Below are 69,163 nucleotides of genomic sequence, written 5' to 3'. Positions count from 1 at the left end.
CAGTTGTCTTTTAAATTCATAAAGAGATGACAAAATAATGAGCATTAGCATCAATTCATACATTCGTTCACCGGTGCACTTTTGTCTATGGCATTCTTTCAACTTCCTTTGCTTAGGGTTGCTGTACAGTGACCTTCCCTGTTCGCTGGAAGGACTTCTGTTAGCACCTCTTTATAACAAGTTTGCTAGCAGCGAACACTTGATGCCTTATTGTATTGGGAATGTCCCAATATCATCTTCAAGCTTGAAGGACATTTTTGTTGCACATAAAACACTTATTTCACAGCTTTTATTCTTTTCTTAGAGTTCTGAACATGCCATTCCACTGTCATCTGGTTTTCATGAGAGAAATACGCTTCAAATTCTGCAGAGGGTTCTTTACATGCAGTAGGTTGCTTTTCATTTTCTACAGTCTAAGTTCGTTCTTTGCCCTTAGTTTCTGATAATTATGATACACGATGTCTTTACATTTATCCTATGAGGGGTTCATTTAACTTTTTAGATGTTTGTGTTATTATGGGTTCTTTTTCTTAAATTAAATGTAGAAAGTTTTCAGCTATCATTTCTTAAATTGCCCTTCAAGTCTTTCTCTATTTTCTTCTTCTGGGACATTCATTATACATATGTTGATGTACTTAATGTTGCCCTACATTTTCTTTTTGTATTCTCATTCTGAAGTATACAAACTCACCTGTTTCCACATTCTCTGATTCTTCAGTTTGACAGTTTAAACATTCTTTAAAGCTCTTCAAACCAGTTAAGTACTCTCCAACTCTGAACTTTTACCCTTGGTTTTCCAGTGAGATTTTCACTGCTTTAATTTTCAACTGTAGATTTTTCATTTGTTTACATTTTGTAATTTTGATATCACTATTACATTCCATTTAGTAACACATAGTTTTGCAAAACTCATGATATCCTCATTCTTAATAGCTGAGTATTATTCTGTTGTGTAAATAAACCACATTTTCTGTATCCATTCTGTCATTGTGGGATATCTGGGTTGTTTCCAGCTTCTGGCTATCATGAATAAGGCTGCTAAGAACACATGGAGCATGTGCCCCTGTGGCATGGTGGGGCACCTTTTGGGTATATGCCCAAGAGTGGTATAGCTGGGTCTTCAGGTAGATCTATTTCTAGTTTTCTGAGGAACCTCCAGATTGATTTCCAGAATGGCTGTACTGGTTTGCAATCTCACCAGCAATGGAGAAGTATTTGTTTTTGCTTTTTAAATGATCTATTTGAACTAAATTCTGTAAAAATATGCATATGTTATGATACAACAGTTACATATTCATGCTAAAATTATATACGAGAATGTTAGCTTATAAAATATAATAAAATATTTTGAATCACAGTATACAAACCTTAATAAAAATTAACATTTTCAACTATGTTGATATTGGTAACACTATTGATTAGCGTATATTAGGAACTGTATGATACCACAAACCACTCATCACTCCAGTTCAAGGGCATCATATTTTGTCATCTGACTTCCGTGAGCACAAGGTGTGCATATGATGAACACACATACAGGCAAAACATTCATACACATAAATATAATTTTAAAATATTGTGCAATCTTTTAAATAATGAGTATGAAGGTATACATCATTATTGTGTACAGTATTTCTAATCGTGGTTCTGCTGCATGGGCTAGTTCTATATTTTTAACATTTATTAATTTATGTGGTGTGCATGTGTCTGTACACCCACATGTGTGTGGAGGTCAGAGGATAACTAGTGGGAACCTGTTTTGTTCTTCTACTATGTAAACACCTGGGGCTCACACTCTGGTCATCAGCATTGGCAACAAGTGTCTTTACCTGTTGAGTCAACATTCCAGTTCACATTGGCTCTTTAATACTGAATATTTTCAATCCTAAAATATTGCCATGAGTCTTTTTGCATTTTCATAAAGCTTCTCATCCTGTTTCATACATATTACTATAGTTCTAATTTAATCCTCATTTTGCAGGCTGTTGAGATATATAATCTCATTTCACCTATTAATTGAAACTATCTGAGATTAGGAAGATTAGTAGTGTGTGTGTGTGTGTGTGTGTGTGTGTGTGTGTGTGTGCGTGTGTGTGTGTGTTCAATGTTAACATAAGACTTTAGTGAGGAAAAACTTAAACACCCACGTGGACTGAACAAAAGAACTTGGATTCTATCACACACATGATTTCTTCCCCTGCTGGCCATGCACTAGTGTGTTCTCTAGAGAAAGCCATGAAGACCGTGAATTGCTGGACTTGAGGCTGATCAAATAATGTTTTTCATAACTCCATTCAATTATATACCTTTGACATAAACTAAAAATCCATTTATTAATAACATACTCTATATAGAATACAAGAATCAGGGCAGTGAGGCCCCTGCCTACGCAAGCACGATAAACACATAGCCAGCTCTCTAAAATCCTGGGGGTCACATTTTATGGGTCACATTAACCAGGACCTAACTACCTAACCATAAAGAGTAACCCCTATTATAAATCCCAAGTCACATATGCATTGCTTCCTCATCTCTGTCATGTTAGTACAAGCCACATATTAATTATGTCCCCTACTTCACAGAGCAGGGCTTCCCCTCCATCACTGCCATGATTTGTCAGAGAGCACTGAACCCTCTTACATCAGACCCAGCCATGTGTGCTGCCTGATTGCCTGCCTGCCAGCATTAATGGAACGCCTACCTGAAAAAAGCTTTTCCTCAGCACCTTGGGCTCCAGCTCCCATTCTCTTCTCCCTCCTTAATTGACCCGAATAAACATAAGTGTAAACTAAGGAAGCACTGTTAGCAACCCAGAGCTGTGAAGAGAACCAGGTGCTTAGGGGAAAAGGAAGTCAGTGTTCAGAACCACTGTGAGTGATGGCTAAAGAAGTCTAGACCATCAGAGACAGAACATTTTCTTCCCACTATTTTTTAGGGTGTATTTGTCACTTCTCTTACATTTGAAATTTTGTTTTTAAGTGCAAAATTAAATCTCATAGGGACCTTTTGGTTATATATGGATATACATAGAGTGGCCAAAACTGTTAAGTCAAAGACATGGGCCACATAACCAAACCAAGTTCAAAGTTTTCTTAATCAAGTCTGGTGAGGTAGTTTTCTCATTTTTGTGATTTTCTTTTCCTTTGTAATTGTGCTGTATAACATGGTCCCTCAGGGTGGGGTTCTAGTGATGCCCGGTGTTTGAGGAGCCTGTGATTTGATGATGGGGAATTTTGGGTTCTAGTCACAAACTCTAATTCTGCTAGCTGGCTGCCCAGGACTAAAGTGAGTATTAAATAAAATGTTATTATTCACAGGTGTATGAAACAAAGGTGCATATATTAACATCAAAAAGCTGTGACCCAACCCTTACAAAAGGGAACCCTCTGTTTCCATTGAGCATTAAGCAATGCTCAACATGCTTAGTCATCAGGGAAATGCAAATCAAAACAACCCTGAGATTCCGCCTCACACCTCACACTCAGAATGGCTAAGATCAAAAACTCAGGTGATAGCAGATGCTGGCGAGGATGTGGAGAAAGAGGAACACTCCTCCATTGTTGGTGGGGTTGCAAGCTGGTACAACCACTCTGGAAATCAGTCCGGTGGTTCCTCAGAAAATTGGACATAGCATTACCTGAGGACCCAGCTATACCACTCCTGGGCATATACTCAGAAGATGTTCCAACATATAACAAGGACATATGCTCCACTATGTTCATAGCACCCTTATTTATAATATCCAGAAGCTGAAAAGAACCCAGATGTCATTCAACAGAGTTATGGATACAAAAAGTGTGGTACATTTACACAATGGAGTACTACTCAGCTATTAAAAACAATGAATTCATGAAATTCTTAGGCAAATGGGTGGAACTAGAAAATATCATCCTGAGTGAGGTAACCCAATCACAAAAGAACACACATGGTATTTACTCACTAAGTGGATATTAGCCCAAAAGATTGAAATAGCCAAGATTCAACTCACAGGCCACATAAACCTCATGAAGAAGGAAGATCAAGTGTGGATGCCTAGGTCTTACTTAGAAGGAGAAACAAAATACTCAAGGGAGCAAATATGGAGACAAAGTGTGGGACCGAAACTGAAAGAGGAGCCGTCTGGAGACCATTCCACCTGGGTATCCATCCCATGTGCAGTCACCAAAGGTAGACGATGATGTGGATGTCAGGAAGAGCATGCTCATAGGAGCCTGATATAGCTGTCTCCTTAGAGGTCCCCCAGAGTCTGACATATCCAGAGGCAGATATTCACAGCTAACCACTGATCTGATCAAGGGTTCCTAATGGAGAAGTTAGAGAAAAGACTGAAGGAGCTGAAAGGGTTGGTGGCCCCATGAGGAGAGCAACAATACCAACCAACCAGAGCTCCCCAAGGTCTAAACCACCAGCCTGGGAGCACATAGGGAGGGACCCATGACTCCATCTGTATATTGTTGGGCATAGGTGGAAGAGGAGATCCTTGGTCCCATGAAGGCTGAACACCGAGTGGGGGTGGGAATTCGAGGGTGGGGAGGTGGGAGTTGCGAGGGTAGGTGGGAGTTGTGAGGGGGCACATCCTCATAGAAGCAGGAATAGAGGGGGTGGGGTAGGGGTTTCCTGGGTGGTGGGGGGATGGGGTAAGGGGATAAAATCTGAAATGTAAATATAATATCCAATAAAAACAAAAAAAGAAATGGTTCAGGAGCCTGCAAAGAAGCATTTCAGTGACCACACAGAACAGAAATGATGATGGATGACGGCAGCAGACTGATCATGAGAATAAAGGAGAAAATTTACACTTGTCTCAGAAATTTTACATTATGTATCTTCTGCTTTGACCCATCACTTCTACGAAAATCCTGTTGTCAGGTTTAAAAAACGATTGTTTATTTACATTTTATGTGTATAAATGTTTTATTTTTATTGTATATTTTTGTTATTTACATTTCAAATGTTATCCCCTTTCTCGATAACCCCTGAATCCTCCTATCCTTACTCCCCTCCCCTGCTTCTCTGAGGGTGTTCACCCACCCACCCACCCATTCCCGCCTTCCCGACTCTAACCAAGCAAGTGAAAGTTCTGTATGACAAGAACTTCAAGTCTCTGAAGAAAGAAATTGAAGAAGATCTCAGGAGGTGGAACGATTTCCCATGCTCATGGATTGGCAGAATTAATATAATAAAAATGACTATTTTACCAAAAGCAATCTACAGATTCAGTGCAATCGCAATCAAAATTTCAACTCAATTCTTCATAGAGTTTGAAAGAGCAGTTCTCAAATTCATTTGGTATAAATGTTTTTACTTGCATGTGTTTTTTGTGTACCACATGTGTGCCCATGGAAACAGAGGAGTGCATTGGATTCCCTAAAACTGGAGTTAAGGACAATCATGAACTACATGGGGTTTCTGGGAACCAAACTCAGGTGATTTAATGAATGAGCCCTCTCTTCAGCCTTCTATCAAAGGAACTTTTTTAAAGTTCCTTAGAGGGTATAATAAGTCTGGTATATAAGTCTAATTGAATAAAATGTATAAATGTCAATACAAACTGTCAATCATACAGAGAATATCAATATTTCTTTCTGAAGAAATTTAACAAACATATCAACTTTACAGCAAATATTTTACTATACAGTTTGTAAAATATTTTGAAGTAAATTTAAGTTATTAATATTTCCTCATCTTGCCAAGCCTACAGAAACCTCTGTCTTAAACTATGTAATGAGGACTAATTTAGGACCTACCAGACACTTCAAACCTGAAACGCCAGCACAGTCTCCATGAGGTTAGAGTCCCTCTTAAATCCACCTAAATAAGAATAGATAATAACTTTGGGATGATGCATGCCATGTGTTGCTCTGAGACAAAAACAAGTGGATACAATGCAGTTTTTCCCAGTTGTGTCTACAGATTTTTTTCAAGTGAAAAAGAGGAATTAAACATAAAGTATAAGGAGATTCTACTTTTGAAACCCAATAGCAAATGGCAAAGCAAAACATAATGGGGAACATATGATCAGTAGAAATGTACAAGGTACTGAAAACAAGAAATTAAAATCTGTAGTACATTAATTAATAAGTTTACTTTCAACAGTAAATATATGTTGTGTATCAATTCCACATCAATTTGTATTCAAAGTGTTAGAGGTACAGGAGTTAGAAAAACAAGACTTTGATCTCATAAATCATACACTGAAAATTACAGAGAGTAAGCATATCAAACCTGTGTCCTGCACATGTTAATAATTTATTGTCTGAATTAACTTAATTTGAACATATGTGTTTATAAGTTAAAAGTTTTTGAGTTGAGGAGAAAGGGGAGAGAGAAAGAGAGAGAGAGAGAGAGAGAGAGAGAGAGAGAGAGAGAGAGAGAGAGAAATGAATGAATATAAATCTAAGAACAACAGTTGACTTTCTACCCCTGAAGTGCTTATGGAGAAACAATTTGTATTCTTCTGTTCAGGGAAAATTGCTTATATTTATATTTATCATACTTAAAAAAATTATGGCTGTCAAATGGATAATTCTTCATTGAGGTTGCATTAAATTCTGTCTAATTCAAACTAGCCAATCCTGCTTACTGGGTAATAATTGCTGAAACCCCATACTTGAACAAACTGAAATTTGAATTTTCTTATCTCTTCATGGTTTATCAATCAAGTCCTCATTGATTCTGCCTCTTGCACTTCATGAATCAATCCACTTCTTTTTGCATCAATTATCTTAGAAAAATAAGTTGGATTTCACATCTTGACTATTCTAAAGCTTCCAAACTAGTTTTCCCAGACTCATACTTTCTTTGCTTGTTTCCCAACAGAACGACAAAATAAACTTTTAATATTTTCTTTCATTGTAATGTCTGTTCAAATCTCTTAAATTATTCATGTATTTTAATATAAAGTAGAACATATCTAACATTATTTAAATACTCAAACTTTTGGTGGCATGTTCTCCTTTCTGGGTACATGCACACACCTTGTTCACTTCCTCCAATGGTTTTCCCACATCCACTCTGCTGTTATACAATCCTCCGGTGCGAGAAGCAAAATTAATATATTTCAGAATGTTTTGCAATCTTTCTCTTTTAAATTTGGGTATGTTATTCATTTTACATTTAGAATCTAGGAAGTCACAAGATAATATCTCTCCGAACTAACAAGCAAAAAGCAAGACAATCTGTGAACCTAGCTGAGATCCCAGCTGGAAGGAGAAAATAGAGACTAAAGTGGACACGTCCTGAAGCCAGGCAGGACTTCCAGAGGAGGTGGGGGGGGGCATCAATCCACCCAGAGAACCTTCGCCCAAAATTTGTCTTACCTACAAGATGTGCAGGGATAAAAATGGAGCAGATAAAAATGGGTGTCTTAGTCTCTGTTCCCTGTCATTGGATCTCCTTCTCCCTACCTGGACTGCCTGGCTGGACCTCAGTGGGAGACGATGTGCCTAGTCTTACTGGGACAAGATGTGCCATAGTTGGGTGGTATCCTCGGGATCCTCCCCTGAAGAGAAGGGGAGAGGGTAAAGTTGAGAGGGGTTTGTAAGGATAGGACTGAGAGGAGAACGTAAAGGGGGCTGTGATCAGGATGTAAAGTTAATAAAAAATAAGTCATTGGAGGAAAAAAGAAAATCTATAAAAGCATAGATTTTTCTCAAACTCTTTTAAGAGCTAAGCCTGAAAAGTAGTCAAGGAAAATGAATCCAAACAGAGACAATTCATTCAAGGGGAAACTGCACACAAACTGTTTCATGGTCACATGAACATAGAAATAAATGGCTACAAGAAACAAATAAAAAGAAAGCAACCAAAATGCCAATTAATTCTTTTAAAACCAGGAATGAGTTAGGGTGAGAGCGTAGAATGATTGGTTTATACACACAAAGAATTTTGCACTGACTTGCAAACTTTTCCTCATAGACCTTCACTGACAGGTTATGAAAACTACTATTGTGAGCTGGAAAAAAGCACGTTCTTGGAATTTTAGGAATATAAATAATGACCAGTTATCTTTGATTAATTTCTTGCCCTCCCCCTTACTCCCCTCTCCCCCACCCCTTGTCTATGGCACCATGGCAAAGAATGGTCCTAGTAAGGATCTATGGCTGAAAGGAAGGAACATTTCTCCCTCTCCGGAGGAGGGCGAAGGGTTTTCTTACTCACCTTCCTACACAGTTACAAAGTACATCTGAACCCCCCGTAAGAGGGGCAAGAAATGCAACCAAAGGGTTAAGCAGTCTGTGGAAATAAAAGGGAGTTGGTACCAGCTAAGCCCCTGAAGACCAGGGTCGAGGGCTTCACTAGGTCTGTGGCTTAACCAAGTGACTGAAACTTCCAATTACAGCACCACCATAATTAAAGTACTGGTGTGTAAGTGACAGGTGAGTAGTTAGTTCCACAGAAGATCTGAGAACATGTGAACACCCAGCCCAGCAGAAGTGCCAGGTGAGAGATGTGTGCTGAACACTAAACAAAGAGAAATACGTTTATGAAGATAGCAGTAGCCCATCATGGAAGAGCATCAGGTTTGTGTGTACCAAAGATAGCAGTAGCAACACAAGTGAAACACAGATTGTCACAGGGTCATTGTTACCCAGATCCTCAAACACATGATTTAGAAGAAATGCTTCAATTCAGGTTCAAGTTTTATTTATCTTGGTCTCCAGATTCTTCCTGCACTGTGTCTGATAATTGATATAAAATGCATATGATACTCAGAAAACCAAGGAAAGTTACTTGTTACTAAAAAGAAGACATCAAAGAAAACCCAACTCAAAAATACATTAGAAATTATAATTAATATATATCCATATGTATAAGCCTACTAGTTTATAAGCTAACTAGAAAATATAATTTTCAAGAAGTTTCAGTTGAGGTATTAAATAACTTTTTTAAAGTTTTATTTGAGGTATTGAATAATGCTCCTCTTAGAAGTTTCAGAACAAAAATCACAATGTCAGGCACAGGACAGCTTTCTGTGAGTTAGCAACTAGAGTAACCCCAACGGTTCCCAAACCAATTCAAAGGATAACTGTTGACCCTGGCTGCTCACTAGAAATAGATGGTAGGTCCCTATTTCTGAGAGCACCGTATGTTTTGAAAACAGGACATCAAAAAATCAAGCAGGAGCTGAGCTAGAAGCTTCTTCCTTCCTGCTAGCATTCAGTCTCTGCTGCTGGAAGGTCCTCTGCAGGTGTTTTGAGAAGAAGGGTCATCATCTTCTTCACCCATCTGTGAGCCTGGAAGGCAGAATGTGCCTACTGATACCATAGAGCATGGCAAATGCTTTCTGAGTTGAATTTTTGTAAAAGCCTTATAAATGGAGATGTCATGGGCTTTAAGGGAGAAGCTGTTGTTGGTCTTGTAGTGAAATTGCCTTATTTTATTGTTGTATTTTGTTTGTTTTTTTGAGACAGGGTTTCTCTGTGTAGCCCTGGCTGTCCTGAACCTCACTTTGTAGACCAGGCTGGCTTGGAACTCAAAGCAATCCGCCTACCTGATGGTGCATAACTTCTAAAGTTGTATGCTTATACTCACAGATCACTGTTGCACTCAGCCTTGACCAAAGAAGCTTTTGTCTACAGTGGGTGATGGCTAATGCAAATACTCTCAACTGACCAAAATGCTGAGAATAAGTGAGTGTACTCAGCCCTAAAGTGGACATCTCTATCATTCGATCAAGGCTCAAGGGACACCACAGGAAGAAGGACAGAACAATTATTAGCACTGGGAGACATAGAGGAACGCTAAGGAATGTTGTCTCCTAGCTTACATGGTCTTTGTCATTATGAATAAACAATAGCTGTGGCTACCCGAACAAAACCTACATACACAGAAATTGCACCAAAGTAGGAACTGTCTGAGGAGGTGTAGGATCTTAACTCTGGTTCATTGCAAGAGAAGCAGCCAATCTTAACCCCTGAAACATCTCTCCAGGAACCATCCCCTACTTAGTTCTTTAAACTAGTTACAAAACAAACAAAATAAATAACTTTCTGCTTGGTAATAAGATGATGAAAACAAACAGACCCAGAAACACATTAGAAATTATTAATTATTTCTATAAAATTGTTTAAAATAAATATGAGGATATGAAAAAAAAAAGACCTATTTGTTCTGGCTCATGAAGAGCCAGAGGGTTTATAGGTGGAAATGTTGGAATCAAAGTGAAGAAGTTACTGTATGTTCTCTCAGTGATCTCTGTTTATCATGCCATAATAAATATTCTGGGTTTGCGTGCTAAATTTTCTGGCTGTTGCTTGAGACAAAGCAAATATTTTAAAGTGTATATTTGTGTTGTGTATCTGTGTGCATTCTGTTTGTTTCTAACATGCAGCTTAGCCCACATGAAGTGCTTCACAAATACATTTAGAAGCACTGACTGAAAAAAATTATATTTCTTCTTTTCTATTATACTTTCTTGATTTGGTATAGGCTCAAATAGATGTATTGTTATAAGAACTTAGCCTCAAAACATATGGAAAGGCAAACTGCTTTAAATGTTTTATTGATATGGAATACAAAAAAGGGAAAGTGTGTGCATTACAGAATTGTGAGAATATAGGATCACATAATATATATGTAGTGACTTTAATTAGACAATGGTATTGTTTTCTTTAATTCAGGGGTTTTCAGCATCCAGATTTGACAGTGATCCTTCTGAACCAATGGCGTGAATATGTAGCAATGTGAAGGACCTACTCTAGGCACTTGAAACATACAAACAAACAGAAAGATTTGACTGGTGGTTACCTGAATGCATAGGTGGCTTTATTAATCCTGATTTTCGACTAAAAAATTTATCTATAAAGGCAAAGAAGTATTCTCAGTTTAAGCAATCCAGTGAGATGTCTGAGAAATTGATGAAGCGCAGAAATGCATTATTCCCTTGGACCACTGGTTCTAAATGGCTCTGCTACTTCCTCTAATGGTAATTGTAACCTAGCAACATAAGAAGACCAGGGAGCTGGTGGGAATTGCAGAATTTTGAACTCTGCCTCAGATCTATTGAAGGACAATTTACATTTTAACATGATGCCAGGTGATTTATGGATCTATTAGTATTCATAAACTGTTATCCCAGCAGTCCCCCTCACTTGCATTTTGTGCTAACTATGTGCCAATTAATAATGCATCCCATGACTCACCCTCTGTATCTATAAAAGCCAAGCTGACCTGACTTCATCACAGGTTTTTGCTTGCTGGTAACTGGAATTATAATTTTCTTCAATTTTATATCATCATTACACAGATTCTCAGGGACTCAGATAATATTCATGGATATTCTTCAAATACTTTAAATCAGGATGAAACCTGCACTTTCCATGCACTAAGGTCAAGGACTCTAGACTTATGAGTCTCCTTATGATTGAGCACTTGCTTCTAACATCTTCTTATTATCTATATACAAATATGATCAAGCACTACAAATAAGTTGACAGATTCACCAAGTAAGGTGAATGCTTACTTTACTGGGTCAAAGCAGACAGAAAACGAATGTTGTTGAACAAATATTTCAAATACACAGGAATCATTACTTTCCTTTTAGAAAACCCATGAATGAGATAACTGGCACAGCCGGTTCCTGAGGGAATGGTAAGAGTCAAAAAGCCTGCACGGGTATTTGACAAAGCATCAGCAAAGCTGAGCTACATGATGCAATCATTGACCCGAGTCCCTTTACTTTCAGTTTGAGTCTGAGTGTTACACTCTTGGGGGGGTACTAGCATAATGATTCACCCATGTCTTTTCTGAGAAAATTGCTTCTGTATTCCCCTGAGAAAGTCCTGAAAGTACTACCCCTGCTTTCAAGGAAGCAACCTCAGTTGACCCTACATGGAAGTCTTCTCATGTACCTTGGAGATTATTATCTGTCCCTAAAGAAGTTCATGAAATAAACTAATTGCAATAGTAGGAACTCAGAGGAAGCTAACAAAGTTCTATGGGATAAGATAGCACATCAGAACATAGGAACTGTTTCACAGTATCTTTAGAATTTCTTAAAAATAGAACCTATAAGATAGAAGGCCATATATACTAACCACCAATAAGAAGTCAGCAGTAAAAGCTAGAATGACTGGGTTAATACAACATCATGTATAGGTGGTGTAAGAATGATGTAAAAGAACGTAAGAAGAATAAGGTATTAGGACTTTTAATTCTTGAAACGATGGCTTTACATAAGGTTGCTGTAATGTTATTTAATGTAGAAACAAAAGAATTCTCTCATTAAACAAATTATTATAATATTATAAATACAAATATTACAAAATTAAATGACAGTTACAATGATTCTTAAGCCTGAGAAAGTTCTCAGGCTTAGGCTTATTTTCAAGTAATATGAAGTTAATAACATACTGCTTAAATCATGGGGATCTGCCTGGACTGACTCAGATACTGCCTATTTTCTATCTAAAGCATCTTGAAACCACAAAGCACTGAGAACAGGCTGACATATTATGCTTTCTTAAGCTTAAATGATTTGTAAAATATTAAGAATAGGAATTTGGGCTGACAATAATAAAATCTATTCTATCTGTACTTAGCCTGCAACCTTGGGCATACTAGAAACATGCCCAGGACAAAATTATATAACCCATATCTCCTGAGAAATTATGTATGTTTTTGAATCTGTATAAATAAAAACATACTTTCTTATTGCTAGTGAATCCGAGTTGTAAAGTCTCCTCATCTTGGTGTCTGACTCAGTCTTTCCCTCACCTGATCCTTACATCCTCCCTGGAGCCTGTCCACTTCTGGGGCTGGACCCTGGCAGATAGCAATACACTTATGTATATACTTGTAATATAGAAATATGTGCTTTATATCTATCTTTGTATTTAATGTGTATCAACTTAGCTTACTGTAGTAACTGTGTTACACTGCTAAAACAAATGTAATTCCTGCTCAGAAATACAACAGGCAAAAAAAGTATAACTGTAGTTGCATGGAGCCTCACCCCAGTACTGCTTCAAGTGAGTTTCCTGATCTCAGACATGAGTACTAAGAGACAATTGACTCTGGCTTTGGAATCAGTACATGTGCTCTGTCATCTTGTTCCAGTGATGTCCACTCAAATGGGAAAAATACATATTCTGTCATATGGATTGGTTTCTAAGCTTACCTAAAATAATTGTTTGTGAAATCTATAATTTATATGTTAAAGATTTCAGAGATTTATGTGAGCTGATTTCAACCTTAGCTCTTACTGGGCATTTCTTATAACAGAGTTTATACTATCAGAAAAAGCTACTGCCTTTGATACTTTATGCTACCACAAAAAGCTAAATTATGTGAGACTAATTTGTCTGCAAATAAAATACTACAGAGAACTTCAGTGTTTAAACACATTTTTTTCATCTAGGCCAGTGCTTGAATCTCCCATATAATAAAAAACACTTGGGCTTAGTAAATACTCAAATCCACAAAACCAAACAAATAATATGACAGTGGTGATCACAACGAAAGAAGGGAGGATAACAATTTGTAAGAAGGGAGGAAAGTGGATAAGTAGAAATCTAGAATCAAAGAAGTTAGTGCGAAAGACAAGTGCAAGTGACTTCCCGTTGAACTTGAGGGATGTGGTACTTGGATATTTCTGAAGGGAGTTGGGTTGTGAGGAAGCAGAAGGTCCAGGCTAAAGAAATGACGGCAGAGGCTAGGGGTGGCTTGCATGGAGAAAAGACTGTAAAGTCAAGAGTAGAAATACACCATGGAAACCTGAAGCCAAGTCCAGGAGACATTTGCCAGAAAAGACAACATGTGTAAGCTACACTGAGGTACACACACAGGTGCTGAGGATCTTGCATCAGAATCCCGAGAACCACAATAAAAGTAAGCAAAGTTGGGTAAGGTTTCCACATACCCTCAGAGGCTCATCGTGATATGATAGGTCCCATGCATAGAAAACACCAAAGACAAGGTTGAAATTGACAGGAGAAGGGTGTGGCAGATTACAACCTCTGACCAGAGAGTGAACCTAGGTCACAAAAGTCTTTCTAATCATTTGTGAAGACTGATACAAAGAGAAGGAGATAACATGCTCTTCCTACGACTAAGAAATACTGACTGGGACCATAGTATCTATCATTCTATGTCTAGCCACAGAATAATTGACTCTATTTTTGAAAAATAAAATTATCTGTTGCCTCCAAGAAATACACATCACTAGCAAAGACACAAAAGATTCAGTGTTAATGATGGGAATAAACAAGCAAGCAAGCAAACACTGAAATTACCTGACATGTATATCAGCATATCTGGTATAGTAGACTACAAACCTAATGAAATTACCTGACATGTATATCAGCATATCTGGTATAGTAGACTACAAACCTAATGAAATTACCTGACATGTATATTAGCATATCTGATATAGTAGACTACAAACCTAATGAAATTACCTGACATGTATATTAGCATATCTGGTATAGTAGACTACAAACCTAATGTAATTACCTGACATGTATATTAGCATATCTGGTATAGTAGACTACAAACCTAATTAACCAGAAGAGATAACTAGGACCACTGTATATTAACAAAGGGATCATTTAATCTAGAAGACAAAACATTATAAGTAAATATTTGTGCCTTGAATGTTTCATTAAAATAAAAACACTCAAATACATGATATTTGTTCTATTATAAGAGACATACAAGTCTTGAGTGCAAAAAAAAAAAAAAACCAACAAAACATAAACTCATTTCTTATAGTTTATCACAAACAAGTGGGATGAAACTAGAAATCAAGAGCAAGGAAAGATACTGGGGGTTGATTCCTAGAGTCAAATGAAAGTAATGGTATGTCCTACTGGAGACTCTAGGGTGTCGCTTAGGCAGTTCTGAAGAAACAAACTGACAGCACTAGGTGGTGGAAATCTCTCCCATGTTCATGGATTGACAGAATAGATATTGTGAAGATTTTTTTTTATTATGAATAGTTGTCTATAGATACAAAAAGATGAAATCAAAATTTCAATTATGCTCCTAGTAGAATTAGAAAAAAAATCAATCTTAAAATTAATGCAGAAACACAAAAGATCACAAAAGATCAGCCGATCATAAACATGAAATAAAAGTGCCTGAATTCAAATTATACTACAGTGCCATAGTGACAGAAGCTGTATAACACTGGCACACACACACACAAATATTTAAATGGATGAAATGAAATAGAAATTAGAGAAATCCATACAGACACATACATAATTATTTGTGAAAGAAGTTGAAAATGCATACTGGAGAAAGAGAGTCTCTTCCACAAATATTACTGGTAAAGTTAGATGTCATCATTCAAAATATGGAAAGTAGATTCATCTTGGCCATTCTGAATAAAGCTTAATTAAAAATGTATCCAAGACCTTAGTGTAAGAATTGAAATCTTTAAACTGCTATAGAAAAACATTTCAAAATATATACATAAGTAAGAACTCCCCCCCAAAAAATATTTCTGAAGCCACATAAAATAATTTCAAAGACTGAAAATGGAAATTTAAAATATGTGTGTAGCATAGAAACATATCAGCAAAATGAAGAGCTAGCCTACAGAATGGGAAAACAAGTTGAACTGGTTCCTAGCTGTGCTTAAGACAGAGACATTCTATCCAAAATACATAAAGAATACAAAAATTAAAACAAAACAAAAATATTCAATCAATAAAGAGCCTAATGAACCACAAAAAGAGTTCTCATAAAAAGGAAGGAAGGAAAGAAGAAAGGAAGGAAGGAAATACTTAAAGAAGGAAAGAAGGGAAAGGACAGTAGAGGAAAAACACAAGTAGCAATATCATCAGCATTTAGGAAATACAAGTTAAAAATACCTAGAAATTCAAAATTACTCCTGTCAGAGTAGCTAACATCAATAAAACAAATTATATTGGTTCTCTGTCAGATGTAAGATTGGTGAAAAACTTCTCCAATTCTGGAGGCTGCTGTTTTGTCCTATTGATAGTGTCCTTGGCCTTACAAAAGCTTTTCAGTTTCAAGATGTCTCATTTGTTAATTGTCGACCTTAGTGCCTGTGCTATTGGTATTCTCTCCAGGAATTTGTCTCCTGTGTAAATGTGTTCAAGGCAGTCCCCCACTTTGTCTTCTGTGTGAGGGAAGGGGAACATGGATGGGGATCAGGTGTGGGGAGGGGGTGCAGTAGAGGGCTAAGAGTGGGAATGGAAATTGGTCATGGGCATCTCTGGGACTAGCTGGAAACCTGGAATAGGAGAGGCTCTGAGAACTCTATGGGGGTAACTCTAGCTGAGATTCACCAATAGAGGAGTGGATATGGAGACTGAAGAGGTCACTTCCAGTAACAAGGTAGGACTTTCAGTGGAGGAAGCAGTACAGCAACCCACCCACAAACCTTTAAAAAAAAAACTTGTCCTGCCTACAGGATACACAGGCATAAAGATAGGACAGAGACTGAGGGAACAGCCAACTAATGACTGCCCCATCTTGAGACTCATTCCATGGGAGACAGCCAACTCCTGACCATTATCAATGATACTCTGCTATGATTGCAGACAGGAGCCTAGAAAAACTGTCTCCTGAGACACTTCACCCAGCAGCAGATGGAAACAGGTATAGAGACTCACAGCCAAACATCAGATGGAGGTCAGGGATTTTGTGGAAGAGTGAAGGATAGAATTGAACAAGCCAGGGGAATAAAGGACACCACAAAAAAACCTACAGAGTCAGCTAACCTGGGACCATGGAGGCTCGTGGAGACTGAACCACTAGCCAAAGTGTATGCAGAGGATGTACCTAGGTCCCCCACACATTTGTCACAGAGTGTAGTTGGTCTTCATGTGTGTCCCTTAAAACTTGGAGTAGTTTTACTCCAAGTAAAACTGTGACTCTGCTGCCTGCCATTGGATATTCTTCCCCCTTACTGCCTTATTGGGCTTCAGTGAGAGAGGAGGATTTAGTTCTGATGAGATTGGGTGCCCCAGGATGGGGAGGTACTCAAGCTTGCCTCTCCCTTCTCTGAGGAGAAGGAGAAGGGCTACCAGAGAGAGGGATTTATAAGTGTCTGACTAGGAGGAGAGAAGAAAGGGGGACTGTGATCAGAATGTAAAATGAATAAATACTACATAAACAAATAAACAAATAATAAAAACAAATACTGGTGAGCACAGAAGGGAAGGAAATCTTATTTACTTCTGAAGGGAATATAAAATGATGTAGCCACTATGAAGATCCATACCAAAACCACAGAGATATTGCACATCCATGTTCCTTGTGGCACTATTCACTAGCCTTACCATCCATAAATAGATGAACCAACAAAGAAAATATGGTAAACACACAAAAGAAAACTGTACTTATCTGTAAAAATGAAATCATAATATTTTCAGAAAATTATATCAAAATAGAAATTATTATATTAACCATGTAACAGACTCAAAAAGACAAACACTATATTGTATCTCATATGCAGATCCCAAATTTTTCTATTTATTAGTATATAACTGTAGTACAAATTTTAATCCCAATATAGGGTTTCTACCCCCTCTATGAATGAAGTTTACAGTATAATAGATTTCTATTTAGAATTTTATGCATATTTTATCCTGTGGAAATTTAATTTTTGTTAAATGTGTTAAAAGTATATACCAAAATATATGGTCTATTCAAAAAATTTTGCAAACAAAACAGGACACCTGTCTACAAGTAAACGAAATTAAGTCCACATTACTCATTCTGAACAAAACAGTTCAAAATCGATCAAATATAATAATTTGAAACCTCAAACAAGACCCTGCAAGAGGAAAACATTTTGTGATGTAAACATAGAAAAAAAAAAAAAACTTTTCTTTGTAGAATCTTCAGCCTATTTCTAGGATTTTTGAGCTTGTCTGTGCCTTATTTCATCTGCTATTGCTTGTTCCACCGCATCCAGAGAGCATATCCTTTAAGTGCTTGAATCAGAAACCTTCTGTGGGAAAGGTATTCTGGCATAGCGTAGCAGCAAAAGACAACTGTTGTTTCAGGGAATTTCCTGAAGGTCAAAATTTACAACCATAGCTTTTGAGGGGTTTGTATTTGTTTGTTTGTTGTTATTTGTTGATGATGTTGTTGTTTTTAGAATAAATTCTATATTGCCAGCTATTTTCTGGGAACCCAGAGATGGAACTGGATTGAGAGCCCATTAACCTGGTCATTTTTAAATGAAATCTTGCTTCAAATTTGACTTTAAACTGTCGCTGGTGGGATTAAAATTTTGTGGAGGTCCCAGAAAGATTCAGATCACCTACCCAAATTCTAAATCCAGACAATCACTCTGGAATTCTGAGAAATTTGTAGGAAGCATGTGTCTTAAGACATTTCAATGCTTTGAGGCTGCCTTCAGTTTGCAGACTATTGGGGTGAACTTCCATTCTGAGAAAAGCAGAAAACTTCTATGGAGGACTCCTGGCCTATAGAATCCCAGGCAGCCACTCCCAATAGCCAGTCAAAGGAGAGCTTTACCTTGGATCTACTGACACCATGTAACACCAGAGGTTATAAAGCATCCCAGAGAGCCAGCCAGGGCACCAATAGCAACTCTCTAAGTTCTTTGGAATTCTATTCTTTCCCTATTCCTTAACTGATGGACCAGACTCCATTTGTTTATATATGGGAACTCAGGTTAAGAACTCTTGATTCTTATTGGAAAGATAGAATAATAGAGTGATACATGCACTGTGGAGAGGAGCAGAACTGGAAATGTGTCAAGAGTGAAGACTAGATTGATGTGAATGGCCCATGCTTCCACTCGAGGCCATGGTGATGTCTGGATCTATGCTGCTGCTGAGAGTCACGTCTGGCACTGAGATCCTACTGCAGCCAGAATCTGTATTGATGTTTGTGGTCTATATTGCAGACTGAATCTATGTTGATGTTTATGTGTCATGCAACTGCTAGTGGCCATACTGATACAAATGTCCTAAAATGACACCTGGGTTCATGGTCATGTTTAGGTCCATCCTGGCACCCAGCATTATGTCTGGGTCTAAGGTCCTCTGCAGGCAGGGTTTATGTTAATGTTCATGGCTCACGTTACTACCAAAGGCCATGTGGCTGTCCATGGTTTGGTCTATAGACTAGAACCATGTTGCTGTCCATGAACTTATACTGCCACTGAATGCATACTGATGTGAGTAGCCTGAGCTGCCACCTGAGGCCATGATGATATGTAGCCTCTGCTGTCACCCAGGGCCATGACTGAAACCATAGTTCCAACCAAGATGGGTCTATGTTGATATCTGTGGCCCATGACAGCACTGGGTTGCCTCCATGGGCCTTGTTTGAGTACAAGGTACTACTATAGCTAAGGACCATGTTTATGGTCTGTGCTGTTAACAAAAACAAATGTGAATATGCTGGGAATAAAGACATATTTAATCATGGCCAGCACTAGTTTTAAAGCAGATATTGTCTTCAGTTGTCCTCTTAAAGTGCATTTTAAACTAATTTAATAACATATGTTCACATTATTAAGAATAATAATTCTTTACTTAAAGTCAATTTAGGTTAGATGTTAACCACATCTATGAAATATGTGCACAGGAAAACTGCAGTTAGTATTTATTTAAATGACTGACTATTAAAACTAAGCCAAATTGGCATATCAAACAAACTTGCTTCTCTAGAAATACTTTCTGATTATAAAGAAAAGAGTAACTTTAAAATAGACCATAACATGCTCTTTATTTTTTTTTAAATTGGATATTTTATTTATTTACATTTCAAATGTCATTCCCTTTCCTGGTTCCTCCCACCCACACCCCTATCACACCACCCCTCCCCCTGCTTCTGTGAGAATGTTCCCCCACCAACACACCCACTCCAGTCTCCCAGTCATGGCATTCCCCTACTCTGGGGCATTGAGCCTTCACAGGACCAAGGGTCTCTCCTCCTATTAATGCCAGACAAGACCATCCTCTGCTACTTATGCAACTGGAGCCATGGGTCATTCCATATGTACTTTTTGGTTTGTAGTTTATTCCCTGGGAGCTCTGGGGGGGGGGGGGGCGGTTTGGATGGTTGAAGTTGTTCTTTCTATAGGAGTTGCAAACTCCTTCAGCTCCTTCAGTCCTTTTCTAAGCCCTCCATTGGGGACCCCGTGCTCAGTCCATTGGTTGGCTGAGAACATCTGCCTCTGCATTTGTCAGGCTCTGGTAGAGCCTCTCGGGAGACAGCCATATCAGGCTCCCTTCAGCAAGCACTTCTTGGAATCTACAATAGTGTCGGGGTTTGCTGTCTGTATATGGTATGGATCCCCAGGTGTGGCAGTCTCTGGATGACCTTTCCTTCAGTCTCTGCTCCACACTTTGTCTCTATACTTCCTCCTATGAGTATTTTGTTTCCCCTTCTAAGAAGGACTGAAGCATCTACACTTTGGTCTTTCTTCTTCTTAGGCTTCACATGGTCTGTGAATTGTATCTTGGGTATTCCAAGCTTTTGGGCTAATATCCACTTATCAGTGAGTACATACCATGTGTGTTCTTTTGTGATTGGGTTACCTCACTCTGAATATTTTTTACTTCCATCCATTTGCCTAAGAATTTCATGAAGTCATTGTTTTTAATAGCTGAGTAGTAATTCATTGTGTAAATGTACCACATTTTCTGTATCCATTTCTCTCTTGAAGGATATCTGGGTTCTTTCCAGCTTCTGATTACTATAATTAAGGCTTCTATGAAAATAGTGGAGCATTTGTCTTTGTTATATGTTGGAGCATCTTTTGGATATATGCCCAGGAGTGGTATAGCTGGGTCCTCAGGTATTACTATATCCAATTTTCTGAGGAACTGCCAGAGTGATTTCCATAGTAACTGGCAATTCCACCAACAATGGAGGAGTGTTCTTCTTTTTCTACATCCTTACCAGCATCTACTGTCACCCGAGTTTAGATCTTAGCCATTCAATCCTACATCTGATAAAGGGCTAATATCCAATATATACAAATAACTCAAGAAGTTAGACTCCAGAGAATCAAATAACCCTATTAAAAATGATGTACAGTGATAAACAAAGAATTCTCAACTGAAGAATATAGAATGGCCAAAAAGTACCTAAAGAAATGTTAAACATCCATAGTCATCAGGGAATACCAAATCTAAACAAGCCTAAGATTCTACCTCACACCAGTCAGACATGCTCTTTATAATCAGTCAAGTTACACATAAAAACTCAGTATGCCCAGGTAGAATGCAGTGAAAAACATTTCTATTATATCTCTACTAAGAATGAATAAACTCAAATTAGTCCAAAAAAAAAAAACCCAAGCAAAACTCAATTGAAGGGGATTGTATAAAATAAATGGCCTTTATTCTTTGAAAATACCAAAGTCATGAAAAAAAGTGAGATTTCTTATTCTCCCGTGTGATTTGATGAGTTCCTGTCTCTAGCTCTGACAAGAAGCAGTACTGTGATTGTGGAGGTGGATTGTAAGGAATCCTAATCTTCAGGACAATTGTTGAGATTTCTATTTGGAAATAGAATGATTGACAGTTACAATTTAAGTTTTTGAGTTTTTGAAGGCAGGGATTTCCTTTACCAAAGCCACTTCTAGAATTTGCTATGAATCACTTACATCTCCATTGTATTCCCCGTGGTACAAATGCTACTCATTGATGGCATCACTATGTTTTACTTCCTTTCTTTTTCTAGCAGCCAGTATATACTCCATCATTAAGTATTAAACTTTTAAATAAAGTTTAGAATTTTACTTAGCCAAACCCCAAAGTTCGGTCAATAAAAATATCCATATGCTTGCACGTACTAAAGAAGAGGCATTTACCCCATTAAAAAAACAAAGAAAGAAAGAAAGAAAGAAAGAAAGAAAGAAAGAAAGAAAGAAAACACCTTACTTCCAGCATGCCAAAGATTCATTTACAGATTTGGTCTGGCTCCAAAAAGAAAGGAGAGCTACAAACAAATTTTTATCATCTACTCATATTGTTTTAGAGCAGTAATTCTCAACCTGTGGGTCATGACTCTTCTGTGGGTTGCATATTAGATATCCTGTATATCAGATATTTACATTACAATTTAAAACATTAGAAAAATATGGAGTAGAAAAAATAATTTTATGGGTGGGCATCACTACACATGAGAAACTATAAGAACTGCAGGGACAAAAGTGGAGAAGAGCCTGAGGAAAAGGAGGTCCAGTGACCAGCCAAAATTGGAATCCAGCTCAAGGGGAGGCTCCAAGGTCTGACACTATTACTGATGCTATGGTGTACTTACAGACAGGAGCCTATTATGGCTGCCCTTTGAGAGGCCCAACAAGCAGCTGAAAGAGTCAGATACAGATACTTACACACAACCAATGGGCAGAAGCAGGGATCCCTGTTGTTGAATTAGGGAAAAGCTGGAAGAAGCTGAGGAGGAGAGTGACCCCATAGGAATACCAGAAGTCTCAACTAACTTGAACCCCCAAAATCTCTCAGACATTGAGAAACCAACCTAGCAGTATACACCAGCTAATATGAAGCCCCCAGCACATATACAGCAGAGAATTGCCTTGTGTGGCTTTAGTGAAAGAAGATACACTTAACACTCGAGAGACTGAAGGCTCCAGGGAGTGGGAAGGTCTGGTGGGGTGAGGGTGGAGGGATGGAAATGTGTTTTGGAGATGAGGGAGGAGGTATAAGATGAGGAACAGTCAGAGGGTGGACCTGGAGGAAAATAAAGATTGAACTGTAACAAAAAGATCAAAGAATGATGATGATGATGATGGTGGTGGTGGTGGTGGTGGTGGTGGTGGTGGTGGTGGTGGTAGTGGTGGTGGTGGTAGTGGTGGTGGTGGTAGTGGTGGTGATGGTGCTAAAGATAAATAAGAAGAAAAAAGTGTTACAGCAATTAGAAGGGTTAAAAACCATTGCTATAGAGAATGTTGACAAATCATGACAAATACCATTGAAGTAGTGTTACTTCTAAAATTTACAATGATTGTCATTATAATTAGAGAAAAGTTTAAAGACACCTGTAGGGTATTTGGCATAATTCTAACACCTCTCTGGATGTTTTAACTTTGCATAGTGAGATTATGAATTTAAAGAAAGTTGCTCTGTTGAGCTTTGAAGCTGCAGGTAATGCTGATAAAATTAACGATGGCTTGAGGTAGTATTTCCATCTTGGTCAAACCTCTGGAATGGCATATATAGCATGATCATGCTAGCCCTTCTTGTCCTGGGCATACTTTTATTCCTGCCCATCATGTTAAAGCTTGTCTCTAACTACATCAGCAGGTTAGCAGCCAAAGTACATGACTTAAAACTGAAAATTGACCCCCAGACAGTGTTATTAATTTAACAGGCTGGCAAACCAAGGACAGGTAAGATTCTGCATAGAGCCTTACCAACCTAAGACATAAATGCATTGCTTTTGATAATGCATATTCCAAAACAGGTAAGGAAGGCATTCTTGTCAGAACAACCTAAGACAGGCTCAGTCTGGTTTATGCAATAAAAAGGGGGAGATGTGAAGAGCTTTTGAGGCTGCCTGGCAGGAATCTGACATTGGTCAAGGACAAGGAAATGGACTGCAGGCAGGAATCTGACTTTACCCTGGAACAAAGAAGTAATTTCAGGCAGAAATCTAAATCCTAGGCTAGAACAAAAAGATATTTTAGCCAGGAATCTAAATCTTAAGCTAGAACAAAGAAGTAGGCTTCAGGCATGAAAATGACTTTGGGCTAGGACAGGAAAGTAGGCTCAGATATTTTGGTCATCCTGATAAGCCCTTAGAAATGGTGATCTCAAGAGTGATCACAGGACTCGGTTTATTGTGTTCTTTGACTATCTGGGTTTATTGTCTTGCTTGTTCCTTGAGTATTTGCATCTATTGTATTGCTAGTTCCTCAACCTGTCCTTAATACTGAAACTGTCCTTAATACTTGAATGTAATTTAAACAGTATAAAAGCAAAAAAAAAAAAAAAAGGAGGAGGGATTGATAGGGCATTAATGATGGGGATGGGAAAAGGGAATAACATCTGAAATGTAAATAAATAAAATATCAAATTAAAATTTAAAAAATTATGTTGAAGTCAACAAAAAAGCAAAATTATGTAAAGTATATAGAAACTGACTACACAACAGGTAAACTGAATTATAAAAAAATTCAAGTATTAGTAATTTATAGGGTCATCAATAAAACACACAAAAAATTTTTCATAAAGACTTATGTGATAAGTAGCTGTAGAAACACTAAAATTCTAAATTGTACTGTAAGTCACAGAATCTATGTATTTTCAAGAGTAGTAAAGGCCTGGTATAAAGATGAATTAAGAGAACAATCGCTGTATGAAATGCATTGCCAAACTGACCAGAACCTTGCTGATCTTGTGATGCCTTCTTCCTACAAGTTCAGAACACTTCATCCATAGCATAGTCTTCCACCTTATCCCACTGCTCAGAGTTTTATAATTTCAGATTCTGAAATGTCAGTTCATCCTTAAATATTTTTCTGCCAGCCTTAGGGAAAATGTGTAAGCCTTAGGAACAAGACATAATCGACTCTAATTAGGAGGTTCTATAGCATAATTCTTGACAATCTTAGTGAAATCGGTGTCTCATAGAAGGCATTATGAAACATATGCTAATTTTTTTAAACACTGTATTTGTTAGCTGATCTGTACCTTTCACCATCCCAAGGGGAATCTCGACAGAAGTGCAAATGTTAAGTAGAAGCTTTTATGCAAAGACCTTTCTGTCATATTTAATCTTGAAGAGCAGTGAATGCATCTTTAATCTGACCATCACATAGATAAATGGTCACGGCTGTTAAACCGTGGCAAATTACAAATTCTTCTAGAGCCTGAATCATCCAGAAAAATGTCAAGATGGACTTAGCTGTGGAAAGAAATACTTCAGTTTCAAAGGAGTTCAAGTGCTCTTAAGAAAAAATAATTTAAATATGAGAATTTTAATAATGGGTTTGCTCTGATTCAAAATTCTTCAGGCAGGAAAATGAACTTGGATGTTATGGGTAACCGTATGAAGTATGGAAGCAGCCTTGCTTGAGGGAGCCATGAGAATGTGTTGAAGTCCTTGGGATAAAGTTAGAGGTGAACTGAAGATGAACAATAGTATTCTTGTAGCTCAATTTTCTGATCAACAGAATTAGTTTTAATGATTTCCCATCACAAGTATTCACTTTAATTAAACAATTCTCTAATAGAATATAATTATTAATTCCTAATTAGACTGAATATGCCACAGTAGGAACATTTGAAAATGCAGCGACTTTTTTTCTGTATTGAAATTAAAGCAGGGCCTTAGGCAAGCTAGTCAGGTACTCCACCTCTGAGCTACAGTCCCTTGACATTCTTTTGTTGTTATTTTTAGTTTGACATGGGATACACTTAATTTGGTCAGCCTGACCTTCAACTTTCTGTTCATCTCATGTTTGCCTCCAGTGTGCAGTTTTTATAGGGATGAGCCACCATACTCAACTGCTATGAAAATATTTATAAATCACAAATGTAGCACATGTCTTTAAGTATATCATAGCCCTAATAGAGCATCGGTTTCTAGTTAGCCATATATTATTCTCTGAGAATGATAGATTAATTGGAAATTTATGTGCATTAATGCAAAGCTGATAAATTTGATTATTTTAATGTCATCTTTATTATATGTGCATAGACACAGGCATATAAAATTCTACTCACTAGTACTTTCAATATTGCCAGTATTATACCTTATGCTTAGCTTGATGTATGTGATGGTTAATATTGGCAACTTGATAGGACCTAGAATCACCTAGGAGACAAGCCTCTGGGAATGCCTATTAGGAGTTATCTAACCTAGATTCTAGATTCGATTAGCGAAAGTTGGAAGACCTCCCCCCTCCATATGGAGGGTGGTAAAAGATGAGCAGAATTCCCTTCTCTCTTTCTCCTGGCTGAAGATGAAATATGACTTGCTACTTGAAGATGCTGCTGTCATGTCTGTCCTCATCATCATGGACCACGCCTTCAAACCATAAGCCAAAATAAAAACTTAATTCTTTGTTTCTTTTGACAGCAATAAAACAAGTAACTAATACAGTATAATATCTTAAGTTTACAGCTTAAATTATTAAAAGTACAGCTTTTAAGATGGTATTATTTTTGATTACCTAAGGAATTATACATGAAAAATTATTTAAAGCAATAATATTTCTTGTACCACAACTTAAGCTAGGTGGATTTTTATTTGTTCTTCTAGTAAAGGGGAGAACATGTCTTGGCCTTATTTTATCACTATTGACATCTGCTTCAGGTTTCTATCTTTTTTTTCTCATCTCAGTGTACCCTATAAGTATAGCCAAACTCATACAGACTTGTAGTGCTTTAATCTTTCTCATCTTCCTTAGTAACTACAATGGTAGTTATTATGGTAACTAGAAAAATCAAGCTGTATTTATTTCCAGTCACAGTTTGTCTTCAGTATAGAAGTTTATGATACTTCCTTAAAAGGTCTGGGTAGAAAACACAGCAACTTTCAAAGCAGGTCTAACAATGGCTCAAGGCGGGATAATAATTAAAGTCCATAGATGAAAGTGGTACGATGCGTCACAGATGTGAATGAGTAGGATTTTTTAAAGAGTGACTATCCCACAAATATATGAAAGGGGAACACTTTGCTTTTTCACTTGCTCAGATGTGAAGTCAAGATGGAGGAGGGAAAACAGAGCTTAAAAGTTGTTATCAGTCAAATGTTCAAATAAGAAATCATATCCACTTACCTATGGAAACGGTGACATCTCTTATCTTGTGTTTTGATGGTACCACAATGTCTTTCCAATATTATATACTAGAAAAGAAGAAATGAAAAAAGAGAAGGGGCCTTCCAGTCTGGGCCAGAGCACTGAGCAGATCTTGGGTGGCAGCTCTGTCCCCAACCTCCAAGAACCCAGAGGAAGCAGGGGTCTGAGGCGCTCTAACTTGGACAGTGTCTTAGAAACTAGTTCTCAGATCTGAGGCCTAGATCAGACCTCTGCCAGGTCTGCTGTTGTGTGGACCCAGGATTCCACCTGAGACATACTGGAAGGTCTACTCAATCCAGATCCACAGAGGAACAAATGAACTCAGAGCTTCAGACAACATATCCTGAGATATTCTAGAGGAGACACTGCACCCAAAACAGCAGACACCTAGCTGGACTACTACCTTGGAGGCACCATATCCTGAGGCATCCTAGAGGTACCACTGTAATCAGTGCAGCTGGAAAAGATCACAGAGACATCTGGACCCCTAGGAGATCAGACACAAGCTAGATAACTAGAAAGACAGGCTTCAGTCAGAGACAGCAAGTACAGGCAGCACTAGAGTTAACCAGATGGCAAAAGGCAAGAGCAAGAATGTAAGCAACAGAAACCAAAGTTACATGGCATCATCAGAACCCAGCTCCCCCATTAGAGCAAGCCCTGAGCACCCCATCACACCAGAAAAGCAGGAATCAGAATTAAAATCACTTCTCATGATGATGATAGAGGGCTTTAAGAAAGACATAAATAACACTCTCAAAGAACTTAAGGAGAGCACTGGTAGACAGATAGAAACCCTTAAAGAGGAAACACAAAAATCCCTTAAGGAATTTCAAGAAAATGCAACCAAACGGGAAAAGGAATTAAACAGAACCATGCAGGATCTAAAAATGGAAGTAGAAACAATAAAGAAATCACAAAGGGACAATACCCTGGAGATAGAAAACCTAAAAAAAAGATCAGGAGTCATAGACACAAGTATCACCAACAGAATACAAGAGATGGAAGAGAGAATCTCATGTGCAGAAGATACCATGGAAAACATTGACACAACTGTCAAAGAAAATGCAAAATACAAAAAGCTACTAACCCAAAATATACAAGAAATCCAAGACACAATGAGAAGGCCAAACATAAGGATAATAGGTATAGATGAGGGGGAAGACTCCCAACTAAAAGGACCAGTAAATATCCTCAACAAAATTATAGAGGAAAACTTCCCTAACCTAAAGAAAGAGATGTCCATAAATATACAAGAAGCTTACAGAACTCCAAATAGTTTAGACCAGAAAAGAAATACTTCCCGCCATATAATAGTCAAAACATCAAATGTACAAAACAAAGAAAAAATACTAAAAGCAGTAAGGGAAAAAGGCAAAGTAACATATAAAGGCAGACCTATAAGAATTACACCAGACTTCTCACCAGAGACCATAAAAGCCAGAAGATCCTGGACCGATATCATACAGACCCTAAGAGAACACAAATGCCAGCCCAGACTACAATACCCACCAAAACTCTCAATCATTATTGATGGAGAAACCAAAATATTCCATGACAAATCCAAATTTACACAGTATCTCAACACAAATCCAGCACTTCAAAGAATAATTGGTGGAAAACTCCAACACAAGGAGGGAAACTACAACCTAGAAAAAGCAAGAAAGTAATCTTCCAAAAACCCCAAAAGAAGATAGTTACACAAACATATCTCCACAGATGTTAGCCCAAAAGCTTGGATTAGCAAAGACTCAACCCACAGACCACATGAAGCTCATGAAGAAGGACGACCAAGAGGGGATGCCTTAATTCTACTTAGAACGAGAAATAAAAATGCTCAAGGGAGCAAATAGGGAAACAAAACATGGAACAGAAACTGAAGGAGGGGCCATCAGGAGACCTTTCCACCTGGGTATTCACCCCATGTACAGCCACCTAATCTAAACACTGTTGTGGATGGCTGGAAGTGCATAATGTGAGGAACATGATATAGCTGTCTTCTTAGAGGTCAGCCAAAGACTAAAACACTCAGAGGACAATGTCCACAATTAACCACTGATATGATCAGGGGTTTCCCAATGGAGAACTTAGTGAGAGGACTGAAGGAGCAGAAAGGATTATTGACCCCAGGTGGAAAGCAACAATACCAAACAACCAGAGCCCCCCAGGGTCTAAACCACCAGCCTGGGAACACATAGGGAGGGACCCAAGACTCCAGAGGTATATGTAGGGGAGGATGGCCTTGTCGGACATAGGTGGGAGAGGAATTTCTTGGTCCCATAAAAAAAAAAATGAATGAAAAATGAATGAATGAACACACAGTGGGGGGGGGATGTGAGGGCGGGGAGCGGATAGTGAGGGGGGTAGGTGTGGTCACTGCCTCATAGAAGCATGAGGAGGGGGATGGGATAGGTTTCTGGGTGGTGGGAGGAAGTAGGCTAAGGGGATAAAATCTGAAACGTAAATACTACAACCAATTTTAACAAGTGGGGGGAAAAAAGTCTTCAGAACCAACATCTTAAAAAAACATGTCAGCCCCCTGGGGGTGGGAAACTTTTTTTTTTCTTGATAACCAAAAAATAAGGTAAATATAATACCCAATTTTTAAAAAGATGAAAAAAAAAGGAGAAAAGGAGAAAAAAAGAGAAAAAAAGAAAGACAAAAAAGAAAAATAGGAGATTTAATAACACAAAGGGAAGGATTTAGAAATTTAGGAGACAATTTATGTTAATGGAAACAGCATCATAGAAACTGGAAAATCACACCCTCATAGAAGCACAAGGAGGGGGGATGGGATAAGGGGTTCCTGGGTGATGGGGGGAGTGGGATAAGGGGATAAAATCTGAAATGTAAATATTACAACCAATTTTTAAAAGGGGGGAAAAAAGAAAAGGTGTTAGAACCAACATCTTTTAAAAAAATGTCAGCCCTCTAAGAAAAAAAAATTTTTTTTCTTGATACTAAAACTTGTTCTGAGAATTGTATATTGCAGAATACACAGCCTTGGTGTATCTACTCATCAAGCATACTGAGCAGACCTGCCCAAACCTCTGATGTCCTGGAATTCCATCTGGATTCAGTGAAGACACAGCATCAGAGGCTTATCAACTTACTCTCCCCCCCACCCCTCTTCTAAAATCTCAACGCCCTTAATCAGCTTGAAGAAGTTAAAGAAGAGTCAGCGCCCCTATTCCCTGAGCTTGGGGACTAATGTGGTTAATAACGGTCTGTCTTTCTAGGGACAAATAGTGGTTTTGTTGGAACAGGGGGGATTAGCTAGGACTTACTGCATAGCCATAACCTATTGGTAGAAATCTGTATAATTATTATCAAGATGAAGTTATAATTTCTTAATTGGTACAAAATTTACTTTGATCTCAAATTTAAGGTTTTCATTGGTACGAGCCTCTTATTAATATAAAAATGAGATGAATATTGATACGCTCATGGGCATTGTGCCTGTATAACACATTTAGGAATACAAGGCCTAGACCCAGCCCTTTTTTAACTTTTTTAACTGATTTGGGACAGTTAACCTATGAGTTAAGTGACTATAGCAAATTCATATTTTTTAGTTTATTTTTAGGGTATTTTCCATATTTTACTTAGAAATAGCTGAGAGGAGTTAACAGAAAACAGTCCAGGTTACCTTACATGGATAGTTGGTTTTCAAAACATCAGAAGTCCATAGAACTGATGCTACCAATATTTATATATTAATGTTCATATTGATTAGAGACCTGTCTGCTCCTGACAGCTTCCTGTCGTGGATTCTAAGAAGAAATTGAGCATCCTTGGAGTTACTCCAGTTGTGTGGTAACAGCCACTAGACAAGAATTGCCTCTCTCCATCTACAGACAAATTACTGTCCAGAAAAGGACAGACATACAGAATAGTCGACTGATTATATCTGCCTAGACAGAGTAATCAGTCCTTAATAATCCTGCATCACTAAGTTCTGTCAGATGATTCTGGGCCAGAAGGCTGAAGATTTGATGCTCCAACGTTCGGTAGTATAGGGGCTTTTCAGGTGTTCAGAGGTCTCTATAAATTGGCTAAGTTTTAGAAGCTATGCTTTGTGCTTCCCACAATTATAGTTAACTCAGTCATTCTGGATTTCTGACGGGGTTGAAAACTTATAGCTATTTACCGTAAGAGAAAAGATTTGAGTGGATGGTCGTCAGCTGACATTCATCCTAAAGCCAGGTTCAGAACTAAATGTTTTAGTTAGGATAGATGACAGAGGTGCTGGTTAGTCAACAAAATGATGGACTGGGTATTAGGACTATCTTGTACCTCACTGGTACAAATTGGCATAATTATGCTCTAATTGTATTTTGAGAGAAAAGTTTCATTTTAACAGGAAGGGTGATGTGTAGGAGGAGCTAAGGTAGGAGGAGTACTGAGAGGAAGAAAAGGAGTAAGAAGAGGAGGAGAAGAAGGATAGGAGAAGCTAGGTGATGAAAGAGAGAAAGAGGGGGTAGACAGGGAGGCAGATATTCATGTATCTCCACCAGTCAAAGATAGTTGTTATATCTAGGTCGGTCAGTGGGTTACACCTCTGATTGAACAATTCCAAACTTATAACGCTTATGATTAACATTATTTAAAAAAATGTATAAATGCAAAAAGGAAAAGGGGGCATGGGATAGGGGTTTCCTAAGGGGGGGGGGAATGGGGAAAGGGGATGGCATCTGAAGTGTAAATAAAATATCTAATAAAAAAAAGAAAAAAGAGAAGGGGATATTGAAAGAAGGATAAAAGAGAGGAAGGAAGGAAAGGGGGAAGAACGAAAGACATTGTCATATTCATAAGGTCACCACGTAGATGCTTTAACAACATTTCAGGACAGTTGACAATTTAGCCTCTCCACCTATGAGAAATTTTAGATTTGTGGCAGCAGAGCAGGAAGAGACAGGTTTTCAGGAAAGCCTGCACTAAATCATCCTAGACAGAGGTGTATTTGCTCTATTTTTAATGAGCTGCAGGGACAGATCTCTGAAGTCATCCAATATTCTGAATAGAAAAAAAATCTTTTCTAGAGCTAAATGATCTCTCACATTGGACCCCAATCCTTGTCTGCATCTGGCTGTTTGATATAGAGAAATAATTCTCTAATTATTCTTTCATATACTCTTTCTATTAAGACTTGAAAACTTTTTCAGCAAAAAAAAAATATTTTTCCAAAGCTCTTAAAACACCATGAGTACTTTGAACACGCTATAATGGTTCTCTCAGCTCTCTAGAATTTATTTATTTTCATCTCTATTCTTCTAATCTGTAACTACATTTTGCTGGTCAACTGTTGGTCATTATAATTGAATACTTTACAAAGAGGAGAGATTTCTTTTGATTTATAGTTTCACAAGTTTGTAGACATAAGGAGGTAGTCCATTTCTTTTAAGCTTCTAGTGGTATTCAAGATGACAATTCCAGAGAGTCTACAGCAGAGAAAAACCTCCTTATGAGCTAGGGTAATAAAGAGGAAAATGAGTCCAATAACCCACAGTTTCCATTTAAGAATATATACTTTGTGTGAGTTTTTTTTTTGTTGTTGTTGTTACTGTTGTTGCTGGTGTTGCTTTGTTTGTTTTGTTTTAGTAAGGGAAGGCTTATGATGAAATATCTAGGGAAAAAACATCAAGGAAGAATTTATTTTGCCTTGCAATTACAGAGTACAGTACATCGTTGTGCAAAGGTCATATTAATGCAGCTGGTCATAATCCATCTTCAGTCAGGAAGTAGATAGATACGAACCATAGTGCTCATGACACTGTCCTGTCTCCTGTTTCTCACTCTAGGATTCCAGCTGACGAAATGATGCTGCCCCTATTTAAAGCGTGTTCTCCTACCTGAATTAACTTAATCTAGGTAATCACTCACAGACAGGCCTATAGGCTTGCCCAATCTAATTAATCTCTCACAGAAATACACAGAGGCTTTTCTATTAGGTGACTTGAGATCCTTTCAAATTGTCCATTGATACTAACCAGTGTACCACCATAATCCAATAGGCCCAAGATGAAAATTTTCCATCACCTCCCAGTAGGGCCAGCTAGAGGATGAACATTTAACACACGATCCTGTGTCAGGGAGAGGGTAGCATTTAGCATCTGTGTTGGTTTGAATGAGAATGTCTTTCATCATTTCAGGTATTAGAACACATGGCACCCAGTCGATGGCGCTGTTCGGGGAGGTTTAGGAGATGTTACCTCGCTGTACGAAGTACATTACTGAGAAAGGGCTTTATGGATTCATAGCTCTCCATTTTTCTAGTCCAAGCTCTCCTTTGCTTGTGACAGAAGATCTGATCTCTCAGCCTTCTGTTGCTATGACTTCCTTGACATCAACTATAGCAAACACACTTCTGTAAATTGCCTTGGCTAGTATCTTTTAACATAACAACAGAAAAAAAGGGACCTAAACTATAGCGCATAATTATTTTCTAGTAGGGCTCTAAACATGCTGGGATAATAATCTCTATTTCTTAATATTTTTTCTGTATAGGCATCCCTAATTGAATGAGTTGGCCACACAGAGTAACTGAAATATATGCTCTTGAAACGCTGCATTAGTGGTCTTTAAACTAAGTGCTAATACATATTCATTACTTCACTTGTTTTCTTCCCACTATAACAACGTGTGGCCCTCTTGTGTACATTTTTCCTGCTGAGTACCTAAAATTACGACCTTTCTTCTCACTGTCTGACTGATTAAACTATTTCTAGGTATAAGCCTTGCAATATAAGATTGTCCTACCCTACAAGATTGAAAATACCGTACAAGAACTCCAGGTTTTGCATACTAAAGGCAGTTAACATTGGAATGTGCAATCATGCCAGTATATTTTCTCATTTTCAAATTGTAAATTATCTATAGCATAGTTTGTCAATTCAATTATTTTTAAAACTACAATTCAGTGTCATTAAGCGTGACTAACTTTTCACGTGCAAACATCACTGTCATACATTTTCTGTTTTTTTTTTATTGGATATTTCCTTTTCTTTATTTACATTTCAAATGTTATCTCCTCTCCGGCTGGCATTTGAAATGTAAATAAAGAAGAGAAAATATCCAATTTTATTTCCCCTCCAGAAACCTCATATTCCATCCTTTCCACACCCACCCCGCCTCTATAAGGGTGCTCCCCCACCCACCCACTCCCTCATTCCTGCCCTGGCATTCCTTTACACTGGGGCATCGAACCCTCACTGGACCAAGGGCCACTCCTCCAACTGATGTCATACATTTTCAAAGTATCTTCCTCAACCCTCACTCAAACTTCTTGGCAATAAATAAGTGCTAGAGCCACTGTCACCAAGTCCAGGCCACACTGCTGCTGCTAGCCCATCGCCCCCATCATGCATTAGCGATCTCAAAAGATTCAAAGTCCAAGATGACAACCCTCAAGGACCAGCTGATTGTGAATCTTCTTAAGAAAGAACAGGTCCCCAGGAACAAGATAACAGTTGTTGGGGTTGGTGCTGTTGGCATGGCTTGTGCCGTCGGCATCCAATAAAAGACTTAGCAGATGAGCTTGCCCTGGTTGATGTCATGGAAGACAAGCTAAGAGGAAAGATGATGAATCTCCACCATGGCAGCCTTTTCTTTAAAACACCAAAAATTGTCTCCAGCAAAGACTATTGTATAACTGCAAACTCCAAACTGGTCATTATCAGAGCAGGGTGGGGGTGGGGTATCAACAAAACAGAGAGAGCCGGCTCAGTTTGCCCAACGAAACGTGAACATCTTCAAGTTCATCATTCCCAACACTGTGAAGTACAGTCCACACTGCAAGCTGCTTATTGTCTCAAATCCGGTGGATATCTTGACCTTGGAGCTATGTAGCTTGGAAAAATCAATGGCTTTCCTAAAAGCCGAGGTATTGGAAGTGGTTGCAGTCTGGATTCAGCTCGGTTCAGTTACCTAATGGAAGAAATGCTTGGAGTTTATCCACTGAGCTGTCATGGGTGTGTTCTGGCAGAGCATAACGGCTCCAGTGTGCGGGTGTGGAGTGGTGAGAACATTGTCTGCATCTCCCGAAGTCTCTGAACCCAGAACTGGGCACTGATGTAGAGATAAGGAGCAGTGGGAGGCTGTTCACAAGCAGGTGCTTGACAGTGCATATGAGGCGATCCAGCTGAAAGGTTACACGTCCTGGGCCATTGGCCTCTCTGTGGCAGACTTGGCCGAGAACATAATGAACAACCTTAGGCAGATGCATCCCATTTCCACCGTGATTAAGGGTCTCTATGGAATCAGTGATGATCTCTTCCTCCGTGTCCCACATAGCCTGGGATAAAATGGAATCTCGGATGTTGTGAAGATGACACTGACTCCAGAGGAAAAGGCCCGCCTGAAGAAGTATGCAGATACCCTCTGGGGAATCCAGAAGGAGCTTTAGTTCTAGTCTTCCCAGTGTCTTAGTCCCTCACTGTCCAGGCTGCAACAGGGTTTCTATGGTGACCACATACTTCTCATCTGAGCTGTGGTTAGTACAGTAGTGTTGAGGTGGTCTGGAGAAAAAAAAATCTCAGTCCCTACAGCTCTACCCTGCTGCCAAGTGGTACTTGTGTAGTGGTAACCTGGTTAGTGTGACAGTTCCACTGTCTCCAAGACACACTGCCAACTGTGTGCAGGCTTAGATTATCCTGTGAGCCTGCTGCATTGCTGTGCTGCACACCTTCACCAAACATGCCTAGGCCAACGAGTTCCCAGTTAGTCATAGCCTGGCTCCAGTGTGTAAGTCCATTATGCATATCTTGTGCATAAATGATCTACAGGATATTTATATTTTATGTATTATATGGATCTATAGTGTACATTGCAATATCAAGTGAGATGTAAGATCTGCATATAGATGATGGAACCAACCATCCAAGTATCATTCCAATGAAAACACCAAATAAACCTTGAACAGTGGATAAATAAATAAATACTATTTATTCCCTATCTTCATGTGTTGATAATGACAATTCTTTCATTTTCTGGTTTTGGTGAGTGTAGAAATAGCATATAGATGAAATTGGGCAGTATTTGTCCTTTCTGTTGATTGGCCTCATTATCCGGAATATATTCATGGTTTCTTTTCCTTTGGATAGAGCTTTTGACCCCGGTATCACCAAAGATGCAATAAATAAGTAATAAAACTAAATAAATGAGCTTGAGGCTTCTTAGAGTTGCTTATCTAGCAACTCTGAGAAGATTCTGAACCAATATTTAGAAGGCTGTGCATGATGTGCAAAAAAGCAAGTCTATGTCTTGAATTTTTGGGATCAAAGACTAAATCCATATAGGCTGAGTATTCCAAGATCTCTCACTCTGTATAATATTGGCTGTAAGTATATATTTGATACCATCTGCTGCAGAAAGAAGATTCTCTGATAATCCCCGAACAAGGCACTGATTATAGCAGAAGGTCATTAGGAGTCATTTTATTGCTATGGGGTTTTTTTGTTTGGTTTTTCTTTGGACCAGTAGTATTTGCTTTTATCCTAGGTGCCTGGGCTATCTAGTCTCGAGTTCTTGGTCACCCAAGAAGTGTCAGGTGTGGGTTCCTTCTCATGGAATGAAGCCTAAGTCAAAGCAGGTATTACTCTCACAAACTTTATGGCACCACTGATTGCCCTAGCGGGTATTGCAGGTAGGGCATATTGTAGATCAAATAGTTTGTGACTGGATCTGTGTTTATGTTTCTCTTTTGGTAGTGTGGAGAGTACCTTCCTGTACCAAAGACAGCAGAATGTAGAGGTGAAGGTTCTATGTTGGCACCAGTTCCAGTTATTTAAATTCAGTTAGTGCATAGATGTTTGTCTTCAGCAGTAAGGCATTCCTGTCAGTGTTTGGAGAGTAACCTACAGTTTTGTCAATAGCCTGCGTATTTTGTGGAGTTCCACACTATCTCTTTGGTCAACAACTTAATCGGAGGTGACCCAATCCTGGTACTAAAACCATTCATTTGGTGGCAAGAGATATCCAGTTGGGATTCCGTCTCCCCTTTTATTTGTCAATTCATTTAGATTATATTCATATATGTATATTATCGAAAGCTTCTACCATATTAGGTTTTCACACTATCCCTCAAATAACCTTCAGTTTTAGCTGTGTCTCCTCATATTTCCTCCTTTGACCCCTCTTCTCTCTCCACTTGATCCTTCCATTCTACCTCTGCATCCATAAGTACCAATTTTATTTCCCTTTTCTGGGAAGTCTCTCTCCCCTACTTCTTTACTCTAAACCTAACCTCTGTGGTTCTATGGGTTGGAGCTTGGCTACCATTCACTTAACAGCTAATATCAACATATAAATGCATACATTTCATATTTCTCTTTCTGAGTCTGATGACTCTTAAGTCATATTCTGATGTCTCACTCAGGATTATTTTTTTCTATCTGTATCTATTTACCTGTGAATTTTATGATTTCATTCCTTTTAACAGGCTAGTAATACTCACTTGTGCAAACACACCACATTTTGTTTATCCATTCTTCCATTAATGGACGTCTAAGCTGTTTCAAATTTCTGACCATCACAAATAGAGCAACAATGAACATAGTTGAGCAAGCGTCTTTGTGGAAGAATGAAGTTTCCTTTGGGTACATGCCCAATAGCAGTATCACTAGATCTTAAGATAAATCAGTTTCCATCTTCCTGATAAACTGCCACAGTGATTTCCATAGTGGCTGTACCATTTTGCACTCTCACCAGCAATGAAAGGGTGTTCCCTTTACCCCACATCCTCGCCAGCATTAGCCGTCATCCAGCACATCTTTTCATGATGCCAATATTATGCACAGCTCTCTCTCTGTGGTTCATATGCACAAATAATGTATTTCTTTGCATAGATTGTAATCTACAGAAAACACAAAATGTGAAGAAAAGCTCTTTTTTGATATGATTTTTTTTCTTTTCATGACATTATCATCACCTTAAGGCTCAGAATACTGAATATGAGATCTCTGAGAGGTATGAATAATGAATCAGAAGGATCTGTCCTAGTTAAATTTAACTTTCAACTAGGCACAGCCTAGAGACACCTGAGAATGAAATCTCAATTGAGGGACTGCCAAAATCAGATTTGCCTGAGATCATGTGTTTGAGTGATTGTCTTGATTGTTAATTGATATAGAAGAGCCTGAGGCATTGAGAGTGGCATCAAGCCCTGGGAGAGTTGTCCTGTGCCCCATAAGAAATCTAGCTAATAGGGCTGGATACATGAATCAATGGTTAATAGTATTGTCTGATCTTCCCGAGGACTAGAGTTCAAATGCCAGCACCAACATGGTAGCTTACAACCTTCTATAATTCCAATTACAGAGAATCCAACACCCTCACATGGACATACATTCAGGGAAAACACCAATGCACATAAACTAAAAATAAATGAATCATTTTAAAAAATAAATCTAGCTAAACATGAGGCTGGAGTTAGACAGCATATGGCATTTGTCCATAGTTTTTGTCTCATGTTCCTGCTGAATTCTGGCCTCAGCTTTCCTCAGTAATAAGCTGTGCTCCAAAAATGTTAAGTCAAATAACCCCCCTTTTCTCCTAAATTGATTTCGGTCATAATATCAACTATATCAACAGGAAACTACAACAAGACTACTTATACAAAGTTTTATCAGGAAAGTTCCAGTTCTACCAGTATAGCCTTCAGAGAAACTTTGCAAGCCAGTACAACACTATGCCTCCTTTTGAATTTATTGTGGTACCAGAAATATTTATTCTGTAGAAACATATCACTGTAGGGCTTTCCTCTTCTTATTCTTCGTCTTCGTATTCTTCTTTCTTCTTCGTCTTCTTCTTCTTCTTCTTCGTCTTTTTTTTTTTTTTTTTTTTTTTGGTTTTTCGAGACAGGGATTCTCTGTGTAGCCCTGGCTGTCCTGGAGCTCACTCTGTAGACCAGGCTGGCCTCGAACTCAGAAATCTGCCCACCTCTGCCTCCCAAGTGCTGGGATTAAAGGCATGTGCCACCACCGCCCGGTGGCCTTTTACTTCTTAAGTCCGGGAGCATCTTCAGGGTCAAAAGCTACTCCTGTAAATATAAAGAATATCTTTGTCATGCCAAAATATTTTTTTGTATTTTTCTCCCACAAATCACGAATCCTTGCAGGCTAGTTGTATTCTGTGTAAATTTTTTTCATGCAAAATTCATACTAATTTTATCTCACCCTGTTAGTATTCTGCATGATATAAAGTGACTTAGATAAAAAAAATCTGTACACTTTTATCTCTCAGTAAAATATTAAAATCAGAGGCTGTGAGGATTCCTTGCTCTGATTCACGGTCCAACCATATTAGACCATTTTCATATGCCAAAGTATGAAACCAATGTCGAAAATCCCAGTCCTCACTGCTGGGAAGTGTGGAGAGTAATTTTAGAAATGTCTTGTTTTAATATGTTAATAATTTATACTCTTAGGAAAAGGAATTATTCAAATGGTAACCCAGAGATTATAGCTCAATTTCATGGCTTTCACTCTTTTGAGCAATATAATCCTTTCTAATTATGAAGTTCATATAGTAATTTTGAAAATTTGAGGAGACAATCCCCATATGCAATGTGCACAGATTTTTAATAAGCAGTTATTTTTGATGATTTATGCATCTAGGTAACCAACACTTCTGTGAAGATGTTGAACATTCTTATTACCCTGAAATATTCTGTCAATTATACAATATAAACTTTAAGTTTGGCTCTTTCTTAATACTATCTAAAAGGAGGGTTCCTCTTTCCCAACCATAACAGGAATACAATCTTAGTGATCATAGCGGCCATTGAAGATAGCTCTGAGCTCTGAGATCACCCTGATCAACATGATGACTTCTTCCTCTCAACACTTATTTCCTAAGTTGGATGTGTGTCTTAATTAAGGTTTTACCACTGTGAAGAGACATCATGACCACAGCAACTCTTACAAAGAAAACCATTTAAGTGGGGCTGGCTTGGGGTTTCAGAGGTTTAGTCCATTGTGGCAGGAAGCATGGCAGCATGCAAGCAGACACAGTGCTATGGACAGAGCTGAGAGATGGCTTCTGGATTGGTAAGCAGCAGGAAATGAACTGATTTGAGATTCAGTCCTACCTACAGTGACCCACTTCCTCCATCAAGGCTACAGTTCCTAATAGTGTTGCTCCTTATGGATCTATAGGGGTCATTTTTATTCAAACCATCACAATGTGTTAAACAAAACTCACTGAAGTTTAAAATGGGAGGAGAGATTTTTCTCATGACTTAGTCTACGTATGACCCATGTTTACTGGGATGGTACTGATCAGGCCGTTCCCTGAGAGTAAGTTTGTATAAAGGACTCATGATGCAGAGAAAGAACAGTGTGGGGAAATCCTGAGGATCTAGATCAAAACTGAGAAAAGGAGGGAAAAAAATCAACAGATCACAGGAACCTCATCTAGAACAAGATGCTTCTAGGATCGTTCCTATCAAATGAACTGAGTTACTTCTGCTTGTGTAGCATGCTGTCCTATCTAGGTAGACAAAATAGGTTGCCTAAAGATGCCCAAGTTGCAATCTCCATATTCTATGAATATATTAAATGTAAAAATTAATTAAGGGTATTTATTGATGACATGGCGATATTAGAAGAATTTCTGGTTGTGGCTAAGTCTTTTAAAGTAAAGAGTGGAAGTGAAAACTCAATAAGAAACCCTCAACCAACTGCCACTGGCTTGGAAATCAGAGGCAGTGGTCAGAAGCTAAAGAATGTACACTACTTTCTTAAAAGGGCGACAAAGTAGAGCATGAGTCTAGACCCAGTTCTATGAACACCTATAAACAAGTCCAGTTACATCTAATTTGGACTTTTATTCTCCAATAGTATAAAGAATTCATCTGTTTAAGTCACAGACTAATTTTGGGGAACTTTTTTTCCAGAGGCAATAGAAGTCAGAAGTGAGCTTAGTTGCTGTTACTGCTGTTTATTTGTTGCATATTTGGTTGTATGAAACAAAATCTTATATTTAGATCAGGCTGGTTTGAAACTCACAATCCTACTTTCTGAGCACTGGCATTACATGTGTATGACATCCTACCCCCAATACAAGTAGCTTAAAGGGTAATTGAAATATTTTTCAATATCTAAATAATTATTATTAAATTTAAAAGATTAAAAACTAACATTTAGCATTTAAATTAACATTTAACATTTTTAAAACAAAAGACAAGATATTCTAATTGAGATTCCTTTAGTTTGATAAATTACTGAATTTTATCTTTCTTCTTAAGGTATATCAATAAATATATACACTGCATGTTTGTGTGAATAGTTTGAAAAATATTTACTTTTATAACTGTTTTAGTGTTCTTATTCCACTTATCTTCTTTTCTTTATCCTAATGATATTTTTATTCCAATGGCTTTCTCATGTGAAAGATGCAATTAAGAAGATCATTTAATACAAGATAGAGAAGAATCTTCATTAATGTGGAATATCAATGAAAGAGAAAACCTATGTTTCTAGGGTAACACTTGTTCTTTGGATATGCAGTGCCATCCAAAAGGCTTGTGTATTAAAGGCTGACATCTCATCTAGTAGATCTGGTTTTGCAAAATTGTGGAAACTAAGAAGAAACTAGCTACAAAGGTATATCCTGGGAAGCATAGCTTTGAGACTCTTTATCCTCTCTTTGTCTCTTCCCACCCCTCTCCCCCTATCCACTTTCCTTTGCCTCTGAGTAATTAGATATTACCACATGCTCATTGCATCATGATGTTCTGCCTCACCATAAGCCTAAGAATTAATGAAGTCAACAGCTCTGGGATAAAGTATCTAAATCCTAAATTTAGAAATAAATCCTTACACACTTAGGTTGTTTATATCCAGTATTCTCTTCATTGTGATGAACTGTTCTGTATTACACAACTAGACAAGAGAGTCATGACTATCATGGGCCAGTGGTGGAATTCAAAGGCTTGGCCAGGAGGCTCTTCCTGGGCATCGTAGAGCAGGTACAACATCTAGATTCTTTTGTTTCTTTTTTTTTTCCGGCATGGAAAAGAGGTGGGGATTTCTTAACGTTCATTGCTTTAATATCGTTACACACAAGTGACATACTTCAGACACTAGGAGTGTGTCACATTGCCAACAGTGAGGAGAGAATGGTGAACCAGCACGCTGAAGCTAATAAAAGCTCAAATGGTGTCTATCAGTACAAGCAGCATGTCCCTTTCTACTCGATCTCAATTTCAAACATTCTCAATACAAACATTTATTTGTAATTAAAAATCATCTATAAGTTATAGTTCATGCATTGAAATTTCCTGGTAAATTTATATTAAGCTCTTAATTGGTTAAAGTTTTATTACTTAGCTCACTACCTGAGCATACAAAGTCAAAAAGAACATAGACACTTCTTTTCAAAAGTTCATGTGACAAACTATGCTGATAACACCCTAATTTTTTCTAATTAGATTTGTGAGATGGCATGGTTTATAAGACATTATATTAAGCTTAACACCTGGTTTCCCCCCACTGTCATTATTAAGAAAAACAGTTATTGAATGAAGTATGGGGAACTAACTGCACAGACATTTAGCTATCCCACATAGGGAAAGGGTAGTATTGACACAGAATAGAAAACTATCATCATGTACCTTAAACTTCTGGCCACAGTGTCCTAAAGACAATTGACCTACATATAAATACTCTCATTTTCTGCCTTTGCAGAAAGTCTGATCCTCTGTGAGCTGATACAATAACACATAATATGAGAGAAGTGGGAATAAAATCTGTATTATAATTAATTGCAGAGAAGTGTTTAATTTTTCTCTTGGTGAGTTGTGAGGCATCTATTTATCATAATGAGTTACAATTATTTACTCGGTGTGTTCCTTTGTTTAAATGTACCAATACTTGAACAAGCAGAGATTATTTTCTCCATTAATTATCTTACAAAAGATACTCAAATCATTTTCATTTGACATTTTGTACTTTTCATAATGTGGTTTTATGCTGACAATAGAGAGAACGAATGTGATTAAGCTATTCTTGTAATGATGTTTTGTAAACTTGCTGCTAGAACTTTGTGCTTTATTTTCAAATAATTGTTAGTAATATATTGTGTTCAGATAAGGTTTTTTTAAAAAAAAAAAAAAAAGCATCAGTCAAATTGCCTGATGAAAAGGAAAGAGTGAGAATGAGGTTGCTTGATAAGAGCATTTGCTACACCGACATGAGTCCCTGAATTAGATGCCTCAGCACTCAGATAAAATGCCCGGTTAAGTCACATGCACTCCTTTAGAGCTGGGGAGGATGCAGGGGACAGAGATGGAAGGATCTCTGAGGTTTATGAGCTGCTGTCCTAGATTCACTAAGAGACCCCAATAAATAAAGCAATAAAGTAGAGAGTGTTAGAGAAAGGGACCCAAAGGCCTCCTTTAGGCTTTTCATGTATATGTATAGGAGACATACACACACACACACACACACGCACACGCACACATACACACACACATACACACACATACACACATACACACACATACACACACATACACACATACACACACATACACACACACATACACACACATACACACACACACACACACATACACACACACACACACACACACACATACACACATACACACACATACACACACATACACACATACACACACATACACACACATACACACACATACACACACACACACATTATGCACACAAGTACTAGACACAACAAATTTTTTTTTAAAGGCCAGAATAAGGTTACAATCAGTTATTAACTAATCCTATGTATATGGTTTCACAAATAGTCTCCCTAGTTCAAAGCCACACTTGTGATTGAAGAAATGTAGCAAATATCAGCATAATTACTGGACCTACAGGCCGTTCAGGACAAACCAAAGACTTTCTTACAGAAATATTCTATTGTATCACATTCTATAGTATTTTTCTTGTGATAAAGTCAAGTAAGTACTCATAGAAACTCAGACTAGTGTGATACTGGAGGTTTACATCCTAGGCCTGTTTGAGCTCCTCCACTGTTCTAAGGGTTCTGCACTTCAAGTCAGAATATCTGGTGACTTGAGGGGTTGAATGGATGGAGATCCTTTGTGTACTTTCGCCATAGAAAGGGAACCATCTGCAGATAGAACACCATGTCTGCTCCCTCAGCTTCTCACCTTCCACAGGGTGACTAACTATTGTTTCATGTTGAATCTATATAAGTCAGTAGAAACCTGTTTCTAGAGCCCCTACTCAGCAACAGAGATGGCTGTATATAGTTGAGCTCTGATCCCTGAGGCTAGAATCCTGTAGCTCTTGAGTAAGTGCCCTCTGGCTTTGCTTCACACCTCTCAGTGCTTTCAGGAACTGATGATTTCAGAGTGCCTCCTGCTCTGATAAGGGGGAGAAGGAGCTCTGAATCCCAGATTCACTTTGAATATGGTGTTTCAGATGAGCTAGATAGCTTTTTACTAATTTTTATTTCTTTTGCAAATATGTACGAGATAAAGTCACATATATTATGCAAAAAATATAATGGATTATATATTTAAACGTAGAGTTGTAAAACTACAAACCTTTTAGCAAGATTTATAGAAAAAAAATGGAATTAATGATAAGCTTAAGTCATCCCCCACAGACACACCCCTAGACTCACCTGCTCTCTGTCCTGTGCAGATGGGAGGAGGCATCGCCCAGATCTACCTAAAGGTCTTTAGTGCGCAGAAGTATTTGTGTTCACAAGGACTAGAGTGCATGGAGGCCTAGACCGACATGGCAGAGAATACTTTGGGGTGTCTGTCTAGTGGAGCCAGTGTGTCCCAGGACTCCAACCATCTTGGGCACCTTTCACTTCAAGCATAGCAACCTGAGCTTGCTCACCTCAGCCAAAGTCTGTCCAAATTTCTGGGACAATTTGGCAATCAGAGCAGGCTGTCCTGCCTGTGGGCACTGAAATCAGGTAAGATCAACAGTAGACAAGAGTCTGTGTTGGCAACTGGTGCAGGCTGCCCTACCTATGGGCATTGAAATCAGATAATATCAACAGTAGACAAGAGTCTTGGGAGTGAGAAAGCCATGGAGCAGAGTCAGGCTAGAGCCTACACAAACACACACACTTTGGTGCCTAGGGAGGGCCTTCCCTTCCCAGGATGATCTCCCATGCACTCTAATAAGCTCTCCAACTTTACAAAAAGTGTCTCTTTAGGGGTAAGCAGGCTGGCCTCTGTAGTCCCTTCTTGGGCCCCAGCCATCTCAGCCTTAAGGGAGACCCAGCTTGTCACATGTGTTCAGTCCACACTCAGGAAGAAAGATAGCAGGTGTCTGCTAGCAGGAAGGTTTGGCTCAGTTCAGTCTACAGGACAGGATGAGTTAGGGTTCCCAGGACAGAATTCTAGAACTGAGGTTCTGTGAAAGTTTCAGGATCTGAAAGCCTTGGCCAGCAACATCCTGACACCTAGTGGAGGTCAGTGGCACCTGTAGCAAGAAAGAAAGTCCCAAAGCTGTAACCCTTGTCCTGGAGTGTAGGGACAGTCTGGTAGTTAAAAAGCAAAAACACTCAACCCTTCTCAGTAGTATAATAAATATGTGCACCAGTCTCAAATAATATTTATTTTTAACAGATATGGCCAGGTAAATATGAGTGCTGTAATTTTTTTAATTATTTAAATTAAAATTAATTTAAAATTATTTAAATTAAAATTAATTAAATTACGTAAAAATATTGTTTTTGAAAAGGAAACCTCAATACTACTCAAAGAACTATAGGTAACTGTGGAAAGTTGAACGTAGAAGTGGTTTTCTTCCTCAGGAAAGAGCATACCAATTGGTTCAGCAGTGCCAAACTCAGTCCTAAAAACATAAGTAAAAGTAACATTATATGGGCTGAAAGGTTCTATTTAAGAATATATATTTATATGCATACAGTAACCATTAGTGAAATACCATGGAGGGCTATCTAAGAGATTTTTGAAAGGAGGAAAGGGAAAAGAGAAATATTGTAATTATAGTATAATCTTGAAATTAAAATAAAATGAAAAAACAGTATGATTGTGCAAAGTGTTCCTTGCTGAGGCTTGTTGTCACATGCACATGGTAAATGACCACTCACAAAGTTCTAACCACCCCAAACCATTCCTAGGAAGATTGGAAACAGACTGGGACCTTCCTTCATGCTGTTAGTACAGATGTTCAGGTACACGATGATGGCCACTGCTAGCCTTGCAAACACTACATAGCCAAGGAATGATGGGATAACATTAGGACCACATGCTTCCTGAAGGACTCCTGGTCCCTGGCCAGACCCTGCTTTCTACAAACAGTTGTTACAATGTGTGACTGAAAAAAAAAATACATCAAAAGCATCATGACCAATGATGCATGACCACTCTCCTGTTGGGTATTGAGATGCAGCCCTTACGGAGCCTAGATTGCCAGAGTCCCATCTCATCCAGTCACTGGAGGACTTTAACATCTAATAAGCATCCAAATATGAGAGTAACTGTCCTTCTTCATTAATTGTGGATCTGAAGAGCTTCACTGTGGATTTCAGTAGTTCTGTTTTTCATGTGCAAGAGTGACTACTATATCTGTAAGTTGGCTTCTTCCTGACACATTATTGCCACACATGAGGGCAATTCAGCATTGGGAACACCTAGGACTAACCTTTCCCACTAATGCCCTGGCATAATTAGAGCTCACCTGTACATGCACAAGAACTACACCAGAACTGGGAATGGTTTTCTGTGTCCTTCTCTTCTCAGGAAGGAAGAAGAAAGATCCAGCGGCCTACACAGAGGCAAGGTTGCAGCGAGCACTTTAGCAGATTGGTTTCTGGAGGTTAGAACAAGTGATGCTGCCTGGAAGCTGTTGGCTGCTTTGAGGGCAGAGCTTTGTAAGGCCCAGGGGGGTCACAATCCCTACTCATCAGATGCAGTTTTGAAACTCTGTTTCCTGGTATACTTGGACTGCTCAGTCTTGGTATGACTTCTATATGAGTGAATTTCTCGCCTTGTGGGCCTGGGTCTTCCCAAAAAATCTACTTTTGAGGTAATGAGCAGTTACCTCCCTTCCGTGTCCTGTGTCTGATAGGTCAGAAATGTGTCTGATCACAGGTCTGGGAATGCTTGCCTACGCATCAGAGCTTGAATGTGGATTAATTCCTGAGACATATCATCTGCCACCCACACTTCTGTTCTGACTTTTTAAATTTAGATTGCTTTTACCCTTGAAAATAAGAATGTCTTTCTTGGTATGTATGTTAGTACCTCTGTAAACAAGCAGCAAATAATTTTTAGGTCTCATTTGATTTAGATTCCAAACACTTCAGACTCACCTTCTCTCCCTAATCATAGATCCATAAGTCCGATAGCAACATCTTCATTAATTTAACACATAATAACTACTCTTATGACTTTTGCCGGGCAGTGGTGGCGCACGCCCTTAATCCCAGCACTTGGGAGGCAGAGGCAGGTGGATTTCTGAGTTTGAGGCCAGCCTGGTCTACTGAATGAGTTCCAAAACAGCCAAGGCTATACAGAGAAACCCTGTCTCAAAAAACTAAATAAATAAATAAATAAATAAATAAATAACTTTTGTGTATAAATACCACACAAATACCTAGATGTCATAATATAAAGTAGAAATTCTAACAATATATCAATTATGATTTATCTAATACATTTATAAAACAATATCCATAAATGTGCAATTGAGAATAAAAACCAGAGGAGACACTGGATAGAAGACGACCGCATGTAGACGTGGGTGCCACATTTTAGTGATTATTCTTAGATGATGGAAACATACTGACATAGACACATTCATTTTTAAAGGCCCAAATAAAAATGGGTTTATTAGGCAGAAAAGAAAGGAGAGAGAATAGTTTGAAGAAAGGCCTGGAGCACAATGCATTGAAGGACCTTAAAAGTAGGAATCAGTATAAATGCAGAAAGAGTCTGCAGTGCATGCTAGAAGCAGCTGAAGAGCAGAAAAACAAGCTAGAAGCAATGCTTAGATCGCATTCAGGACAGTGCAATGAGTCATAGGAATTACACAGAAAACATAAACCCAGACCTGGTTATGGAAAACAGGAAAAGAAAAGTGGGAATTCCTTGATACAACCAAAGAGGGAGAAGGAAATACTGGGCAAGTATAGCATATGGTTTCTACTACCAGGCTTTAAGCTCTAGGTAGACTGCACTACTAGCCCCCGCCCAGGTTCCCTTAGATCCATGGGTGAAAGATACACACACACACACACACACACACACACACACACACACACACACACACTAGCTCATTTCTAACCTGCCTTATGGCTCAGTGGTTGGGTTCTTCTAAGCCTCCCACAGCTAGTATGCCTTTCTCTTTATTCCTTCACTCTAAATCACACTCAACACTCTAAATCTGCCCTCAAGTTAGTTGTTTGGTTACCTATTCCTTGCTCAGCATCCTAAATCTGCCTTCAGCTTAGTTGCATTTTTAATCTCCCACCTGCTACCCGAGGCCGAGTCTGGGGAGCAGCCATATATGTCACTCCACTCGAGAGATCAACCATGGCTAGTGACTCTCTCTCCCTCTCTCAGAAGCATGGTAAATCTTTCCTCCTCCTGTGTTGCCTCACCTGTCTGCAGAAATCTCTTCTGCCCATCCATCGGATACTAGCATCTTTATTGATCAAGCAAGGACCAATTGGGAAACAAGACCTTTAGCATTCACACACAGATTCCCAAAGCATCAGAACTACCCCCTACAGGAAAGTAGTAACAAAATTAAAAGATCAGGAAGCAGGAGGATAAATCAATCTAATAAAATGCCATGCAGCAATTAGGTAACAGGAAACTGAAACATGACCACAGAATTGAACAATAAGGGTCACTCTAAGACATTCTTCCAAAGTTTCTGCCCTGTGTACCTCAAATCTTTAAGAACCCGTGTTTACACTGACTCTCAGTTACCTCTGATACTTCGTTCCTACATGCTGCTGAGCTCTTTGGTTTTTCTAACACAATGGTACTTTCTGTTGGGCAAACACTATGCCTAACTTAGTGCTTCATTAGAAAGCAGTTGATTTTTTCATCTCCTTTTTCTCCATCTGGGAACATGTACAATTCAAGTCTCAAATACGTTCAAGGAAAAAAAGCCAGCATGAGAAAGGGACAAGACTGGAAACACATTTTCCCAGGTCTGCTGACGAGACCTGAGTGACTTGTTCTGAGCCACACCATGTTCAGTTTCCCAGCAAACATACTGTAAAGACGCTGCTGGCCAGTAAGGGTTCCTGTCACTTAAATATTCATATCTCATAAGGACCCATGCTAACTTACCTGGGCAGGTTTACCTGATATGACCAATTGAAGAGTTAAATCAGGCTTGCGTTGGAGGGGCCACAGCAAGACGAAAGCTGTGACAGTTTTCTTCAGAGCTATCTGACTTTTTATACCCTTATCAGAAACAGAATAGTGTGACAATTGCCAGAATCGATACACTTGTAGTTGCCAGGATAGAATGATGTATAAACAGGGTACAAAAGATTAATGTCTAATGTCCACTAACATTCACTGCTTGGTCAAGCTTTCACACTCTTCCTTAACTTCTAAGAGGACATATGGAGAAACACAAAGCAGCCTAAGTTTTACCCTGAGGGAGCGACTCAGTTTCTTAGAAGCTGAAAGGGACACAGTATCCCAGGAACCATAGAAGACTTCAACTGAAAGAGCCTATGATGCGTGTCACTAGAGGTGGCCAAGCCAACTCCACGGGTCCCTGCAGTAACTCGTCTTCTGTTTATTTATGTTCTCTCCCTGAGATCTATTTGTTTAGACCGATCGCTGTATCTGTGGAGGGGTTATACATGTCCTCTGTATGTCTGGATATCAGAGGCCAACTCATCCTGAGAATTGATTTTGTTTCTTTGTTATTAAACTTGAGAGTCACAAGCTATGCCCCAAGTCAGGCTCAACTACTTGTCCTCAATAAGAAAATTAAATCAGTCAAATTAAAAGTGGAAAGTAGAAGAGGCAATTTATTCAGTGTGGTGGCATAAGAAGAGAGACAAAGCGATCCAGTCTCCATCATTCTCCAAGCCAGAAATTCCTCAGGAAATTATCATTTCTTTGGAGTTCATTTTCTTTTAATAATCTGATAGTCAGATTGAGAGACACAAGTATCTATCTTTTATTTGTTTGTTTGTTTGCTTGTTTGTTGTTTTGAGGTTTTGTCTTGTTTTGTTGAGACGGAGTTTTTCTGTGTAGCCCAGGTTGTCCTAGAACTCACTCTGTAACCCAGACTGACCTCAAACTCTGGGATTAAAGATATGTATCCCTGTGACTGGCTCAAAAGTGTCTATTTAGAATAACTTCATTTCTGTAAGGCCTATGAAACTTTTACCATGTGGAGTATGGGGGATTGAATTCAAATCAACAGGCTTGTGGCAAGTAACTTTACCCTCTGAGCCATCTTGATGGTCCTAGAAAGTTTCTTTGAGTCATATGGTTTTGCCTGTTCAAAACATTGTTTTCTTTTTATCTTCAAAATCTTTGAGTAAAAAACAATGTTCAGCATATAAAGGTAGATAATATGATTTTCTCAACAATTAACATAAGAAATTATTATTAAAACAATTGAAATGGTGGCATCAGCTAAAGGTATGTGACTCATTTTTTCAAGTCAAGCTCAGGTATTACAACAATCTGGTTATTACATTATGTCATTGTTTTATGGGTGCTTAAGGACCTGAACTATGAAGTGTCAATCACTGCTGGATTTCACTAATGGCCTGTATTTTTACATTCACATACAGGATTATTTTTGACCAGTGAGACATGTTCAATAAAGACAATAAAGGAAAGGAACACACAGAGGGCCACAGTAATAAAGTGTCAGAGAAAGGGTATGGAAGGGAAGGGCAGAGACGAGACTCTTTCCGGGTCAAATATTATGATAGACCCTTTTTCTTTCTTTCTTTCTTTCTTTCTTTCTTTCTTTCTTTCTTTCTTTCTTTTTTTCTATTTTTCTTTTGTTTTTGATTTCTGTTTGTTTGTTTGTATTTTTAGCACAGTGAAGTAAGCATCAAGCACCAATTATAAAGATGTAAAAACAACAAAGAGACATGCCTCTGGGATGTGGCAAAGTCTCTGGTCTTCCCACACATTCATGCTTCCTTTACATCTTAGAGAACAGCTATATGGAGAAACACAACATAGTCTGAACACTTCGCTGCCCGAGGGAGTGCCCTAATAGTAGACTTGGAGACTTAAGTTCCTTGTGTAATAGGCCTGGCAGAAGTAACTATATTCTACAGACACATTGTGTCTCTCAGTCTGATTATCAGACTATTAAAACAATCAACTCCAAATTGATAGGAATGTCCCTATGACTTTAATACTGGAAGAAATAAAAAGTAACAGTGACAGCCAGAGGGGGACCTTGTCTCCCTGAAAGAGATTTCATACAGTTCTAATAGTATATCAGACAATATTACAAGGTAAGACTCACATCCTAATACTGATGGGGTAACAGTAGGTAGTACCACATCTTGATCAATACTGCTTAAATGTGAATTTCCTTAGCCTTCTATTCAAACTTTTACTCTCTCTTCGGGATGCCAAAACTGGGCTCAGGGGGAACTCACTAGATCCCTTTATTCTTCATCTCAATGTGAATATAATGAATGGATCTCCCTTTATGGTTTCTACTTGCAATTTGGCTCTTTTAAATAGACTATTGAGAATATGTGGCTAGACCTGACTTTGGACACAGGTTGAATGATTGCCATGTTTGATAACACCCTGTCTGTCTCTTAGTTCAGATAATAAGGAAAGTATGTGCTGGTATATTCTTCTTTCTTATCCACAGAATTTTGTCCTTGAGAGCAGAGTTTTCATGGGAGATATGAGCAAATATCTGTTCATCTCTGATAGGGTACTGATAATAGATCAAAGAAACAATTATACTGACTAAACCAATGGATGTATTGGTTTTACTTACAGGAGCATTAGAGAGAGGTTACTTATGAGAGAAAGGTTAACTCAATGGTAGTTGTATCACTGAAAAGCCAAGTGTAACATGAATAATGATCATGGAAGCTATATCACTAGAGTCCCCTCTCCAACTTATAGGCACCTCCACCAGACAATCCTCTTTCAGGCTTTTATATCATTGATTTGCTGGTTAGAGTTTTGTCTATGTGTTACAAACCCAAGTCATCTTGGAAGACAGATCCTCAGTTGAGGAATTGCCTCCATCTTATTGGCCTGTGGGCAAATCTGTATGACATTTTCATGATTAATGTGAATGGGTCCAGCCTACTGTGGAAAGTATCATCCATAGAAAACTGAGTGTAGGTTGCATAAAAAAAGTAGGCTGAGCAAGCCATTGGGGAAGCAAGTCAGTAAGCAAATGATCTCCATGGCTTCTGATTTGGTTCCTGGCTCCAGGTTCCTGCTTTGAGTTCTTTCTCTGACTCCCTTTCAGGATGGGTTGTAACTTGTAACTTCTATCCCAGTTAATTTTGCTCAGTGTTTTATCATAACAAGAGAAAGCAAACAAAAACACTTGGGACTTCAAATCCATCAAGAAAACAATTGGTTGTCTTTAAAACAGAGATGTCACTATTGTAGTGGGCATATCTTGCCTTGTATTGTAACATACAAGGTGACAACTGCTTCAGCTTCTTAAAGACTTTTGTTTCTCCGACATGAAGCACATCTAGTACTTTTTCCCACTGTGACCATGAGCCAGCAGAGAGGAGGTGTGGTGGTTTGAATAGAAAAGGGTTCCATAGATTCATAGAATGCTTAGTCATCAGAGAGTGGCACTACTTGAGGGATTAAGGGGAGTGATCTTGTTTGAGTGGGTGTGGCATTGTTGGAGGCTCAGAGTTTTCCTCTCTTTCCGTTGTTGCCTTGGGATCTGGATGGAGAATTCTCAGCTACCTCTCCAGCATCATGTCTGCCTGTGTGCCACTATATTTTCCCAACATGACAATGAGCTAAAAATCTGAATGTAAGAAAGTTCCAATTAAATACTGTCTTTGGTAAGAGTTGCTATGGTCATGCGTTTCTTTACAGCAACCCAGTATGGGTAAGACAATGTATTTGTCTTTCCAATGTGCTTGTTTGCATAGCTTTTGTATTGATTATACTAGTCACTCTCTCTTTCTCTCTCTTTGCCCATCTTTCTGCAGTCAACATTTTTGGCTTCTGACTGAACCTACATTTTCCAGGGACAAGTCCCTTGATAAGATATACAATTCTAAGTATTCAGCTCTAAAAATACATATACATGAGCAATGATAAATGTACTCAGTGGGTTATATGTTACTAAAGAAGCCACTAAATTGAGATGGTTTGACAGAACATGGGAGTAATTGAAGGAGATAGGGTAAAAATAACATTAAGTTCAATGTTCATGAACAAAATTCTTTAAAAGGGCATTTAAAAGTTCTTCATGAACATCTGCCTCCATGTCCCCACCCCCTCTTTCTCTCTCTTTCTCTCTCTCATCACCTAGCTTCTCCTCTCCTTCTTCTCCTCCTCTCCTTACTCCTTCTCTTCCTCTCAGTATTCCTCCTACCTTAGCTCCTCCTACACATCACCCTTCCTGTTAAAATAAAACTTTTCTCTCAAAATACAATTAGAGCATAATTATGCCAATTTGTACCAGTGAGGTACAAGATAGTCCTAATACCCAGTCCATCCTTTTTTTGACTAACCAGAACCTCTGTCATCTCTCCTAACTAAAACACTTAGTTCTCAACCTGGCTTTTTTCTTGGCTTTAGAATGAATGTTAGCTGAAAATCATCCACTCAAGTCTTTACTCTCAAGGTAAATAGCCAGGATTGGCTATGAGACTATAAGTTTTCACGTGTCTCCACCAGTCAAAGATAGTTGATACATCTAGGTTGGGAATTGGGTTACACTTCTGATTGAGCATTACCAAACTTATAAAGTCTTTGATTAACATTTTTAAAAATTTGTATAAAAGCAAAAAGGAAAAGGGGGCATGGGATAGGGGTTTTCTAGGGAGGGGAAATGGGGAAAGGTAATGACATCTGAAATGTAAATAAAATATCCAATAAAAAAATAATAAAAAAAGTTCTCCATGATGGAAATTATAATATGAATATAGAGGACTGGATGAAGACCTATGCGGGGCCTGTAGATGTTATGTCAGTGTCTATAAGTTCATACAGACATTGATCATTATTGATTTAGAAGGCCTTGGTTTTTGGTGTCCTTCATCTCCTCTGGCTCTTACACTCTTTCTGTTTTCTCTTCTTTGGTGTTCCCTGAGCCTTGGAGGAGGGATCTGAAGGAGATACCCCATTTAAAGCTGTGCATCCAAGGAAACCCTCTCTACATAATGTCTGGGTGTGAGTATTTGTATTTGTTCCAATCTGCTGAAGGAAAGAGCTCCTTTAATGATGGCTATGATTATAGCAAAATGTTATTAGGCATAATTTTATTGCAGCATTTTTTTGTTTTGTATATTTGTTTGATTGGTTGGTTGGCTGTTTTTAAAGAACAATAATATTTGGTTTTATTCTAGGTTCCTAGGCTATCTAGTCTCTGGTTTTTGGACATGCAAGCAATGTCAGACATGGGTTCCAACTTGCAAAATGGACTTTCAGTCAAGTCAGATCTTAGTTGGCTACTCTCATAAGCTTTATCCCACCATTGCCCTAGCATAGTTTGCAGGCAGGACACTATTGTAGGTCAAAGGATTTGTGGATGAATTGGTATTTGCATTTCTGTTTTGGAAGCATGCAGAGTATATTGCTGTACCAATGACACTGGGATAGTAGCAGTAGCAGTAGCAGTAGCAGTGTATTCCCCCTAGAGTCTATGACCTATCTAGTCATAAGGTTTTAGCCCTAATAATAGTACCAGGTATGGGTTTAATCCTGCTGATTGTGTCATAAATCCAGTAAGTAAATGGTTGGTTATTCTCATTATATATGTGCAACTATTGCATCAGTGGGCATGTCTTGCCAGATCATTTGTTATTGTAGCTGTTAGGATTTTAAGCTGCATAAAATTAATGACTACTTTTCTCATCTGGTAGCCCCTTCCAGCACTATAAAGCTGGCCAGGATGGATGAAGCTTCTATGTGAGTACCAACTTAGTTTCTCCATATTCTAGGACTCAAGTATGTGGTATCTTCAGCAATAGAACTTACTGTCAATTTGTGGATAGTAGCTAACAACATTGGTATGTGATTTTGCGGGGGTCTATTGGACCTCATTAGCCAACAAGCTGTACTGATAAGGAAGGGTTCAATAGAGAGCTCTTTGCGTGTCAGAGATTGTTAAGCTCAGAAGCAATTCTTTAAGCCTTTTTTTTTGTGATGTTTGTCAGTGGTCAAAATGAAAAAAGACTGGGAGTAAGCATGTCATGATAAAGCTTTTGTTGTTTTGATTTTTTTCCTTTTATAGACTCTAATGAAGATTCATGGATGTATAATAGAAATATAATGAGAAATACCAAAAACAGAAGAGAAGGTAGGAAATTTAAGGAGATAAGGAAGAGAAGGAAGAAGAAAGAGGGAGGGAGAGAGGAAGAGAAAAGTGGATTCTTCGTGTTGTCTGTCATGATCGGCTGCAGGCAGCACTGTGGGGCAGCTGGCTGGTGCTGACAGAAACCCTCTGTAATGCACTGAAGCTTTTAATTATTCTGCCATGTAAAATGTATTCCCAGTGAGAAATGCTGTCTCTCAGACATGACTCACTGTTTATCATCTTTATCTCATAAAAAAGTACTGAGATGCTTCTTTAAGCACATGATGACACTATGCAAATAATACCAGTCACTATGATATGAAAGGTAGAATATTAGATATTAGTTAATACTTGCACATATTTCAGAAGCCTCTTTCATTTTTTAAATCAGTGATCATAATGCAAATATCTCCTAGTAGAAGAATATTTGAGGCCATGATAATAAAACAGGCAAAGACCATAAATTATTGGTCTCATAATGTCAAGCTATATACACAGCAGTAGGAGCAGACATTTACATAACAACCAAAAACAAAGAAAAGAGTAAAATGTATTTTATGTATGTGAACATGTTCATCCAGGTGTGTGTATACGTGTGCATGCATTCATTGGTATAAGATATCCCTAGGTCAATGTGAGTGATGTACCTCAGAAACTAAATAATTTTTTTGAGACAGGTACTGTGATGGCTGTTCTTGGTTGTCAACTTGATTACAACTGGAATTAACTAAAATACATAAGTGGAGGGCACAGCAGTGAAGTGTATTTACTTAACTTGAAATAGGAATATCCAATTCTAATATTGATTTTGAAGTGGGAAGACACATTCCATTAATCTGGGCCATACCTTCTGCTGGAAGCTCATGTAAGAACATAGAAGAAGGAAGCTTTTACACTCTGCCTCTTGCCCTTTCTCTTGCTAACAAGTCCATCTTTCATTGACTATTATTTAGAGATTACTTCTTTTGTAGTCTAGCATATACTGAAGACCAGCTGAGACATGCAGCATCATGCTGAAAAACAACTGGATTCTTGGACTTGCATTCATAACCAGCCATTTCTGGATTAGCTGGACTGCAGCCTATAAATCATTCTAAAAATGTCATATACATTATTCTACAGAACTTTAATACAGGTACTCTAAGTAGGATTTAGGCTCACTGATTATGCTGGTTAGTTGCCAGTGCTCCCCAGCAATGAGATTTCAATTCCATGACACCATATCTGAATTTTTACCTTAGTTCTGGGCCCTCATGATTTCTCAGCAAATACTTTATTGAAGGGGCTATTCCCCATTCCCCACTTCCTTGATTCCAAAGTAAGTGCTAAAATAATAACTTTAAAATCAGCCAGTTTAAAATTTTCAGACAAAAAAGAGAAAATATGAAAAAAGTGCCCAGTATTTTTCAAGAGATAGAAACATCACATTTGAATACAACAACAGAAACAGTTCTAGAGGAAGTGCTTAAACAAAATGGTGTATACTAGATAAAGATGGAAAATAAATGGGTTTTGCTCTTTCTTACAGTGTATAAGAAACTGAAAACTGCTTGCAAAGCAATGACACCATTTTGCATCCACCCAACAATGTAGGAAAACTCCATTTACCCTGTAATTTAGATCTCTTAGAGTTGTAAAATGTCATAGTTCTTGTAGGTGTGAAGTGTATTTAACATGTTAATATTTTATCTATAACATCAATTTAATTATAATGCAAGATAAAACAGAAAAGCTTTCTCTATAATCCCACAGATTCAATGTTGGAAGCATCTTTTACATTTTCGGGCACCATCAATTAGCACCACACTAAGTCCTCATAGCTTCCTTTAGTATATTAATGATTACTTTTTTGCAATTAGGTGTTCATTTCACATTATCATTAGTTTAAGAATAGCTAGTTGCAACAAGTTATTTGGACTCAATCATATACTGGTCTAGAAATCAATCCAATATTGGAATTAACAGTCTTCATATGAAGGACGGATCTGGACATTTTCAGAGACATATTTGGAAGTTAGCTGCAGTTCTCTATGATGTTATGATAGCAAGAGACAAAGTTGGAACAAGATCTGGATTTCACACAAGGATTAGTGCATGTTTTAAGGCTTTTTAATTGTCAAGCTAAAAGTGGTTTTGTCTTTTCTACAGCATTTATTGTAAGTTGCATTGGCTGTATAATTTCCAATTGTGTTAGTGTATTGAAACCTGGCATGTCTGTTACGGGAGACTATCAACCAGCTTTTGTCTTACTGCTCTGAATATTAGAAAACCTTGATTCTCTGAAAAAAACTTGAAAGTGCTGGAAAAAGTGAGTTAGGCTTTAAGCAGAAGCAAGAGGGTAGCAAGCTGGATTATTGCTGGTGTAACAGCTTTAATTTCATTAACTGCTAGCACCACTGCTTCTGCAATAGCTTTGACAAAAGGAGTTAAGACAGATACTTTTGTTAACCATCTAGTAAAACAATGTTACTAATGTATTGAGTATACAAAAGGATTTATATAGGTATCTGGAACAATGGATAATGCTCTATATCCTATTCAAATTATGCTAAGGAGGTTGAGGGTTCAGGAGTTAGGAGCCATTTCAAGTGTCATGACAAATACCATTGGAGTAGTGTTACTTCTAAAATTTACAATGATTGTCATTATAATTAGAAAAAAGTTTAAAGACACCTGTAGGGTATTTGGCATAATTCTAACACCTCTCTGTATGTTTTAACTTTGCATAGTGAGATTATGAATTTAAAGAATGCTACTCTGTTGAGCTTCAATGCTGCAGATGATGCTGATAAAATTATCCATGGCCTGAGGTCAGTACTTCCATTTTGGCCAAACCTCTGGAATTGCATATGTACCTTGATTATGCTAGCCCTTCTTGTTTTGGAAATACTTTTATTCCTGCCCATCATGTTAAACCTTGTCTCTAACTATATCAATAGGTTGGCAGCCAAAGTACATGACTTGAAACTAAAAGCTGACCCCCAGACAGAGTTATTAATTTAACAGGCTGGCAAGCCAAAGATGGGTAAGATTCTTCACAAAGCCTTACCAACCTAACACAGAAGTGCATTGCTTTTGATAATGCATAATCCGCAACAGGTAAGGAAGGTATTCTTGTCAGAGCAACCTAAGACAGGCTCAATCTGGTTTATGCAATAAAAAGGGGTAGATGTGAAGAGCTTTTGGGGCTGCCTAACAGGAATTTGATATTGGCCAAGAACCAGGAACTGGGCTGCTTGGAAGGAATTTGACATAGGCCAAGGGTAAGAAAATGGACTGCAGGCAGGAATTTGACTTTAGGCTGGAACAAAGTAATTTCAGGCAGGAATCTAAATCTTAGGCTAGAACAAAGAAGTAGGCTTCAGGCATGAAAATGACTTTGGGCTAGGACAGGGAAGTAGGCTCAGACATTTTGGTCATTCTGATAATTCCTTAGAAATAGTGATCACAGGAGTGATCATGGGACTCTGTTTATTGTTGTGCATGTTCTTTGACTATCTGGGTTTATTTTCTTGCTTGTTCCTTGACTATCTGCATATATTGTATTGCTAGTTCCTCAACCTAGAACTGAAATTAATACTTGCATGTAATTTAAATAGTATAAAAGCAAAAAAGGAGGAGTCAGGGTGGGATAGGGAATTAATGAGGGGGGAATAGGATAACATCTGAAATGTAAATAAAATATCGAATTAAAAATTAAAAAAAAAAGAATGTCTAGTTGCCACTCCTTCCATGTGCCAAGTTACATCAGGACAAATGTTCTACTCCAGGCATATTGTCCAAACTAATGTTTCTTTACAGCTACAATTCCATGTTGTAGTAGAAAACATAGGGGGCTGGTTTGTGAAAGGCTTGTATTATCTCATATCTTGGTACACACAAAGGTACTACACACTATCCTCCATTTTAGCCTTTATCTGCATCTCCTGCCATATATTGAGGATATATTGAGTATATTTCCTCTTCTCTAGGTCTTGACTTGGCCACACAGCTTACTTTCATTTAGATATAATTTTTAGTTGTGATAGAAGTCAAGACTTGATATGGTCCAGCACACCAGCATGTACCCTCATGTTCTCACAGTTATTATGAGAAGGATTTGCTATTTAACCTGACAGTCTCGAGGCCAAGACAAATGATATAGAAATAACACAATATAATGATTATGACTATGGTCTGATCTGATCTATATAAGGTACAGACCTTGTCTTGATCATCTAACTCAGATAGAAAAAAATGCTTCTCTCTCTCCCAGATGTCATTAATTTTCTGCTTATCCTCTTCTAGGGCTGCTCATTATGAGTTTTTCCTTGTCTGCTTTGACATGATTACTGGTGGTGTTATTGTGCAAGTCTTCTTTGGGTAACCATGCCATATACAGGAGACATTATCTCAACAGATGTTCTGTTCCTCTTGCTTTTACAATCTTTATGACTCTTCTTCCATAGTATTCCCTGAGCCTCAAGTGTTGGGGTTGTATTGTATAGGTCGTAAGTGAGTATGGAGATCCCACAGTCAGTTGTTCTCTGCATTTTGACCAGTTGCAGGTTTTGGGGGATTTTTTTTCAATTTTATTTTGATTTGGTTTGTTTTGATTTGGTTTGGTGCTTGTTTTAAGTTGGTTATTGTTTGTTTTCTTTTGTTTTATCTTAAAGAGATGTGGGGTTTTTTTGTTATTTTGTTTTGCTTGATGGTACACAGCCTGATTGATATATTCTACACTCGTGTATAGCAAATAATGAGTTAACTATTAAAAACTGACTAGACATTCAGAAGAAGGGATATATGTAAGTTTGAAAGCTATGATGTGCTCCTTCTCTCCATATGCCTTGTGTGTGTGGAAGGGTGTACAAGACACAGAGAAAAGGGGGAGTGGAATTATGGAATGATCTTGCATACCATTTTATAGAGTATATATTTCAGTGAGAAATTTATACTTCAAAGAATGATATGACAGAAACATTTTGTTTAAATGGAATCACAGGAATACCAAAAATAGAGAGTGCACAAATAAGTTATTTTTCCTCCAACACTTCAGGCAAAGGATTTTCCAGCTATTTCTGTCACAGCACTTTGAAAAACTACAGTGACTTGTTAATATATATATATATATATAACATTTATAATTAATACACTGGTGTTGGCTAGATGTTTTTCTCAGTTAATTCAAATCTACAAATCTAATGACTGTTCAGACTTTGATAATAGAGATAACAATTACTGTCATCAGTATACATCATTATTTTAAAAATTCCCTAGTCTCTGGCACCTTCTACACCACACACACACACACACACACACACACACACACACACACAGAGTAGAAAGCATTCAGGAATCTGTAAGACAGGACACTGGAAAAAGGAAAACCATACATGGTAAGTCACAAAGCTACTTCCAGCAACTAGAATCAAAGCAGTACCAACAACTTGAGTATCCAAACAGAACAGAAACTCAAGGAAAATGAAGCAAAGCTATCCATATATTGTGGAAGATAGCCAGGTATCAGCTCAGGTTCAGCCCAGTCTCTAAGCTTTTTGATATGAATGATATCTAATCTGGATTAGAAATTGTGTATGCATGTAAAATCAGAATATATCTTTCTCTTTTCAAAGGAGAATAAGGGATACCTTGTTCTGGAGCAATTTTGAGTATGATCCTGGAACACAGGTTTAGGTTACACCAAACTCCATGTTTCAATGTGAAAGCACTTTCATGAAGTTTTTAATGTTTTACAGAACAGAGTCATAAATCAAGCTGTTTAAAATATATTGTGTGCATCATCAGAGTAGATATGGCAAGATGGAGTGGTGCTAAGATGCTCTCTGATGCCATTCGTATCTTTTGACTTGCGAAAAGCCAATAATCTGCTAAATTACTAGATTTAGAAAAAGTTTTTATCTATTAACCACAAAAATGGTAGTTCATTATATGGACAAGGAATAGCTATTCTGGAGTGCTAATACAAGTCGAAGTAAAACTAGTAATTAGTCTCTTAGAATTGGGAGATAATACTTGGAGAAAGGACAATACTGAAAACATGTAAAATAAGCAAAGTTTCGGAGGCAAGAAATGAGAACAGCATCAGCATACAGGGTGATTCCTGCAGGGAAAATATATTCCAGTCATGGGGATTGAAGGCAGAGAATCTCCACGAGTATACAATGATAAAACCCAGAGTACACATATGGTGATGACTAGCAATGTAGTGTCACTAACACCTACAAAAGCATTATTACCACTATCACACTCCAAAATAAAATAAATTCAGAGTACTGTTTCATTCTAATAACAGTTCACATTCACATGGAAAACAGAATCCTTGTGTAAACTGTGTATTTTAAGTGTTATTTTCTTCCTTAAGTTATACTTGATTAATAATTAGATTGTGATTATATCTTAATGTAAATATGCACTATACATTATAGATGCTATATGTGTATATATCATAGTGAGGATAAATGTGGACCAATTGATGTGGTTCACTCTCACTTGTCTTGATAATTAGTTAACCACAGATAGATAAATAATTAGATAGATAGATTGATATATACATACATACATACATACATACATACATACATACATGCATACAGCATAGGTATGGTATTATGCTTTGTCAGATTAGTACTTCATCCATATACAAAAGAAAGAGTTATCTCTTGGAATTCATGGGGTAGCAAAGCATAATATCAAACTTCACAGCTCCTCAAATTCCTTCTGTGAAACATAGTAGTCATTACATAAAATATAAGGCAATATTTTCCCATAGTTTAGACTATACCTAGACATTTAGGTTATGCAGTAATATATAAATGCTCTATAAATAATTCTCTTAGTATAAGGTTTAAATAATAGTGATAAGAAAAACATTCCATTAATGTTCATTACAAATATCCACAATCAGGTCCCCCTTCCCTGAGCTATGGCACATAGAAGAACAGAGCTAGTTCCTCTGTCTTTAAGCAATTATTTTTATTATTTAATAGCTCTAGTTGGAATTTGTTTCTGAATGTTTCTGAATCACAGCTGGTGGAATCTGTGGATTCCTGACCTTCACCTCCCAAGAAACAACTGTCGAGCTTCATTCAGCACTCTGTGTGTTTGCATCACATAAAGGTCAGAGAAAGGTGGGAGCAAACTAATAATTGGAGCTTTCAAACAGAAGAAAAAAAGACTGCTTAGATTATTAATTCAAGTGATAATGCTATGTCATTAGGAAAACATGTCTTTCATTTCAAGGATCTTGACCTTCAATACTTTCTTAATTATGAATTCCCTTAAGCTTTTAGAAATGACATTATTCTCTATAACTCTGTGTGTGTGTGTGTGTGTGTGTGTGTGTGTGTGTGTGTGTGTGTGTGTGTGTGTGTGTGTGTACTGGCAGCCATTCCACCGTAGTTATGATTCTGGCAATCATGGAAAGGAGGACAGAAAATTAGACCTTTGAACAAAAGCAAAACATTTCTGTCTAGGGAAGAGATGGCATAATGCTATGCAGAGGAGTGACGTTTCTACTTGGAGAAAGAATAGTTTAGATTACAGAAGAAATGGAGACTCACAGAGGTTAACACTTGCCTGTAGTTATAAATAAGAGGGATGTTGCTTAAAAAATTGAACTTATTCCAGGGCCCACACTTCTTATTTTCTCCATTTTCTTCACCATAGCCACCTTTCTCTAAGATTCAGATTGCTACAGGTTTCTCTTCTGAGTGTGGTGCCTCACTGCTCTTGTTGGACAGGCCTTTTAGTCATAAGTTGCAGGTGGTAAAGGCTTGGAACCCAGGGTGGCACCACTTTAGAGATAGTGGTACTTGTAAAAGGTAAGGTTTACTGGAAATTCTGGTGGTCTTTGAGGATGTATCTTCTGAAAGACTTGCACAAAACCAGTTTTATCCTCCTTCCTTTTCTCTCTGGATTCTGAGGTCAGCCCAGTGTTCTGCCATGATGTTTGTCTTTATAAATGATCTCCTGTATTCAATTAAATAACAGAAAGTTGACTGACATTGTCACTCAAATTTTTTTCTAATCCATTTTCTCAGTTTGCTCCATGTTATAATGTCATGCTTTGATAATTCTCCCAATGTATCTCCATGAAATTAAAAAAAAAAAAAAAAAAAAACAGAACTCCTAATACATTTTAAGTTACATTTTAAGTTAGCTACTTACATGTTTAGTGGTTCATGAAAAACTTTATGGAGTTAGGGTCACACACAGGGCACAGGGTTGGGGATACAAAGGTGATATTTAGTGAGGGTACATTGTCAACAAGCCAGCACTTTCCAGTTGAGAACCGAAACTAGGCCAGAAGAACTTATGGAACAGGAAGCAAAACAATCTCTTAGTGATCACTTGAGGTGATAATGAGTGTAACAATTCTCTTTTCCACCCCTGGACCCATGGATCCTGGCTATGGGAGAAACTGTACCAAATATTGGATACTGATTCAAAGTATGTACTGCCTTCTAGAGAGCCCTACCCCAACCTTCCAAGCTGCTACCATCTAGTTGATGCCTTAACTGTGTGTTCAAAAAGCCATTCCATCTTCCTATCAGGCCAGCTACCTCAGGATAGTAAGGAACATGTTATGACCAGTGGATTTCATGTTTGTTGATCCACGCTTGAACTTCTCTGGCTGTGAAATAGGTTCTTTCCTTGGTCAGAAGTAATACGGTATCAAATTTGATAAGGCATTCTGTAAACCCATTGATAGTGGTTTTAGTAGAAATATTACATGCAAAAAAGTCATATCTATAACCAGAAGTATCTATTTCAGTAAGGACAAATTGTTGTCCTTTCCATGGAAGAAATAGTCCAATGTAGTCAACCTGTCACCAAATTACCACTTATTACCACAGAGAATGATGCTGTTTCTGGTCCTCAAAGATGGTCTCTGATGTTGGCAGATCTGGCACTCAGCAGCAGTCAAGTCAGTCTTGAGTAGATGTCCATGTGGTTGAGTCCATGCATAACTCCATTTCTACCACCACGCCCACTTTCTTAACATGATCATTGGGCAATGACAGGAATAGCTGGGGGAAAGGTTGACTATTCATAGAATGGATCAGACTATTTACTTGATTATTGAACTCCAACTCAGTTAAAGTCACTTTTTGATGAGGATTTACATGGGCACAAGTATCTTCACATCCTTCACCCATTTGGAGAACTCTATCCACATACTTCTTCCCTAGATGTCTTTCTCCCCAATATTTTAATCACGCTCTTTCCAGGCCCCTACCCATCTGGCCAATCAATTGGCTATAGCACAAGAATCAATGAACTATAACACATCTGGTCATTTCTCCTTCCAAACAAAGCATATATGATCATGTGGTACTGTTCAAGTTTCTACCTAATATGAACATTTTTCTTCATTTATGTCTTTCAGGATTGTCTCAGAAAGAGGTCGGAATGCAACACCTATTCACTTCTGTGTGGTGCTTGCAGAACCATCAACAGACCAGGCCCTAGTATTCTATTCCTCAGTCAACTGATCACAGAGAATACCCCATGAGGTTATTGATGCAATCTTGGAAGCAGATGACATTGTAATGGGAAGAAGAAACCATAACTCAACTCCCTCATGCAACTTGCTTGTGCCTTCAGGACTTGTTCAGGCCCAGTTGCTTATATACCACTTCCATTTGATAATATGTTGCTGCTCAGCATGTACTGTCCTACTTTATGGCTTAGTGGGTCAGATAACACCCAGTTCCTAATTGGCAGCTAAGGTTTTGTGGTAGCTTGGTGATTGCTTAGTTTCCACTAAGGCCCAATAGTAGGTCATGAACTCTTTTAAAGGGAGAAAAGTTGTGTACAGGTGAAGGGAGTGCCTTGCTCCAGAGTCTCAAAGGTCTCTTATGTGAGTCACCCATAGAGGTCTGACAAAGACTCCAAACAGAATCTCTATCTGCCATAATACCACAAGTCTGCTGGATAATATGATCCAAGTGATAGAGCAGCTTGCTTAGCAACCTGGACCTTTTCAAGAACCTTTTTCTGTTTGCAGCCCCACAGAAAGCTAGTAGCTTTCCAAGCAAATTGCTATATAGGCTGAAGTAACAAACCCAAGTGAGGGATGTGTCATCTCCAGAATCCAAATAGGCCCACTAAGCATTGTGCTTCCTTCTTAATGGTGGGAGGGGCCAGGTGCAATAACTTATTCTTCATCTTAGAAGTAATAGCTCTTCATGCCCCTTCCCACTGGGCTCCTAAGAATTTCACTGAAGTAGAAGGTCCTTGAATCTTGGTTGATTGTATTTCCCATCCTCTGATGTGCTTATGAGTGATCGATGAGTTCAAAATGGTGGCTACCGCTTCCTCATCTCAATATGGTGTACCCATGTGATATTTTGTAGAAGAGACAAGTGAAATCCCTTCTAACTATATTATGACACAGGGTAGAAGAGTTGCTATCTCCTTGAAAAAAGACTATAAAAGTATACTGCTGGCCTTGACAACTGAAAGCAAATGGCTTCTGGTGGTCTCTATGGACAGTAAAGAGAAAGAAACATTTGCTAGATCAACAACTACATACCATGTATCAGGATATGTGTAATTTGCTCAAGTAAGGACACCACATCTAGTATGGAAGCTTCACTAACAGCCACTACCTGATTAAGTTTTCCATCATCAACTGTTAATTCTCCAAGATCCATCTGTCTTCTGCACTGGCCAGAAAGGAAAGTTAAAGAAAGATGTTGTGGAAACCAGCATCCTTGCATTTTTCAAGTCTCTGATGAAGGCACTAAATTCCACAGTTCTTCCAGAGATACAATACTGTTTTGGCAGAAGCAACTCTAAAGGCTTTTATTTTAGCCTTTTCAACCATGATAGCCCTCACTCCTAAGATCAATGAACCAATGTGAGAATTCTGCCAACTTCTAAATTTATTTATCTCGAGTATACATTCTGAAACTGGGGAAATAAACACAGAAATGAGCCCCTCCCCCTCTCTCCCTCCCTATTTCAACCATCATCCAGCTTCAACCATCATCCATCACGCCAATAAAGCCATGTTAGAAACCCAAGGACTTTCTTGTGTCATTGGGGCCATGCTGTGAAACTCAGGGCAGACCTGAGCTAAATAGGGAGGGAGAGGAGAGGTTGGGGAAGAATGCTTAATTGGCTCAGCCCTCTGGCCTTCAGGCATTTTATTAGTATGTAAATCTCTCTAGGACCTGAGGCCTGTAGTCAGGCCCCCTACCTGTGCTCTTTGGGCGGGGCTGCATTGCCCTAAATGTGACTAAACAGTGCAGGTCAATGGAGTTCAATGCCATGTGTTAGGAGCCTGGATTCTGGGAGCACAGCAGAATAGATGCCTATTCCTTACAGGCAATGGACACTTGTTGAGTCTCCGGGCTTTCCAGCCAGCGCTTCTACCAAAACCAAAACCCCTTTCAGGGCCCTACATCTCAAGTCTGAAAATTGATTCCCAGGCCAAGATTGCCTTCTGCCATGATCCAATGTAGCCCTTCTTTCATTTGTTTGGGAATTTTTCTGCTTACATACTTTAAACAAGAATTCAGGCCAGGCAGTGGTGGCACATGCCTTTAATCCCAGCACTTGGGAAGCAGAGGCAGGCAGATTTCAGAGTTCAAGGCCAGCCTGGTCTACAGAGTGAGTTCCAGGACAGCCAGAGATACACAGAGAAACCCTGTCTCAAAAAAAACAAAACAAAACAAAACAAAAGAAAAAAAACAAAAAAAAAAATTCAGTACATACTTCATGCCTAGAAACATCTTGATTAATTAGCCAGTACCAAAGGTTCATTTGAGTCATGTCATAATAAAATTCACTTTGCCTATGATGATTGTTAAAGGATGGGCCATTTTGGACATTGTTTTTTGACCATTACAATAACTATGATCAGCTTGCCTTTTTAAGGAAAGGCCCTTAGTCTTTTCAAAACCTACTTTAATAAGGGCTCTCAAATGCAGTAGGGGAGAAAAATGGCTAATAGGACAAGGGGCACATGGACTTGTATAGAAGTCATTCCTTATTGATTCCAAACTTTGTTGTTCACAGAGCAATCCACTAGCAAAACACCAAACATGAAAGAGCAGCAGTGGCTCAATCCAGAAGAAACTATGAGACTCCACCAATGGGCATGAGTCCACCAAAGTGGGAAGAAACAGGCGTTAACACCAGAAGTTATTTGGTGGGTTTCTCTCTACAGAGTGATGATAAGCGAAGACCAGCATCAGTGAAACCCAACAAGGATCAGGAATTTGAACCAATGTCAGAGCATCGACCATTGTCTATTAGGTTGAACTTATACCCTTTCCAAACATCACATGTCCTCTCAAGCAACCTTTCTAGAAAATCTGTAGTAGGAATGGCAGGGCTGCCTCTTTATAAATGCTGAAAGCTATGCAGCTGCAGAAGCATCTCCTGAAAGAGCAAGGATTGCTAGTGCAAATAATGCCAACCAATCAGGAACTGCTGTTTAGAATAGATACTTTCTTGGGACCAATGGGGGTGTGGGTAGGGGATATTAAAGGAACTTGAAGCGGTGCTCAGATGAGCCTGCTGCAGTATTTCTCCAGCTGTTCCTGGAGTCTGTTCAGTTGACTCTATGCCAACTCACCCCCAACCCCCAAAAGCAGGTAGGGTCAGGAGAGCTATCCAGAACACAGACAACACAAAACATCACTGCTGCTCTGAGAAAAAAATACATTTTGTTCTCAGCAAAATATTCTCTCATAAGACAGCTTCCAGAAAAACATCACATGACACAACTGAGTCTCCAATGAAACCAGAAATTCCCACTTCAATAAACTCACCATAATTTAATTTTATGTTTCTTTCACCATTATTCCATACCCTTAAAATACATTTCCTCACATTCTTCTGCTTGAATGAATTACCAAACTCATTAAGCTCTCTGGTAGTGTAACATACCTCCTCATGATCTACATTTTCTATCTCCCCTCTAGGAGTCTGCTTGGCCTTAAATCTGGTCCAGAGGCAACTATTGATGGGCCCTGAGGAACATCAGTATTGTCTTCCCTGGTGTTTATTTCACAGAAAGTAATTGCTGGATTAGCAGACAAGAAAAGGATTAATTCCCTCAGTCAAAGGTGAAAAAAGCAATATTTTAAGAGTTAAGGTGAAATAAACCCTTGAGAATCTGAGGGTTCAAATTTCTAAGCATTAGTAAGGTCCTTCCACAAATCCTCACCCCAAGTTGTAGGATCTCATTCTTCACAAATTAATGCTCTTACTTTACCTGCCAACCCCCCTCTGAGACTGGTACTTGAATTTTCCCTTGTAATTCAGTCAAACTTATAATAAGGGCTTTGGTTTTATTTTCTACAACTTGATATCTGTGACTGATAGAATATTCTCATCCAGGGCATACTTTAACACCTATAGACTGTTTATGCACATCTGGAGCCTGTCAATTTTGTTAGTTCTTCATTGTTTTTCTCTGTATTCTGAGATGATAGAAGTTGGTTAATTTTAATCACAGAGTTCATCTTTTTTCCTTATCCATTTACCCAGAGATGCTAAGAGCAACTAACCAGTAACACCTTTTTATTACCCGCAAACTGTCCAAAGCTTCATATACAGGGGTCATCAAATATATTGCCACTCAAAATAGGTGAATCGGGATGATAAAGTACATTTATCTCCTTAAGTTTTTAATATACTTCACACCATGGACTTTCAATACTCTTTGAGCTCCCCAGAGAGGTATTGGCTTAAGACCCTTCAGTAGCTATAGGGGTTGGTGAATTTAAAAGCTTATTCCAGATGTGTAAGGGATTCATTCTTATAGTTCTGTTGTTCTGAAACCAATTCTGATATCAAAATTTGTATTAGTCAGAGTTCCAGAGTAACAGAAATTATAAAATTAACTTCAATAGGTGTGTGTGTGTGTGTGTGTGTGTGTGTGAGAGAGAGAGAGAGAGGGGGGGGGGGGAGGGAGAGAGAGAGAGAGAGAGGG

The 69,163-nt window shown here is 38.3% G+C and overlaps 1 pseudogene; it reads left to right on the top strand.

Moving 5' to 3' along the window:
• The first annotated feature begins 34,117 nt into the window (after nucleotides 1-34,117).
• On the top strand, nucleotides 34,118-35,141 carry LOC143438381 (L-lactate dehydrogenase A chain pseudogene; annotated as a pseudogene).
• Nucleotides 35,142-69,163: the final 34,022 nt, after the last annotated feature.

Source organism: Arvicanthis niloticus, chromosome 25, assembly GCF_011762505.2.
Source record: "Arvicanthis niloticus isolate mArvNil1 chromosome 25, mArvNil1.pat.X, whole genome shotgun sequence".
Taxonomy (NCBI): Eukaryota; Metazoa; Chordata; class Mammalia; order Rodentia; family Muridae; genus Arvicanthis; species Arvicanthis niloticus.
Note: the sequence above shows the minus strand (reverse complement) of the source record. Positions and strands in the feature narration are given on the sequence as shown.